Source organism: Triturus cristatus, chromosome 10 (genome assembly GCF_964204655.1).
Source record: "Triturus cristatus chromosome 10, aTriCri1.1, whole genome shotgun sequence".
NCBI lineage: Eukaryota > Metazoa > Chordata > Amphibia > Caudata > Salamandridae > Triturus > Triturus cristatus.
The window spans coordinates 990724933-990797021 of NC_140593.1; positions in this window are offsets into that span (position 1 = coordinate 990724933).

A 72089-nucleotide genomic window follows, 5' to 3' on the forward strand; every position below is an offset into this window, starting at 1 on the left:
TTGACATCCACCCTGCCCCCGCCCCACCTCACTTACTTGCGGGGGGCGCTGCTGCCTTTTTGCCAGCTTCATTGTCAGTTCCTTTGGCAGCGTCTTTTTCAGTTGCTTTGTCAATTCCTTAGTCAGCTCTCTGTAAGTTCCTTTGGCATTTCCTTTGGAATCTCCTTCTGCAGCTTCTCTGCCTGCTTCTTTGCCAGCCTGCATTTGCCTCTGGCCCTGTTTCAGGATGTAGTTGGTTGTCAGGAGTGGGATGAGGCTCATTGTGTACAAGGTCCTGGTACCTTGGTGTGCAGTCGGGGTTGCCACTTGGCAGTCAAGATTAGGAGGGAGGGTGAGGGCCTATGCAGCTGCAAATGTTGGATTTGAATTATTTAGCTGTATTGTATTGTTTTTTCAATAGCAGTAGGGTGTATTGTACTGTTGGATTAAATCATTTACAATATAGCTACATTGTATAGTACATTATACAAACATATTTAAAATGTATACATTTTTGTATAAATTAAAAGTTAAAGATTGCATTTAATCAGCACTAAACAAATTGTTTTTATATAGCATCTGTGCTGTCTAGCAGCTGTTTGATCAAAACAATCTTGAGCTTTAAAGACCAGGAAGGGAGTTCTCCACTATGGAGTTTTACATTTCTAAGCAGATTAACTCAGAGCCTTTGTTCAGGAACTAATTTTCATAAAACATATTTTTAAGCTTATTAGGCCAGAAACACCAGTTATACAAATGATTGTTTGCTATTACATCTACAGGCAAGATACTATTATTAGTCTTAATTAGAATCTTGTTTGTCTTCTGTGTATTTATATGATACCCCAAAAAAGATAATTCCTCCATGAGTTCATAAATAGCGTTGATGTTACACTGACTAGGTTCTAGCTACAGTGCAGTATCATTGCTTATTCCTCATTTTAGAGGCCAATGGAGGCTTATGTCTGGGATGAATGTTGTTAAATTCAATGACTGAAGCAGCAAGTGGTTCTATAAAGACGTCAGCTACTAAGAGGGGTCGCGGATTTACCGGCCGTGTACCTTGGGCTCTCTGTACAACAGTAGATGATGCTCCATTGAGCACTTTATCTATGGACGCACCGAAATATAAAGACTTTATATAGCTGGGTAACTGGTCCAGGAAATTCATTTCTGCTAACAGAGATTCTTGAAAGGTCCAGTTCACCAGATCAAATAATTTTTCAACATCTTGGAATAGTATCACAATCGGTGATTTGAGTAGGGCAGTAATAATCAATGGCTTCGATGTGATAGTGAGACCCACTGTTGGTGAAACTGCTCTGATATGGCTGTATAATGTTGTTGATAAAACTGCCCAATTGTAATGAAAGGATTTTCCCAAGGGTTTTGTGATCTATTCAATAGAGTGACTCGTCTGTAAGACCTACATAGTTGTGGTCTTTTGTATTAGAAAAATTACCAATATATCCTGTCGAATTAAGGATGGCAATTTTTCCTCTTTATACATTTTATTACAGAAATTGTTTCATTTGGAAGTTATCTCTTTCTGAACAAGTTTATAGATCTCAATGGAGAAACCATCAAGCCTGGACGACTGAGAAGAAGGAAGTGCCTTGATAACTAGTTTAACCTTTTCCTCAAGTATTACATAACCAGCTTGACTGTTGGTAAGAACTCATTTAGAGATGTGTGGACCTTGATAATGTCAATGGCAGAGACAACTCCGTCTCCACGGCTGACATTAACCTCCGACAGCCAGACAGAGTAAGGACCATCAGAGGTTATGTTATATTTACTTGATAAAGTGCAGCAAATCACACCGAAGGTGTATCTTGGCACATGGCCTCCTCAAAGTTACATCTGCCCATTAAAACAGACAGGTTTATAGTAGTTTTTAAATTGAGCAAAGTCCACAGATGGCCAGGAAGCTGGTTCCATGCCCACAGGGCAGTATAAGAGAAAGCTCTACCCCCAAATCTTGAGGCCCGAATGCGGAGAATGGACACAAATGCTTCGTCACTTGATCTCAGAGTGCGAGAGGGGCAGTAGTAACGTAGTTTATCCTTCAGGTACAAAGGAGATTTGCCTAATGGAGCATTGTGTGAAAGGCAGGATATCTTGGAAAAGATACGTTTCTTGACCGGCAGCCAGTGGAAGGTCCTGAAAAAAGGGGCCAAAGGGGAGCCTGCTGGGAGATTACAGACTAGCTGGGTCGCCGTATTTTGTACCAATTGGAGATGGTCAGGAGGGTATCATTGGCAGCCATGAGCAATGCACTGCAATAGTCCAGGTGACTTATTATTAGTGACTGGACCAGCGTTTTCCTCGCCAAAGCAGGGAGCCAGAGAAAGACTATCCATAGCTGCTGCATGGCGGCAAAACATGACCCTCTTGTGGCCGCCACATGAATTTTCATAGAAAGTTCATGATCATTTATTATGCTCAGATTTTTTGCTAACTGGCTGGGGCAAGGGTGAGCTCCTAATTCCGTGTGCCACCGGTCTGAAGACCAATGCTGCGGGGCTTTGTCAAACAGCAAGATCTCTAACTTCTTGTTGATCAGCTGAAGACAGTTCCTGGACATCCAACCTGCAACGTTCCTAATACAGTCGTCAAAATGGTGCTTGGTGCCTTCATGTGTCCGCACACTCGCTTTAGCGTAGGCAAATGCATTATGAGTTTTTACTTTCTGTCCCTGCCCGGATGAAATGCTGCCCTTGCCATGGGAGAACACTCCCATGGAGATGGGAGGGCACTGATGTTTTTATTTTCCTAAACAATTGACCCACTTTGGGTTTTTGTTTAGGAAAATAAAAAAACTTTGTAACTTTGGCATGAGGCTCTGCCATGTTCACGTAGCCGTCCGTCAAACTTACAATGCATTAACAGAAACTGCTGTGTAAAAGTTAAGAAATGTGATACCAATTTTGGTGGGGTCTTCTATTATTTTTTTTAGTCTGTTCATCTATAATCTGTGCTTGGTCTAGTATCTATTTTAGCACTCTCAACTTACTCCGCTCTCTTCTTTCTTATTTATTGCCAGTGATTTTGAGAAAGGCTGTAAAGGAGTCCAAACCATCCCATCATGAGTTGACCTCTCATTAATTTAAAAGCAATCAATTTTGATTTAAGAAGACCATGTAATGATTTAGTTTTGACCAGTAACAATGAACCTGGTCTTCAGCTGAAAGATGAGACAGAGGCATCTGGTAGGAGGGTTCTTCTGGATAATCAGATAGACTGGGGAAGGATCTGATAGAATTGTTAGTAGGATACTGGAGCCTAAGGTAACCAAGCTGCTGGAGACTAAAAAAGAATCAGTTCTCACACAACTATTGCACTTTTTACTAGTAGACGTATGTCCTGTTTCAGTAATGTGATTTAGGGTCCAAACATGTTATAATCTATAGCTTTGATCTGGTACATCTCTAGTAGCTTTTGTCTCCTGTGATGAAGAACTTGCATTTGGTGCTTCTTAGAATACTGATCTATGGAGGAAAGGGATACATTAACATGGCCTTCCACAAGGATCAAATCTGGGAAAGTTGTCTGTTTCCATATCCGTTTTTGGCAAGGGATTTAGGATCATTGATGGCTGCAGGATGGTAAACTGCCGTACTAAATTCCTATTCTTCTGTTTAAACCCAATCATGAGAAATCGATCAGCCTTGACATATTAGATCTTTCTTTACCTTGATTCCCTGGCTTTTACCAATGCAGGCTACCCCTCTGACATGCATAAATACATTCGAACGATGAGCTACTTATATCAATCCATACGCTTTAAAGCATTCAATTCTGGACCCCGCAAGTTGGGATCCTGAGTATTATTATGGCTGCCGTGTTTTCACCAAAAACGGTAATTAATGCCATATTTCTACATCTATTGTTCAGGCCATTGACATTAAGAGACAAAATCATAAAATAATTAATTGTGGATTTATTTTGGCTAACATCATTTTTTCCAGGACCTGACTGCAATTTGCCTTTGTTTTTCTGGTTTTGCCTCCAGATCCTATATTCAGTTCCGGAAACCTTTTTTTGTCAGCTCCATTCTTCTAACACAAGTGTATTGAACTAGGACAAAAGGCTAGATCGATACACTAAGCTCTGGTGCATCTTAATTTGATCTCTGGAATCAGTTGTATCTTGGCTTTTCATCTTTGTGCAGTCTTAAAGGCTAGGTCAGTGAAGATATGATACATGAAACCTTTAGCAGACTGGAACATTTTCACACATCTTGCTTTCTCTAAAATCAGAAAATCAGTTGATGTGCCATAAATATGGTCAAATTTCCTTCTTTTAGGGGGCATCTGGGAGAACAGTTTCTTTAATGGGAATTGGCAGATATGTTATCATTGGTTTGTTTCCTTCAGTCCCATCAGGGATCCCAACAAATCTAAGAATCAATCTGCAGGATCTGTTTTCAAGACTTTAAGACCTTTGCATCATGAAATGGAACCTGGATGAATGTTGGAGATCTGTTTTCTTGCTAGACAGAAAGATGTATGAAAGTTAGTATTTTATCGTGAAAACCCACATGCAGGAAATGCTATAAACTATGGGTATCAATAGCGTTATTTGTGATTATTATGGGAAGTTCACAAGAGTAAAACTTTCCAGCTTCAGTCACCTCTAAACGTGAGGTGCTGAAAGAGAATTTTTTAATCAAATAAGATGGATAAAATCTTCACTATTTGAGTGAGCATGCAATGGAAAATTGCCAACTCTGCACATACCTCCAATGCACAGTTATGTTTCAATTTGACCAGAGCTAGTGGCGTAACATTAGGCCCACAGCCCCCACGGAGCGGGGGGTCTCGAGCTCCATAGGCCCCCTCAGGCACTGTGCACAGGCGGCAAGTCCCTGAACTGAGAGATCCTGACTAGTTCGAGGGGCCCCCTCCGTGTACTTTGGAGGGGGGCCCTCTCAAGTTTTGTTAAGCCACTGATGAGAGCTTTACAACAATGTAATTTAACAAACAATTTATGCTTTGTGACGTCTACTAATACACTACCTTTAGTAACGCATCAGAGCTATGCTTATAGACTAACTTTATGGCTGCTTCCATAATGCTGACATTTATGGGTGCAAAAATGAAAAAAACATAATTTACAATATCTAACTTACATACACTTGAGAAAGCACATTGTAAGGAGTGAGTAAACTGGCACTTGTAATGGAGAAGAAAGAGGACAAAGGCAATACCGGGAAGAAGTGAGTTCGAACCTGATATTCTCATTCATTTTTTTAATTTTTATTTGCACAAATCTGGCCCAGGGGCATTAGTGCACTTGATAACAGAACCAGACCACGTTATCATTTTTTTCCCTTTTTAGGTTTAGAGAGATTAAGCGATTCACCCAGAATCACAGGTCAGAGTTTGAGTCTGGTTACCCATGTTCTAAGGTTGGTAGCTATAGCCCTAGGCCATATCACTGCCCTACCTTCATTTATTACATAATATTACATAATAGCAAAGACAAGTTTGCACAGCACATTATTATGGTTTTACCATGGATTTAGCAAAAAATTGCATACATGCCCCCGGACCCAGATTACATGGGAGCCTCCCGGTTTTTACAGCCAAAAATGGCTCAATTTAGTTTTCTCCCATCTCACCTTAAATTGTCGCTACTTCAATTTGAGTCAATAGAAAAAATATATTCCTCTAATTATTTTTATGAAAATGTACCTCTTTCTGCTTTCCAAATGTTGGCATGTATAAAATGGTATCCTATAAACATATTGTTAATAACATATTGGGAAGTGTAGATTAAGATGGCAACCAGTTGACATGTAAACCTGCTGCGTGTTTGCATGACAGAGGAGGAAAGCGTAATCAATCTACAGATCCGGAAAGCCAGTCCTATGTCAATGGAGACAGCTAAAATGGAAGCTGCACGAGCCTGAACTGCGGCGTCCGCGCGCCCTATCTCCAATCATTATTATAAAGGAACAGTGGTCCCATTCAATTAGAGTAAATTAAGGTGCCACAATTAGTACAATGAAAAATTGGGTTTTATGTTTGAAGACAATGCAGAGATAACTAGTAAATTACAGTAAATAGTGAGAAAAAAGTAAAACAGTGAGTGAGTTGGTGGCAGGGTAATAGGAAATCAGCCGATTTCCGGTACCCAGGCACACAGCCCGCACCTTCACGCTTAGTCGGATCCTCGCAAGCTCCCCAGGTTATTCGCGTTACCATACGGGTTGCCACGGAACTATCGGCTACCTTCCACGCTGTCTTATTCCGGGCTCCGGCCTCACGGCTGCATTGATTTCCGAACGCTTTAATCCGCACGTTCCGGCTCCCTCGGAACTCCCTTCGTATTCAAGAACTGGCCTCGCATCCGACGGACCAATTTACTTCTCCCATTGGCTCACCGTCACCTTGGCTACCTCCCAGGCAAATAATTGTCATTCTCCTGTCCTGAAGAGATCCCACCACTCGCTAAGGGATCGAAACGTCGTCGACAACCATTTCTAAACTCCATTGTATTGCAATTTGAAATGTCGGAGTATGAAATGTCTTACTGACTTTTTGTTAACAACTACCTTCGAGCACCAAAAAGTCACCTTTTAAATCACTTGCCTGGGTACCGTAAATCGGCTGATTTCCTATTACCCTGCCACCAACTCACTCACTGTTTTACTTTTTTCCCATTATTTACTGTAATTTCTAGTTATCTCTGCATTGTCTTCAAACATAAAACCCAATTTTTCATTGTACTAATTGTGGCACCTTAATTTACTCTAATTGAATGGGACCACTGTTCCTTTATAATAATGTTTACACCCTTGGTCCCTTCTGACTCCTAGGGTCTCCTTGTTCCTTATAATCCTATCTCCAATCATTAGCCTGCCCCACCTCACGTTGTGCATATAGGACGTTTATTATCTGCTTTGGCTTGGTCACGTGCCGACACTTCAATTGCTTTTTGATAAAGCATGTGTCAAAGGGCCAGATGTACGACGGTTTTTGCATGCACAAACGGGTGTGCAAACCTGTTTGTGCATGCAAAACCAATAGGGGTATGACCATACCAAAATAGCGAGTCGCAATTTATTTGCGACTTCTAATTTTTGAATTGCGAGTTGCTATTAGGAAGGGGCGTTCCCTTCCTAATAGCGAGCGCAACCCCATGTACAAAAACACTCGCAAATTACCATTCTCTTCAAGAGGGTGGTAATGGGGTCGAAAAGGGAAGGGGTTGCAAACGCAGGGGAAAATATGTTTTATGGGCACGCAGTGGTCCCAAGGTCTCCCCTTAAAAACATCAAACGACAACGTTTCATTTTTTTTTTTTTTAAATGCATCCCGTTTTCCTTTAAGGAAAATGAGCTGCATTTTTTTTTAAAAACTGCTTTATTTAAAAGCAGTCCCAGGTATGGTGGTCTGCTGAGCCCAGCAGGCCACCATACCTGGGAGGGCCTGCCAGTCCCAATGAGGTCGCAAATCGCGAGAGGCTCATTAATATTCATAAGCCTCTCAATTTGCGACCCCATTGGGAATCGCTAAGACTCGCAATTTGCGAGGCGTATTTTGGGCGTCGTACATCTGGCCCTAAAAGTTTTTCCACTCGAGCAGCGCGTTTGTGAGAGGCTGATTCACGCTGCTCCCGCCTTTTTGCTGCGCCGTTCGGCCTGTTCTTTAAGAGCAACACAATATGGCACCGATCGGTTTTCAATGAAAGGACAGGTAGGCTGAAGGAAATCACCTTTCCAGTCAGTGGCTTCCTAGGGCCAGGTGTTGTGATATGGCAGTTGCATTCGAACACCATGAACTTCTGTTTAACTAACAACTGTAGCAGATCAGTCTATTTTCTTTATTCCGTTTATGGATCTTGAAGTTGGTTCTGTTTATATTCGCTCCTAATTTGCTGCCTGTGGTTACCCTCAATTGTATTCATTTTTCATCATTTACAAGTTGTTGGCTTGCATAATAATCAAACATGAAGCATTAAAGATAAAGTTTGCCAGAAAAAATATATTTACTTGGTATTCTATTTTACATCCACCGTATAACACTTTTGATGAAGATAACAACAAGCTTAAATAAAGAAGAATTACAAATTGAAAGCAGAAAATAGAGGACCACAAAGGTTAAAAACAAACAAGATGATCAAAGGGAGATTGATTGACATGCCCATAACATAAAGGGCCTTCCATTTTTTTTTATTATCAGTATTTATTTTGTTGTTAGGCTAACAAAAGCACAAAACACAGCATTGTATATTGCATATTAACCTTTTTCAAAACATCCACGAGATTGCATCATCATGAGCGATAAATTGTAAAGAGAGAGGGGCATATCAGCAAGGGCTTTATCTACGCTTTTTTGGCTTTAAAAGCCAGAAAAGCGGAGATAAAACTATCGCCCTATCAGCAAGAGGGTGCTAACATGCATATTCGCATGTTAGCACCCTTTTTCACTACGCCTACCTTTGCATCTCTAATGAGATGCAAAGTGGGCGTTCCTGACATTCACTACATGTCAGAACATCCATAACGCGGCTTCGCGCTATCAGCAAGGATGCCCTAGCATTTTAGCAGACGTTAGTTTTTGGAGAGAACCGCTGTTTTCTCCAAAATCTAACGTCTGCTAAAATCCTGACTTAGCCACCCCTAACATAGGGGGTGGATTCTGCTGATACGACCACAGGGTCGTATCAGCAAGGTCATCGCTGTTTTGCAGGGAACATCGCTGGAAAACCAGCGATGTTCCCTGCAAAACTGCGATAGGAATTATTATCACCTTGGAGATACGCGTTGCTAATAACGCGATATCTCTGCAATAAAAACCTGCGATAGCGGGCGTTAGGAGAAGGAGCACTAAGCACGCTTTGCGATAGTTATCGCAAAGCGTTGCTAATATGCCCCAGAGTTCCATGTTTATTAGCTTAGATGTCAACAGTGCAGACGGTGCAGTGGCACCGGGACCAGGCAGCTGCGGCCCGTGCAGGTAAGAGCAGTGGGGCCGGGTAGGGGAGTTTTCGAGAGATGGCGAGGGATATTGAATTATTCATTTAATTTTCCCTCGTGGTTGTCTGCCGAATCCCCCCCCCCCAACCCACTCTTACCTGCATGGGCCGCTGCTGGGTCCAGGGGATGGGACTCCGATTATGGATGTCTTTGTCTATTAAAGTGCACCTGGGGGATAATTTTCATTGCTTGTATAACTACCCATGGCAGCCATGCCACCCCGGTGTGCATGTTCTGTTCTGCTGACACCTTTGCCTTTGATCACTCCTCTGATACACATGTGGGACTAATGGGCTGCATGCGTAGAGTGTGCGTGCATGTGAATCAGAAATATGCTGCCAATCCTTTACGACTACAAATCCTCGATCACTGAGCCTAAAGGGGCATGATAATGTGTAACTTTTGAAAAGTTGTGGAAGTTCAGAAATCACAGTGGTGGAATCTTGGGGGCTCTGATGCGGTGGTGACTGATTTGATATTATTGATGGAGGTGGTATTTGGGCTCTTCAGGAGACATTGGGATTGATGTCAATTTTAAGGCAATGCCACACTCTGTACAATACAAGACAATAATGCAACCATGAGTTACAGGCGGCTCCTACGCTATGGCGGAGGAGCGTCGCCCCCTGCCAGCAGCTTAAAAAGTTGAAAGATAAGTAGATAATAAAACAGGTTTATTGTCGTTTTATTCTTCAACTTCTATGTGCTGCATCCTGGGGGCGGGGCCATCGTGGGTACAGTCAGCAGAGGGAGTGGTGGGCAGCACTGCTAACAGTGCGCATATGGGTTTGGTCGACCGTCTCAGCCCGGCCAAACCAGGGCCGGACTGGCCGTAGCGGGCACCGGGCAATCCCCCAGTGCGCCGCACGGGTGGGGGCCGGTTTTGGGCCCCTGGGGGCCGTTTTTGTTACAGGGCCGTTTTTGCAGCATAGCTGCAAAATCGGTCCTGTAACAAAATCGGCTGAAAACCTGCCCTGGCAAAGAGCTCGGCGGTACCCCCAACCCCCGCGGGGGAGAGGGGGGGTGGGGAGGGGTCGGCCGAGCACTTTGCCACGGCCGGTTTTGGTTCCCAGTCCGGCCCTGGGCCAAACCCACATGTGCACTGAGCTGTCTCCAGCCCAGCTGCATTGCCGGACTGGAGGCACAGGCTCCCAGTCTCTCTGGGAGCGCAAATCATCAGCCCACTGGCCAATCCCGAAGCTGCTCTCATGCAGGAGAGAAGCTTCAGGATTGTCCGTAGGGGAGGCTTGGAGCCTTTGCCTGCAGTGGAGCCACGAGAGGAGCGGGGTGCAGGCGGCAGGTAAATTCTTTTTTTTCCTTCTTTCTTTCTTGGCCGCCCTCTGACCCCACCACTGCTCCTGCCCCACCACTCTGCCCTAAAGCCAGCCTCTACTGATAGAGTGCCCCACAGCTAGAATGTATGCCACCTATAAATTGGAACAGATACATTTATGTTTTAGAGCAGGGGTACTCAGAGTACGGCCCGCGGGCCGCCAGCGGCCCGGCAAGCCTTCCTTGGTGGCCTGCGGACCTTGCCAACATCATATGCCTTTGGGGGCCGGGCGGTTCTTTTAAATAACATTCACTTGTTAATGAGGCTTTGTTGTACTGCACCTCTTCTTAGCGCCCCTGCATCTCCACTCTGATTGAGTGGAGATGCAGGGGCACTAAGAAGAGGTGAAATACAACAAAGCCTCATTAACAAGTGAATGGTCTTTAAAAGACCCGTGAAGTACTTGGGTGCGGCGGCTGTGTGCGCAGAGATGTTTTAATGCATGGGCAAAGTGGGCTCTGGCCCAGGGCCCCAGCCTTTCAGGGGGCGCCCTGACAGTCAGCTCCGTTCTCCAGAGTTTTGCCCTAATGACCTTGACTATTTCTTAAACATATTGATTCAAATACTATTTTCCTTTAATTTATTTTTTATGTACCTGATTTGTGAGAGTCTAGTACAGCCATTTTACAGAGAAATGTTGTTTGTTTCATGCAATATGCATTAAAAAAGTTTCTTTTAGATCAAAACAAGGCCTAACATATGAGAAATGGGAGAGTGTCACAGAGATTATTTGCAGTACTATTGGTGAGCTGCTGCTGTGCTACAATATTGAAAACACACATAACTATCCCTGAATACTAGATGTAAACACATTTAGGGCCTTATTTATGAGACGTGATGCATTGCTGTGTAAAAACAGGGATGCGCCACTTCTTAGTGCGCCCTCATTGCGACATGATGGTTGCGTCATATTTACTGCATGATGCATCATGTCGCAAGATTACAGATACGTCAGTATTTCTGACGTATCTGTAGGCGCAAAAGTGATGCATTGCTGGGGTCCGAAAATATGACGCAACTCCAGCAATGTGTCCTTTCACATGGGGCAAGCCCCATGTGAAAGGACCTGCATCAGTCTTACGCCTGCTGTGAGGCAGGTGTTAGATATTGACGCAATGGCGTCCTAGAAGTGGCGCACTGATTTCTCATGGATTTCAATGCACCACTTCAAAGGGTCTTTTTGCGGGGGAACACCCACCCTGCATACATTATACCTGGCACAGGTGTAATGTGGTGCAGGGGTTTACAAAGTGACGAATCTGCCTAGATGCATCACTTTGTAAATAGGGCACAACATGGCACATTTTTTACGCTGCCGGAGTGTCAAAAAAAGTGATGCACCTGCGGCATAAAATTTAAGCAAGGCCTCATAAGTAAGGCCCTTAGAATCTGGACGAGTGTTCCTTTGTACTGCCAGGGACCTAATGAAATGAAATGAAATAGTGTATTTAATAAAGCAGGCAGCCACTCAGACTAGATTATCCTGGCGCGTGACAGCGAGAGGAAAACGTACGTAAAAGACCCATTTATTAAAAAGCCAGGTTTTTAAGTTCTTCCTGAAAGAGATAGGTCTATGGTTAGTCTCAGAGATTCAGGGAGTCTGTTCCACAATGTTGCACCTAGAAAGCCGAGGGATCTGCCTCCAGTGCGGGCACAGCATATTTTAGGCACGATGGCCAGGTTGACATTGGAAGATCTTAGGGGTCTAGATGTTGTGTAGCGATTAACGCACTTATTTAGGTAGCCGGCTCCTAAGCCGTGGAAAGCTTTAAAGAAGATGGTCATCGCTTTGAAGTTGATCCGTTCTTTTATGCAGAACCTGTGTAGAGACTTAAGAATATGGGTCATACTAGATCTGGGTTTAGGTCTCAGGATGGCTCTGGTCGCCGCGTTTTGTACCACTTGTAGGCGCTGGATAAGGGATATGGGAAGACCGAGGTACAAGCTGTTGACATAGTCAAGCTTTGATGTCACCAGAGCCCGCATCACGATCTTTCTACTCTCGAATGGTAACAGTGGCAGGAATTTTTTCAACATCTGGAGTATGCCAAAGCAAACGCCAGTTAGATTTTGGATTTGAAAGCGCATGGAGAGTGTCTTGTCAATGACAATTCCTAAGTTTTCTCCTTTTCCGTGGGTGGGGGCGGCAGATCTGTTGACCACCAAGAGCTCCAGTCAGGTGTTTTGGGATTACCAAAGAAAACAACTTCAGTTTGGTCAGGATTACACTTCAGCTGATTGGTCTTAAGCCAGTTAAAAATCTTTGTGGGGCAAGACCTAATCATTGCCCCGTCAAAGTTGGTTCCTTTTTCACATGTAAAAATCAGCTGAGTGTCATCAGCATAGGAAACAAGTTTGACGTCCTCTTCCTCTACCAGAAATGCAAGGGGGAATAGATATATATTAAAAAGGGTAGGACTGAGAATGAAGCCCTGAGGGACACCTACATTCATGGCCCGAACAGGGTATGAGAAAGGGGGGAGCCAGATGTCCTGAGATCTATTTGCCAAGAAGGATGACATCCATGTTAAGGTGCCCCCCCCCCAGGCCGATGTTAGCAAGTCTCTCCAGGAGCCACTCATGTGGGACCGTATCGAAGGCCGCCGACAGATCGAGCAGTATCAGAACAGCCTAGCCTCCCTGGTCCAGCTTACCCTTGAGAAATCCAGTCACTTCCAGCAGAGCAGACTCCGTACTGTAGTTAACCCTAAAACTGGAATGGAACTCATGAAGGAGCTTCCCATCTTCAATGCGTTTTTGGAGGGCCTTGTTTACATGCTTCTCTAATACTTTGGACAGGGCATGAAAAAGGGGGATTGACCTGTAGTTGGCAGGGTCCGTCGGTTTGGCGTTAGCCTTTTTTATCAGAGGATGAATCTTAGCATTCTTCCATAATTTCGGCATGTTGCCCGAGGAGAGGGAAGCATTAAAGAGCTGGTTTACCGTGGAGTTTATTGTGGGAGCTAATAGGTTCAGGATATTCGCTAGACATGGGTCGGTAGGAGAGCCAGACTTAATGCTTTGGAGAAGGGTCAGTGACTCTTCAAGCTGAAGCTCAGGGAAAGTTAGTAAATATGGAGGATCCAAGAGGAGAGATTTGCTATTAGAACTAAGGTAGAAGGTCAGTTCTTCCTCTGAGATGTTAGTGAAGGCTTGTTGGATCACGGAGATCTTTTTGTGGAAGAATTGAGCTATTTGCTTAGACCATTCTTGCGATCATGGCCCTTCCTTTGTGCCGGCTTTCAGGGGGTAAAGGATTTAACTATGCTAAAGATTTCCTTACTCTTATTTTGAGCATTGTCTATCTTGGTTTGAAAGAAGTTTTTCTTGGCTGCCTTCACGAGAATGTAATGAGCTTTTAAGGTGTCTTTATACACCTTCCTGTTCTCAGGTAGATAGGATTTACGCCATTTCCTTTATATTTTTTTACAATTTCTTTTGCTAGATCTGAGGGAACCGTTAAACCATGGAGCTGGTGGGGCCGATCTTTTTGAGAAGCGGGAAACAACTGGTACCGTTGCACCAATGTTGGTTCAGAGCCATGAATCTATTGAGGGCGTCCGAGTCGGGGCAGCCAGACAGCTCCGTTAAGGAACGACCAAGGGCGTCTGCTAACATTGGGATGGATATTTTATGGAACGTCCTGTAATTAGGGACCCTCTCCCCTGAGTTAATCCGAGTTGGGAATGACGAATTTTAATAGGAGGTGGTCAGACCAGGTAATGGGAAGAGGTAGGCTTACTGATATATCAAAGTTGTGAAAGATTTGGTCTAGGGTATGGCCCTTCTCAGGGGTGGCCGAAGAAATAGATGGAAGCATGTTGCTGGCCTGCAGCGTCTCCAACAAGGAAATTGTTTGAGGGTCTTTTCCATTGTCCATTTGTATATTGAAATCTCCCAGAATAAGGCAGGTGTTGTATTTTAAGGCCAGGGAGGTGGTGGCTGTATTAAACGTGGTAATAACATTTCCAAATGCAGCGGGAGGTCTGTAAATCAGAAAACCAGCTATGCTATGATGGGGGGATAAGGTACAGTGGAAGCCTAAGGACTCTGCACCCTCGATGTTTTCCATCGGGATGGGAGTGCAGTCTAGTTTTTGATTGTAAATTATGGCGACACCGCCCCCCTTCCCACTCGGTCGGTCTCTCCTAAGGATTTTATAACCCGAGGTGATAGTAGGATTGGAGGCTTCAGACAGCCAGGTCTCAGTGAGAAATAAAAGATCAGGCTGTTATTCTAAATGTAGGTAATAAATGTGTGGTTCTTGCATTTGCATAGAGCGACAATTTAAAAGGGTGGCCTTTAAGTCCTCTGTTTTCTTATTATTTTTACACTTACTGTTGTATGGGATGATCTTGGGTGCGTGTTTCCTGGGCTAGAGGAGAGAATAGTTGCACTTATTGCATCGAACGTCTACCTCCAAGCTCGGATCAGCCACTGTACACTGACATAAGGGTAGCCGCCTAAGGCTAAACAGTTTTTCCCTATTGTAATATAGTGGAAGAAACTTACCGGAGGGAAACTGGGCAACATGGCCATCCATTTGCATTGGGACTATATAGGCTAATGCCTATGATGCAAACTGGATCGCTAACGCAGCTGAGGAAGTAGGAACTGCGTGGGCGGAAGTGAGGAGCGCGATAGTAGCCCCAGCCCTTCCGCACAATCGGCGTATCAGCCGCGGTGGACTAGGACTGGAGGAAAAGCAAGATGCGAATCGGAGCAGCTAAGGAGGTGTAGGCAAGCAGAATCATGTAAAGTGCAAGTGCACATAGTAAGGAGAAATTGTTAAAAAGCACAGAGTAATTCAGCCACACATATACAATTTAAAAGTATTTAAAACCTAGTAGCAGGGCATGAAACACTAAATCCTACTGCTGTCAGCTGTATGCGTCCGTTTGCATCGGAAATATATAGGCTAATGCCTATGATGCAAACTGGATCGCTAATACAGCTGAGGAAGCGGAAACAGGGGCTCAAATTAGTTCATAAATTCAAAGCTGTTCTGAACAGGGGCCCCCAAAATATGTTTGGCCCAGGGCCCCCAAAATCCTTAAGATGTCCCTGTGTGTGCGAGAAAGTTTGTGAGTACCCCTGGTCTAAAGCCTCGCGTCTCTTGTTTAGAGAGGTTCGTGCACCGGCTGCGTAGGTGCCTGCTGACAGAAGAGTCTGCAGCCTCTGCCTACGACACAAGACTGTGTGAGGTCCACTAATAGTGCTACAAAAAGGGCAGGGACCCACTCAGCCAACAACGGGTGATGCCGGGGGAATGAGTGACTTTGAGTGCTTTATGCAACATCCGTCAGAGGCTTCTAAGCACTGCGTCACGCCGGGATTCTGACGTTGAAATGGAAGGGTGGTTTGAAAAGGAAACGGAGTGCGGAGGGGCCTGGGGGGGTTGAAAACACAACGGAGAGCGGGAGGGGGTGGGTCAAAACACACCAGAAGGGCGGGGCTGAAGAAGCCGTACTGTGGACCCTACATCTGTGAAAACACTGCAGACGTTTTGTTTCTGATAGAAAATCAGAGAGCAGGAGAGATTGCTCAGTGACTGCAGTTAGGTAACTCAGGAATATTTCGTAACGTGTTTACAACAGAGGCAGGTCTCATCTTTCTTGATGGAATGTTATAATTTTTTACTTTGGCAACTTGGAAAGACTAATCATATGCAGGAGAACGCATTCCTGTTTCCACTTGATATGCACGTTACATAAACAGAGGGAGGGAGACGGAGTGAGAGGGAGACAGAGAGGGAGGGAGAGGGAGGTAGGGAGACAGAGAGAGAGGGAGACACAGAGTGAGTGAGACAGAGTGAGTGAGACAGAGTGGGAGGGAGACAGAGAGAAAGGGAGACAAACAGAGTGATGGAGACAGAGGGAGAGAGAGAGATAGAGAGAGGGAGGGAGACGGAGAGAGGGAGGGAGACAGAGCGATAGATAGATAGATAGATAGATAGATAGATAGATAGATAGATAGATAGATAGATAGATAGATAGATAGATAGATAGATAGATAGATAGATAGATAGATAGATAGATAGATAGATAGATAGATAGATAGATAGATAGATAGATAGATAGATAGATAGATAGATAGATAATGTGTGAATGCCTGGTCTGGTGGCTCAGTGGACGAAGGCGTCTGCTGCAGGGGCCTGTGCTCAACCTCATGGTCATAGTTTTTTTTTGGTCTAGCCCCGCCCCCTCTCCCACTGGCCCCGCCCCCACCGGTGCGGGCCTCAGCCAGAAACCACACTGTAAATTTGGCCCCCGAGAGAAAGTTTGTGAGTACCCCTGTTTTAGAGAATAATATATAACATTTTAAGATTGAGATTAAGGGTGCAGAATTCTAACCCAATGTCGCATAAAGATCATTCACCCTCAAACATAACGCAGAGGTGACTGTGCCTGGCTCTAAGCAGTGACAATATTAATAAGCATTGGCAAAGCCAATATGTCTGCCTTGCCAAACTGATACGATGGTTATATATGTTTTTCATTGCAAGCATATGCAAGAAGAAGGAAAAAGAAGGAAAATAAGCTGTCACCTAAATGCAGCAGCCACATGTCTGCAATAAAATGTTTAAATACAAAATGTAACCACCAGGTATCATTTCAGTAGAACAGTTCGGGTGCTTCCTAGCAGGCAGGTGTACTTGGAACAGGCACAGAAACAGTTTTTAGAGCTAGGGCACATCCTAGGAAGATAGGATTCGAATTGAAATGAAAACAGTATTATTTCAGTTCAGTAACAGTGACCGTAAAACATTGTTAAAACACAAAGAGGAGGAGTAAAATTAATAAAATAAGAGACATATGTAACATAGAAAGAAAAAAAAGCATTGGTGAAGTATGCTATTGCCCCAGCAGCCCTGTACTAATGTCCACTTGTTTTTAGGCTGATGTGCCCATGTGATCAGGTAATTTGCCATTGTTCACGGTGCAAGAGAGGCAATTACTGAGGCGAGCTGACATAGTACTCCATGCTCTGAACTTTGGTGAATGGAGGCAAAATGTGATCAGTATTGTATGAGAAAAACCCTAAGCAAGAGTTTTTCTCCTACATTAGTGTTTTCCCTGCCATGGGAGCTTCTATTAATAGCAAGGGGTCCTGGTTTTCACATTGGCAAAATGTGAACAGAAGAGTGGTCGAAAAGGGCTGACCTAATGCCTTTGGAGGTATGTGCCTTTGTGTGGATTCATTATCTATATTTCTTTTAGACATGCGGCTTCAAAACAGCTAAAACTGTCTCAAGGCCAGACCTAATAAGAACACAATGAATAACATCAGACAGACTTTCCACCTATACCACTCTGTCTGTTCTGACATCACTCAAAGATGTTTACTGATATACAAGTGCAAGTACATCCCACACTCTACTGGGAGTGACAAGCACTCACCTGCAAACCTGATGAGGAGGCCTATGCGAGAAGGGTAGGAGCAACCAAAAGATTTAGAGCTCTCTGGCATGAATACTCTGTACAGGTTGAGAGGGAAGGAGAAAGATTTTAGAAAATAAGGTACTTTAGAGTCTCTAACCTTCGCACAACCAAATATGCCAGGTCAGATTAACTATATTAGTATCATGCTGGTGATAGTAGAGGGGCAAGATGACTAAAATCCAGTTTTAATATTATGCACTTTATAACTGCTGCTATGTTCCACCCTGCACTTTAAAAAGCTTCTATTTATTAGCTTTTTTATGATATTGTGTTTAAGAGCTGCTCTTATTAGCATTTTTGCACTTTGGATTATTGTATGCCCCTTTATCTTTCAAATATAAGAGCCATGATACTTCTTGGCTGTTTTACTTAAGCTTTTAGTACTTGTATATTATTTAAGAACTTCCATTAATTATATGAAGGTCTTTTATGGTATCAATGCTAGCTCGATATGATATTTTTATTATGAATTGTTGCTTTAAAGTAGCCTTTGTTTGTATCTAATTAACTCACGCCATGCTAGTCTATATCCTTTTGGTTCAGAAATTGCACTCTCAATATCTATTTTCTCTGCTTTTATTTTTGGTTATAGTACAGTATAATAATTAGATAAAAGCTATTTCTGATTGATTATGTATAATCTTGATGATGTCATGTGTTTTGAATCCATAATTGATGTTTTACTACTTTCTTGTTCAAATAAAAAATATATTTAAAAAAAACTGATGTTGTGGCTCTGAAAGGTTGCTGTTGCATCCTGGCTGGTGCATTCGTAGACAATGCTGAGGCAGAAGGTAGGATGGAACATGGAATGGGTACAAGGTTGGCAGCCAAGGAGTCCACAGTTTGGCATTTTTCTACCAGCTGTGAATATGGATGTTGCCATATATATGTGGATGTGCTCAAAATTAAGATTTTTACCTTCTAAAGGAAGCATCTTATCAAGGGTGATGAGCGACAAGGACTTGAAGCACCACTTTATACTTATTTTTCTTAGTGAGCTGTTTTTGGGAGATATCAAAAGCAAGCGGTAAGATAAGCCACTAAACTTGTGGACAACTAAGCAGCACACTTCGCAAAGTGGTGTGCACACTGGTATCCGATTCAACCAAATTGACTCACTGGGAGTCATTGAAGTGACGTTAGCAGTTGCGCAAATTGCTGAGTGCAACGGGCTTGAGCTCGTGGGTGCCAAGATCCCATGTAGCTCACGCAAGATCATAACAACGCATTGCTAGCGTGTGACATCAAAGTCAATGTGGACATGTCCAGTATGAGACATTGATCATAGGGAGCCAGAGAGTGTGAAATATAAGTAATGTAGAACTGGTGGGTGAAGTTCCACGGCTCGTGCGTCAGAGCAAAACGTTTGCCAGTAGGCTTCCTGAAAAGTGTGAAGAGACACGCTGGGCATTTAACACACACGCTGGTGTTACCCATCAGAGAACAATTGCCAACTTTGAGGAAAGTACATTTGTTTTCTATATACTGCCGATGATGAGGTAGAGAAATATATTTACTAGGTTCTGTTATTGAGCAAAGAGGAAGAATTGAGATCTTCGTATAAAGTGTGTTTTACGCAAAGAGAAAGAGGTACTGGCATAAAATTTGATATATTTCTGAAAGTGCAGAAGACAACTGTGGCCACTTTGTTTTTTTTTTATTTTGTTGTTTTGCATTATGAACAAGTGGCTTGTGTTTACTTTACACAAACAAGGAAGATAGATTCTGTGGTACCTCTGCCGACTTTCCTCTTGTCTGCGGGTGAACCTGCTATTTTTTGGGAAGACTGAAGGGATGCATTTGAGACTTGTATAGAGGTAACTGGTGCAGAAGCGTTTGTGCCAAAAAGGAAGTTGGCAATATAACAGCACAGTTTGGGGGTAGAAGGAAGGAAGATACATGAGGGCATATCAGCAAGCTGGCGATGAAAAAGTATCGCCGCTTTAGCGTCCGTTTTCGGATGAAAAGCGGTGATAATTTTATCGCTTAATCAGCAAGGTCACGCTGACGCGTGATTCCTCGCTTTAGCTCCCTTTCCCATAACGCCCACCTTTGCATCTCTGATGAGATGCAAAGTGGGCGTTCCGTCCCAAAATAACTGGAGAAATGTCGCTAACCGACATTTCTACAATTATCAAGGGAATCGCTAACAGGCATAGCGATAAGAAAAGTAGCGCTAACCACAGTTAACACTACTTTCCTTACGCCTGCTTTCACCCTGATTTAGCCATTATATCCCATGTAAGGTGGATATAATGGCTAAGTATGCCCTGCCTTATCAGCAAGCTAATGCCAAAATGTGTGAGATTATTGCTGGAATTCCAGCGATAATCTCACTTTTGGCTGTTAGCACGTGGAATTTTATCGCTTTTGAGATAAGCGTTGCTGATAGCACGCTATCTCAGCGTTAAATTCCACGATAGCCGGCGATAATTATCCTAGCGCTAAGTGCGCTTAGCGATAATTATCGCCGGCCCTTGCTGATATGCCCCTTAATTACCTGTACCAGTAAGAGATGAAATTATATGAATGGGGAGGATGATAATTATAGACCCACACCTTCACAAGGTCTGACCTGCCAACTCACATAGTGCCACCAAGTGTCACACGATTTTGGCTCGCTTCACACGGTTACCGGGTAAGGAGCAGATATCACACAGTGGCAAAGAAGACAAGCTGGAAAGCGCGCATCGACTGGCTTTCCAGCTTATCTTTAGGGTCTGTAAATAGTCAATGTCCAAAGGGTATGAACACACCCCAGGACATCGGCAACAGCCTCAGCGTCCATTTGTGTTTTTTTTGCGTTTTGGGAGGAGGTGATGGGATTGGCAGAAGGCAAAGTGCCTCTTAGCCACGAAGCCCCGCCCCATCGAAGACCCTGACCCCTGCTCACACAGTGAAAAGTATCTTTTGGTTGGCAGGTCTGCAAGGTGCGAATGGGATACCACCCCTTTCAGGAAGTTGATATCCAATCCATTGTTTGTGGCCTTAACCCAGCCAGTAGGGGAGGTGAGGGTCTGGAACTACAAGATGGCTCAGTACATCGGTCCCTAATTTTGCTGCCCATATGAAGCTTTCGCAAAGTTATATTTTGTAAAAAATGGCAGTAGAAGGTTATGTAGGCCAATGTTCATGGCAAGGAACAGAGATGGTATGAGAGTTCTATATTGTAAACCACCATTCCTTAAAGAAAAAGTACAATATTATGATGAGACATAGTAGATTAGGAGAACTCCCCAATATCCTAAAGTTAAGCATAAGAGTGTTATTCCTAGAGAAGAATGTGAAGATTTATAAAGTAAACCTATTCATCCATGGTCGGTAAGATGTTATACCAATAACCTTGGTTGATGACATATATTTTCTTTTTGTTATAAATCTTTTTCTTCAGTTTTGAATTGCAGAACATATACATTTCCAACCAGCATCTTGTCACGAAGGGATCTCCACAGGACAAACTATACTGTCTGTATATTAATGCCTTTGAAATATAAATATCGGACACCTCAATCCGCTGTTCTATCCAATCACATATTCAACACCATGCTGCTTGCCCCAGAGCCATTGCCATCTGAGTCCACGAGACTATATTCTAAAATATTTCTTATGCTCCCCTGGGGCTTTGATTGGCAGTTCTTCAAGTGCAGCATATTGATTCATTCCTTTGGTCCATTCCGACACAGGGGGAGCATGGGCTGCTGGCCAGTGTCAGGCTACATCTCTTGTGGCCACCAAGGTATGCATGCTCCTCAGTGGTGTAACACAGGCCCCCAAGTCCCCGCGATGCCGGGGGGGGGGGCAAGCTCCAGGGGGCACCCTTAGCACAGTACTTTGACCAGAGGGCTCCTGATTGAGTTTGGAGGGGGCCCCTCTACAAACCTTGCAGGGGGGCTCCTTCAAGTTTCGTTACACCGGTGATGCTCTTTGGGGCCCCCTGAGAATCTATCAGACCTAACAGAGCCGTCTTAGGATCCAAATCTAGGTTTCTGCCAATCACGTCGCTTAAAACATGGGGTAGGCCATATTTTAAACACTGCCATTCCAAAATAATCTGCGGTTCAAGAGATGGGGTTAGGGCCTTATTCCGAGTTTGGCAGTAACCCGTGGTGACCACACCGGGACCGCTGCTGCTGCCAGGGATCCACGATCCCTGGTGGTGGCGCAGCGGTCTGAGGCACCTAATATGCTGGCGTTGCTGTTGCGGCACCGCCAAGCATATTAGGAGTTTTCTCACTGCCGCACTTTTTATGGCGGTGCGACAGCCATGAAAAGTGTGGCAGTGAGGAAACAAAGGGGACGCTACAGGGCCCCCTTGTGCTTCTGCACCATGGGGTGCATGCAGGCGGGCACATGGTGTGCCCCCCATTTCTGCATGCACCCCCATGTAGCTGCATGGAACGAAATGCCCAAAATTGTGCCTTTTGGTCCGTGTAGGAACATGATTTGATGTTCCCATTGCGGTGCCTCTTTTATAGGCACTGCCGTGGGAACGCCAAAGAACTGCCCGCCAGTGACTTAAAAAGTCATAATCTGGCAGGCGGTCTGTTTTAGCTTTGGAGGTGTGGGAGCGGGGCAGCAGCGTGGTGACCCCGCTCCCACACCGCCAAAGTCATAATAAGGCCCATAGTGCATGAGTGGTCCATGATATGCATTGAGTAGATTGGTGGGCAAAAATTGAGGCTTGTTGGTAATTGTGTGCAATGCTCATATTATCCTCCAGTCTAAGGTGTAAAGGAAGCAAATTCCACTGCTTGGCAGCCCAGCGACAATCCTTAGAATTAAATGGACTGTCAATAATAGCTATGATTAATGTGAGAGGACTATTCTTTCCTTACTCTTTGGAAGTGCCGCGTTAGAGGCAGGGCTGCAGCTATCAGTAGCGCTGCAGGTGAAGTTGAAGCTTTCACATGGGCGTTAGTGGCCCAATGCACCCACATTATAGCTGTATTCTACTCTCCGGCCAGTAGACTAGGCTAGGGTTGGGGGCAATTTACCTTCCTTGCACCAGAGCCCATGGCATCATTTCCCCAGGCCTCAGCCACGATCCCACGCTGCAAAGCCCAAGGGGGGGAGGGCGGGGGCTCCCCTTTCCCTGGTCATTGCAGCCTGGGCTATGGCTGCGAGGCCCATGGGAAGTGGCCCTTCTCAGGCGCTTAGCTATCAATAGTGCGGGAACTGTAGTGGTGTTGGGTCCCAATAGTGGTAAGGGCTCTATTATAATTTTTAGTGGAGGTTGTGGCAATTTACCTTGCTTGTACCAAGGCCTTTGGCACCATTGCTATGCCATAAGCCTCTCTTCCTATTGACCTTGCAGCAATGATCCAGGTGAAGAGGCCTGTGCCATGTCCAAATGCAGTCTTGAACAATGCAGGCTCAGGCCCCTCTCTGTGGTGTGTTATCAGTAGTGCAGCAGGTGTCATGGCGCCACTGCCCAGAGGAGATAGGGGTCCAATGCGCTCAAATTATGGATGTATTGCATTCTTTTCTTGTTCTGTAGAAAGAAAAGTGCTGTAATGCCCTTGGGCTAGGATCGCACCATACAAAAACTACAAAACAATTAATAATCTGCGAATCTAATTGTCCTGAACTTACTCCTGGTCAGAAAGATGTCCTTCCTGGTCCAGTTTGGTTCCATCTTCGGCGTACCCTGTTCTTACCAACATGGGGGCAGATTTACAAGCCTGATGCGCCACATTTATGCCGCCGCTGCGTCACTTCTGTAACGCAGCGGCAGCGTAAACCATGCGCTACGTTGCGCCTTATTTACAATGTGACGCATCTAGGGAGATGTGTCACGTTGCAAAGCCTTGAGCCACATGAAACCTGCGTTAGGTTTCATGTGGGCGTTACGGCGCAGGGTGGGCTTTCCGTCGCAGTAACGCCTCTTAAAAGTGACGCAGTGAAATCTATAAGATTTCATGGAGTCACTTTTACGTCCATGCTTCGTCAAAACCCTGTGCCTGCTTGAAGCAGGCGTAAGGAGTGACGCAGCATGCTAGGCATAGGGCGCCCCTGAGCATTGCTGGAGCCGCGTCGTGCTTGTGGCACGACTCCATGAATGCGCCGCCCTTACGCCACAGGATGCGACACGCATCGCCCTATCCTTGCGCCACGGTGCGCCGCATTGTAAATGCGGCGCATTTGTGGTGGCGCAGGGAGGGAATTGCGTGTCGCATCTTTTCTGGCGCATCTCTGCTGATTTGCAGAGATGCGTCAGAAATCGTAAATCTGCCCCAAGGTGTGCTGTGTTTATCATGGTAGGTAAATACTGTGGTTTGCCACTTTGACCTATAAAATGGTGTCTAGTCAAAGTTTTGAGGTGATACCAATTGTGACTAATGCTCTTAAGCTGGAGATTCAGGAAAGTGGGGCAATAGTGTAATATTTTTTATCCACATATAAGCCGTAAGAGGCATATGGCTTGACCATGGGATGGTCGTTCCAAAGCATCATCACCATTTGTGCTGAGTGTCCGATGTAATCTTTGGGAACGCTACTTTTTGTCCTTTTGAGCCAGGCCCAAAAATAATTTACCTCAACACTGAAATGTTATTCAGGTAAAACAGTTGTGGGTTTAAATTATATATGGCCACCTTATGGGTTGTTAAGTTTTGTCAAACGTGTTTTTGGGCAGCATCAAATCTCCTAGATGTCCCTGAAAGCTTACATTTGACATGAAACTGGCATTGCATACATCATAAATGTTTTACCAATTTAGTTTCATGAATGGTTTATTTGTTTCCTCAATCCAGTCACACTACCTTCGGAGACTGGATTGTGTTGCGCTCACCACCGAACACGGACCAGGACCCCGTCACACTCTCTCCGGAATTTGGATCCATCACACTCATTCCAAAACATAGCCTCCTTCATAAAAACATATTTTGTAAACTTTGTTTGTGTATACAGTGACAAGAGTTGTGTGAATTATGTGAGCAGTTGAAAACACATGGCTAGAAGAACTATATTTTTCCTGAATCTGTAGCAAAGAACTTCATTTGTCTATGCATTTGTTATTAGCGATTTGTCACTTAGAATCTACCATAGTTCAACTAAAAACACCAAACATCATACAGGTTGACTGGTGTGTCTGGGTTTTCCATCAGACTTATTGTAGATCCCATGGTATAGTCATTGGGAGCGTGATCTCTAGATTACAGGCGAAGGATCACCCATGTATCCAGTCCCCTGAAAATGTCTCTTGATCTGCACAGTTGGCTAGCTACAATATAGTGAACACCTTTGAATCTGTGCCATTCATTTTATGGTTATAGATCTTTTGTGCCAACACCTAGGATTGGTTCAGTGATTCTATGATTGTCTCTAGTACTTCCTCCTACGGATGTGCTATTGGGCGTCTGCTTAGCAGGTCAACCTATTGGCAACACCGAGGTGGAAGCTGCTCTGTTTAACATGAGCTCAGTCTTACTCCATCTTGAGAAGGCTTGCCTAGGCTCTAGTTTCATACACTTCTTCTGTTTAACCAGTACATTATAGTGTCCTTGGGAAGTTGATAAGCTATCTCATGCTTCCCATAAAACTCAGGCAGAGGTCACCTGAGAAGTTTAAAAAGTGTAGAGGAAGGTGCAGAACCAAGCGGCATACTATAGGAGATGTCCTTATGTACGACAAGCAAGTCCCAGATCTACAGATTGCTATCGACAGGAACTAGTAAAAACACATATTTGCTTCTCCATTAACCTTCACTTTGGATTCCCGGCAGTCCTGTAGCAAGGAATGATCAACCGTCCCAAAGGCCACGGACGGACCAACATAATAAGAGCCACTGACTCCCATTCATCTCTGACCCATGAAAGGATCTCCTTAGCAGCCTCCATCCCATGTCGGAATAAGAAGCCGGACTGATGCCTGCACAATTATGACTTCATATGTTGGTGTCTTCGTAACTTCAATCCAGAAGCCTCCATTACCGTAGCGATAACTGAGATGGTTGAAATTGACAGATCACTGCCCAGTCTATCACTAGACAGAGATGTCCTTTTGAACAGTGGTGCATTTCATGGCAGTGCACATAGTTCCCTTCATCAAATGCCGGATTAAAAATGACCCCCACAGCTGAGGCCACAAACTATGAAAGGTTCTTTATGGTGGATGTTGGACAGCAATCAAGACGGGTGGAAGAACATATGAACTCCTCCAGCAAATGTGGCTCCCCTCATAATGTACTTTAACCTATCACGTTAATAGAACGAGTTAGGAAGTCAGAGGGAGGGCTAAAGGTCCAGCAACCACTCCTTTAACAATTATGGTCATTCTTTGGCCTAAGACCTAGCACCTTTTCTAAAAAGAAGGAATTTGTGGCTTCTGCCATGTAACTTCAAACTGTATGAGATGACTGTGCGTTTGGGACAATGAGTTATTTCAACTTTTTAAAAAGAGCGTTCTTTTTGTTTGCTGCCTCATGTTCTTTGCTATAAAATACTTCTATTTTACTCTCAACATAATCATCTAATTATAATGATCCCTTTGAGCACTATTTACATGTAATGGAATATAATATCTTACCTGTTTTGTACCATTCCCCCTTGAGTTGAAGTCTCTGTATTCTTTTCCCTTGCCCTCATCTATTCTGAAACCAAGAGTGATTTTTTAAATCAATTCTTTCATTCATGCTGAGACACTCCTACCAAATGCAAAGCAGTCAAAGACTTTGGTAGTGATCCACTGAATCAAGCTTTCAGGCCTTCAGGCCCCCAATCCTACTCCCCAGACCTTAGAACAAGTCCATTGTTTGACAGTTTTTGAGGGTCATACTGAAAGGATCAGGCAGAGCCCAAGTTGTGTTGGTGTCTCCATGAATGTGATGCGTTATATTTAAGTCCACAATTGTGAATAATATCTTTTATTTATAGAGTCAGAATAATACGAATCTTTCTAGATCAGTGACTCTCAAACCTTTGTAGAACCACAACCACATTTTTAGTACAACACACTTTCGCAACTCATCTAGCTTTAATGGACATGGGCGGAGCGATTTTTTCATGTAATTATTTTTTAAATATTGTTTTAAAAAAATTTTTTTGAATACCAATACATTTTACAAAAAACAGATCGATTTTTCATATTGAGGCATATTGAAGGGTGTGCTTTCTTCCGGTTTCTGTTGATGGCGGCATTGGCGTCGACGTAGAGGCAAGTCAATTTCAGGAACAAGGAGGTCAACGCTTACTTAGTTTGTCTCTAAATTTGGTTCTGATTCCTATCATCACCGTAAATCCAAGTTCACAGACGTGCGAAGAGGTGAAACGGAGCAGCCCTTCAAAGCATTAATAGAAAGACTTTGATAGTGATAGCTGCATCAGTTTTTGACAGTTGAAATTCAATGTTATCGAGGTGTCTTCGGACAGGTCGATGTGTTCTTTGTCGGCCTTGGTCGATATGCCAGTTACGTTGTTGTCCTGAAACAGATTTGCAATCTACGCCTTTTGATGACAGTTTTTCATCTCTTCAAGGAAGTACCTATCAACATTTTCTTCCAGCGTGTTTATATATGCAGAGATCTTTGAGATTATGCCGTAAGCTGTCTTCAGCTCATTTTAGATGATGAAGGTTTCAAAAGTTTCAAAGCAGTCATACTTGTGTTCTTCAATTTTTCTTTCACAACACAAGTTTTTTGATGAAACCTCAAATTTTGTTCTGAGCTGCAAGTGTATCTACTCCATCATTCCTTGTAAATACAAATTCAGATAGTTTAATTTTGAAAACATGTATGCCAAATACGTGAACTTAAGAACAAAGTCCTTGTTACGCAACGATTCTGCCTAATCAATTTTCTCCTCCAGAAACATGGCAAGTGCATCGCGGAGTTCCGCAAGCCTTGTTAGCATTTTCTCTCACAAGAGCCAAGGTACCTTGGTGTGCAGAAGAAGTGATTTATGGACACTCCCCATCTCCTCGCGCAGTTTTTTAAGTTAATGCAATTGCAATGGCCTTATCTTGGTGAAGTTCTAAACACTTTTCAAATCATCCAACAGAGTTTCCGATACTAACATTTCTCTGTGAAGGTTGCAGCGAGATCCTGACGGATTCGAACTACATCACTGTTATATTTGCCGCGCATGGCCCGGGCACCATCAGTCCATATCCTAACCTATTTTATCCCGTCCAGACCTTTCAATTTTACATAAGTATCAATGGTCTTGAGAATTTCCTAGCTAGTACCCTGAATGATTGGTTCGCAGCAAAGCATATCTTCCTGCAGTTCTTAGTTGAATATGTAACAAATGAAAACAAGTAACTCGGACACACCTTGTACATCTGTGGACTTGTCCAGTTGTAATGCGAAAAAATTACTAACGCCAGCTCTTTGGATCAGCTCATTTTCTTTTCTCTTGGATATTTCATTGAGTCTAAGTGCGACCGTGTTATTGGAAAGCTGAATTGTTTCACCTTCTTTCGAGCTTTTATCACCAAACATAACTCCAACCATGGGGCATATTATCAACGGCCAGCGATAATTATCGCTGGCCGTGCTTAGCGATCATAATATTATCGCAGGCTATCTCTGGAATTTATCGCCCTGGTAGCGCGTTATTAACAACGCATTTCTCCAGGGCGATAAAAATTCCAGAGATAGCGAGGTTATCACCCTTTTGCAGGGCACATCGCTGGTTTTCCAGCGATGTTCCCTGCAAAATGGCGATAACCTTGCAGATACGACCCACAGGGTCGTATCAGCATAATCCACCCCCTATGTTAGGGATGGCTAAGTCAGGATTTTAGCAAACGTTAGATTTTGGTGAAAACGGGCGTTTTTGCCAAAATCTAACGTCTGCTAAAATCATGTGGGCTGCCTTGTAAATATCGCGATGTAAACATCAGCGATATTTGCAAGGTAGTCCATCCGGGGTACGCCCATTAACGCCCACTTTGCATCTCATTGGAGATGCAAAGGGTAGGCGTTGGGAAAAAGGGTTCTAAGATGCGATTATGCATGTTAGCACCCTCTTGTAAATAGGCCGCTGGTTTTATCTCCGCTTTTTTGGCTTTGTAAGCCAAAAAAGCGGAGATAAAGCCCTTGTAAATATGCCCCCATGTCTTTTATTGCTGGGAGCACTAAGGGGCATATTATCAACGGCCAGCGATAATTATTGCTGGCCGTGCTTAGCGATAATAATATTATCGCAGGCTATCTCTGGAATGTATCGCCCTGGTAGCGCGTTATTAACAACGCGTTTCTCCTGGGCGATAAAAATTCCAGAGATAGAGAGGTTATCGCCCTTTTGCAGGGAACATCGCTGGTTTTCCAGCGATGTTCCCTGCAAAACAGCGATAACCTTGCTGATACGACCCACGGGGTCATATCAGCATAATCCACCCCCTCTGTTAGGGATGGCTGAGTCAGGATTTTAGCAGACGTTAGATTTTGGCAAAAACTGCAGTTTTCGCCAAAATCTAACATCTGCTAAAATTATGTGGGCTGCCTTGTAAATATCGCGATGTAAACATCAGCGACATTTGCAAGGTAGTCCATCCGGGGTACGCCCAGTAACGCCCACTTTGCATCTCATTGGAGATGCAAAGGGAGGCGTTGGGAAAAAGGGTGCTAACATGCGATTATGCATGTTAGCACCCTCTTGTAAATAGTTTTAAGATAAAGCTCTTGTAAATATGCCCCTAAAGACTTTTTAATTGTGTGGGTCCAACCAGCTTTGCGAATCGCATACTATTCAGCTACGAGGCGTGCATAGCTTTTTCTGTTATATCCTCAGTATTACATTTACTTGTAAACCAGCCTAGGTCCTCCTAGCTGCTCACCAGAGTGTGAGTTGGTTACGGAATGTTGGTGTGACTGTGATGCGTGGAATGCCTGGGTGCCTGAGTGGATGAGTGTTGACAGTTAGAGATGGGCTGAGCAGCTAGGCAGGCTAATCCTAGTGGGGCTGAACTTGACCAGAGCTGGCTGGTGTTAAGATTGTTGTCACTTGGACATGGTCTAATAAAGAAGACTTTGAAACTCAACATGGCTACCTGTGTCTACTGGTGCAGGGCACAACATTATTTTGGTGAAGAGGAAGGGATGGGGTTGGTTTGAGTCACAGTTAGTTACCTCCACAGGAGGTTTCGGCCATGGGTTAGTTCCCATACATAATCGTTATTGAGTATAACCCTTACACAGGGTTAGGATATGGGTTTAGACCCCATTTACATGTTGCGCGCAGTACTAAGGTACAACCCTACATAGGGTATGTGTTATGGGTGCTAGCCCCTTACACAGTTTGAATGGGTCACTGTTCCATATACTTGTTAGTTCACTTGCAGTTGGGATTGGTGTCGCGGGGTGTTTTACCCTTTGCGTCACTCCACATATCTTCATTGGGATTGGTTGCGGGGTGTGTTACCCTTTGCTCCATTCTCTTTATGTTTATTGAGATTGGTGTTGTGGGGTGTTTTACTCTTTGCCATACAGGACATACTTTTACAGTGTATGTTACAAAGTATTACATAAACATCCGCAATGGAGCGCACACCGCTAGCTCCTCCTCCGGGTTGCCCCATGGGAAGCTGGTACATGAAGTTCTTGAGTGGTTCACCCCAGTGGGTGCAAGTAAGTACTTGTAAAACAGATGATCTCTAGACCCGATAATGTCCCGGGTTTTAAAATATCGCCCGAGACATGGCTCGGGTTTCGGGATAACTTCCCTCCTCAGTAGAGAAAATAGTTAGGGGTGGAAGAGAGGGCCGCCAAGCAACCGTCAAGGGCCTCAGTGCCCGCACAGGCACGCAGGTGCATCATCCAGGAGCTCGTCAGCTCAAAGCTCAAGGGAGCCATTTATATAAACATCCGCAATGGAGCGCACACCGCTAGCTCCTCCTCCGGGTTGCCCCATGGGAAGCTGGTACATGAAGTTCTTGAGTGGTTCACCCCAGTGGGTGCAAGTAAGTACTTGTTAAACAGATGATCTCTAGACCCGATACATGTCCTGGGTTTTAAAATATCGCCCGAGACATGGCTCGGGTTTCGGGATAACTTCCCTCCTCAGTAGAGAAAATAGTTAGGGGTGGAAGAGAGGGCCGCCAAGCAACCGTCAAGGGCCTCAGTGCCCGCACAGGCACGCAGGTGCGTTGTCCAGGAGCTCGTCAGCTCAAAGCTCAAGGGAGCCATTTATATAAACATCCGCAATGGAGCGCACACCGCTAGCTCCTCCTCCGGGTTGCCCCATGGGAAGCTGGTACATGAAGTTCTCGAGTGGTTCACCCCAGTGGGTGCAAGTAAGTACTTGTTAAACAGATGATCTCTAGACCCGATACATGTCCCGGGTTTTAAAATATCGCCCGAGACATGGCTCGGGTTTCGGGATAACTTCCCTCGTCAGTAGAGAAAATAGTTAGGGGTGGAAGAGAGGGCCGCCAAGCAACCGTCAAGGGCCTCAGTGCCCGCACAGGCACGCAGGTGCGTCGTCCAGGAGCTCGTCAGCTCAAAGCTCAAGGGAGCCATTTATGTAAACATCCGCAATGGAGCGCACACCGCTAGCTCCTCCTCCGGGTTGCCCCATGGGAAGCTGGTACATGAAGTTCTTGAGTGGTTCACCCCAGTGGGTGCAAGTAAGTACTTGTTAAACAGATGATCTCTAGACCCGATACATGTCCCGGGTTTTAAAATATCGCCCGAAACATGGCTCGGGTTTCGGGATAACTTCCCTCCTCAGTAGAGAAGCTAAGCTGTTGACGGCTGATAGCCAGAAACCGGTCCTAGGATGCTTGATTCCGGTCCAGGGAAGACATGGCTTGGCAGTTCGGGCTGGACTGTTCCCATGAGGCACAGGGTCAAGACTGATTTGCATATGGCCATGTCTGAACTGGGGTGGCGTAGTGGGCAAAAGAACGATGGATTTAACCCAGATCTCTTGACTGGGGGAGAATGTCTGCATTGTCAGCATTCCGTCCATCATTTGTTTGTTGTAACGCTTTTCGCCCTAAGTGGGATGGGTATGCCCAGACGTGGGTCCCGTGCTCACTACGCCACTGGAGTCAAGCTATCCTGGCTGATGACGGCTGATAGCCAGAAACCGGTCCTAGGATGCTTGATTCCGGTCCAGAGAAGACATGGCTTGGCAGTTCGGGCTGGACTGTTCCCATGAGGCACAGGGTCAAGACTGATTTGCATATGGCCATGTCTGAACTGGGGTGGCGTAGTGGGCAAAAGAACGATGGATTTTACCCAGATCTCTTGACTGGGGGAGCATGTCTGCATTGTCAGCATTCCGTCCATCATTTGTTTGTTGTAACGCTTTTCGCCCTAAGTGGGATGGGTATGCCCAGACGTGGGTCCCGTGATCACTACGCCACTGGAGTCAAGCTATCCTGGCTGATGACGGCTGATAGCCAGAAACCGGTCCTAGGATGCTTGATTCCGGTCCAGGGAAGACATGGATTGGCAGTTCGGGCTGGACTGTTCCCATGAGGCACAGGGTCAAGACTGATTTGCATATGGCCATGTCTGAACTGGGGTGGCGTAGTGGGCAAAAGAACGATGGATTTAACCCAGATCTCTTGACTGGGGGAGAATGTCTGCATTGTCAGCATTCCGTCCATCATTTGTTTGTTGTAACGCTTTTCGCCCTAAGTGGGATGGGTATGCCCAGACGTGGGTCCCGTGCTCACTATGCCACTGGAGTCAAGCTATCCTGGCTGATGACGGCTGATAGCCAGAAACCGGTCCTAGGATGCTTGATTCCGGTCCAGGGAAGACATGGCTTGGCAGTGCGGGCTGGACTGTTCCCATGAGGCACAGGGTCAAGACTGATTTGCATATGGCCATGTCTGAACTGGGGTGGCGTAGTGGGCAAAAGAACGATGGATTTAACCCAGATCTCTTGACTGGGGGAGAATGTCTGCATTGTCAGCATTCCGTCCATCATTTGTTTGTTGTAACGCTTTTCGCCCTAAGTGGGATGGGTATGCCCAGACGTGGGTCCCGTGCTCACTACGCCACTGGAGTCAAGCTATCCTGGCTGATGACGGCTGATAGCCAGAAACCGGTCCTAGGATGCTTGATTTCGGTCCAGGGAAGACATGGCTTGGCAGTTCGGGCTGGACTGTTCCCATGAGGCACAGGGTCAAGACTGATTTGCATATGGCCATGTCTGAACTGGGGTGGCGTAGTGGGCAAAAGAACGATGGATTTAACCCAGATCTCTTGACTGGGGGAGAATGTCTGCATTGTCAGCATTCCGTCCATCATTTGTTTGTTGTTATGCCATAAAGCAGGTCATAGCAAAGGAACGATTTTCCTACACTCTACGCTTTGCTGCTGTGAGCCCACTGAGAACATTAAATCCTCGCCACCATTCCTACTGGGTACTCCACGTTTCAGTTGAGCTTGCACTACTGGCAGACCCTGTTCTTACCTCACTGCAGAGGTTATGTAGCAAACTTTCTTGCCATCATTGCATATCATCAGGTATCCCACCTTTTGCGATGGCCTAAAGAGCTTGTTATTTAATCTTGTGTTTATTACATTTGCTTTCTTGACTTCTGGTTGGTTCCTGTTTTTCGTTGACAGGATACCTTCTGAGGTATTTATATATATTGTTGATGCTAATTTAATCACATGTTATTATGTGCTGGGGAGTCACAATGTCAAAGTTTTGTTGTGGTCAATCTTTTAAAAGATCCTTTTATAAAAAAATTATTTGATGTCTATACTAGCTGGTTTTGGTGGTCATCGACGGATATGGGAATTGGAGGGCACCGGAGTCTTAGGGCCAGATGTACGACCATGACAATTTGCGAGTCGCAAATTGCGCTTTATTGCGAGTCGCAAATTGCCATGTACAACAGTGTCTGAGACACTGTTTGCGATTCCCAAAGGGGTCGCAAATTGCATGCCTCATCAATATTTATGAGGCACTCGCGTATACGACCCCATTGGGAATGGCTGGCCCTCCCAGGGATGGTGGCCTGCTGGGCTCAAAAGACCTCCATGTCTAGGACTGCTTTTAAAAAAAGCAGGTTTAAAAAAAAAATGCAGCCTGTTTATCGTTCCTTCATTTTTTAAGGGCAGGGAGTGGTCCCGAGGACCACTGCCTGACCCTGAAAAATATTTTCCCATTTGCGAGTGCTTTACCACCCACAGCCCTCAAACTCGCTAATAGGAAGGGACACCCTTGAAACGCCCCTTCCTAATAGCAACTCGCAATTCCTATTTAGCGAGTCACAAAACATTGCAACTCGCTAAATAGGGATTTACATGGCCCTGTCAGATTTTGCGTGCGCAAGCGGGTCGCAAACCCATTTGCGCATGCAAAATAGGGTCGTACATCTGGCCCCAAGTGTATTTATGTATTGAATGTGGTGCAATCGCAAGCATTCACAGAGTAATACAGTGGGTTGTTTCACTCACTTGAATTATACCATCACTAACAGTTTGTTCAATAATCTAGAGTTTCCATGCATTATTATGTTGAATACAAGAAGTCCTGGATCTGTTCACTAAAATGGCTTAATTTATTTTAGAATTGGCAAACATCTGTCATTTTAATATAATATATATTTCTGTTTTGTTAATGGAATACCTGCGTGCCATAAAACATATATATGTTATGTATTTTACTATCTGCATGCATATGTTTACAGTTCTCTTGGGGTTTATTAATACAAGATTGGTGAGTGTGGAGGCTCCGGATTCGACATATTCCTTTTGAAAGAAAGGTGCTCTCAGTAGGCATCATTTTGATCCTCTTTGAAGAGGGGCATCTGGTTGAGCAATTCCACCTGTAGCTACTTTGGGATGGAAAGTTCATAGTTGCTCTTGATCTGGGGGGATGGACCCCATGAGGCAACCCGAAAGCAGAAAAATTTAACCAAACTATGGGGCATATTATCAAGGTCTTGCTATAGACTTATCGCCGCTTTTAGCGTTCGTTTTCGGGCAAAAAGCGGCGATAATTCTATCTCACTATTATCAGGCAAGCGCTAAACTGCTTTAGCGCTTGCTTGATAATGTGAGCGACCGTTTTCAATCACGCCTTGCATATCATCGCTAATGACATGCAAGGTAGGCGTTCCTGACTTAAAGTCCATGAAAACGGTCGCTAACACAACATCGCCCTATTACCAATGTAGCCCGAATCCAGCGACGCGATAAAAAAAGTGCGCTAAGCGCGTTTATCGCATTTCCCTAACGCCTAAATGAAATATGACTTAGCCATACATTACATGGGAGGTGGCTAGTCAGGTTACGACCACGCTTGCCTATTAGCAAGCTTTGTTTTATCTTCCTAGGTTTATCGCAGGATTTCTCCCGCTAAAACCCGCTATCGCTGGCTTTCACATCGCATCTTAGCAGCGCCTTGATAATAGGCCGCTAATGATGCGATGTGAACCAGCGATAGACGGCGATTAAAAAAAATGCGCTAAATACGCTTAGCGATATTTATCGCATTTTTTTGATAATATCCCCCTATGTTGGATATGATTTCCTTCTATTGTTGCCAAAAATTTAGGCAGCACCAAAAGTTTTCTGCACCTCCCTTTCCTGCTTTGCATATTCCCTCATTCAAAACCTCAGTCCCTTCCCCCCCTTTTTTGTCTCAACAATGGAACGCACCAAGGCATGGCAGCCACCGTGGCCTTGCAAAGGGCTTTATGATGCAGTCTTTGTATAGCCGGACTAATGAATAGAGATAAGAGTGGCTTGGTTTGTGAAGGATAAAGCCCTTTGTCCTGAAAGGTCGTCTGGATGACGATTATGCCACTGCCATACACTGTCGTCCTTAAATTGAGCTGCATTAAAAAAGAATCAATAGGCTAATTCTGATGCCTCCATTAGCAGGAGTGCTATTGCGTAAGAAACCGCTGACTCAAAATAAGCACGTGAACGCGCTCTTGCCAGCTGCAGCAGCTAAATCGCTGCAAATTATATTAAATGTCCTTTTGCTTCTGAGGTTTTTTTGCCTTATTTAATTTATTTCTTTATTTGACTGAAGAGTTTGGAATTGATTGATATTTTTATAAGGCTATGCTACAGCTTTTATGACTAATCATGCATTAGATGAAATTTAAAGCAAACAGATTTTTTAAAAATCACTAGAAGCCACATTAGCTAATCTCAGTGCAAATCACCGCTGCACAACATGGCTTTGTGAAATTTTGCAGTGACAGCAAGCGGCTGATTTCACGAGGCACATGTAAAATGGGATCTTAACAGTCAAAATTAGGAAGGCTTAGAAACATGTTCATTAGCAGTGTAAGTGCAAACACCTCTGAGTCCTGCTACTTGGTTCAGGCAACCAGAGCTCACTTCCATTTGACCAGTCATTCTCCTTGAGCTCTCCGGCGTCTCGTTGAAAGGGCTACCAGTGGCGGGCGCCACAAACAAATGGTGGTGGGGGGTGGATGGAATGCGCGAGGGGGAGCGCGGGGGGTCACGCGGGGGGTCACGCGGGGGGGGTGTTAGGAACAATATATTTAATATAAAGATAACTTACCTGAAGCCGCTGGCCGCCTCCCGTGTCACATCGTGCCTCCTCTCCTCTTCCTGGTCCCAGCAGCCCCTGGGACATACTCCCATCCAATCCCCGTGCTGCAGAGCACCACGGGATTGGCCTGAGCGGGCTGAAAAGATGCTCCGCTGAGACAGCCGGCCAAACACATATGCGCACTGAGGGAGTGCACATAGCACTCCTCCTCCACCCTCCCATGACTCGGCTCCGCCCCCTCCCAACAGTGCTGGCTCAGAGTTGGCAAATGAAAAATAAAATGATACCAGAACATCGTTTTATTTTCCCTTTGCTGGCTGTGAACCAGGCAGTGGGGCGACACTCCTTCCGCCATTGCGGAGGAGCCACCGCTGAGGGCTACAACTTCGAAGTCACCTTGAGACAGTATCATGGTTGGGTTGGTGAATGGTGTCTTTTGAGGCCTACTACAAAATGAATGTGCAGCCTCTTTAGGGTGCAAAACCACACCACTCACATTCTTAGTATTATGAAGTGCACATGCCTTATCTCACCGTCACCCCACTGGCGTTTGACAAAACATACAATTAAATTCAAGTTCTTATGCCTCACACTTAAGATCCTCCATGGTTGAGGACCCCTCTACCTTGCTCCTGATGCCACCGTACATCGTAAGCCACATTTTTTCTCCTTAAATCCTAATGGAGGAGGGGCGTGGCCAAGATGGCGGGGTGAGCGGACGCTTCCTCCCGTAGCTCCTCCGGCCCGGCCAAGCTTGAGTCCTTTTCTTACGCCTTTCTCCCCCCGCTGAGGCTCAGCGCGGGAGAGGAGAGTGGCGGAGCATCAGGGGTGCACATTGGTGCTGTTTTGGTTCGGATCGCCTCGGGGGAACCCCCCCAAAAGTTCGATCGAGATCAAGGGACGACGGCGAGCCCGAGGGGCGGAGCGCATTGGAGAGCTGTCCGGGCGCCTCGGCTGGGCCTGGTGCTGAAAGTTGCGATCTGGAGGGGATCTGGCCCGCCGCTCGACGGAGACTGAAGGAGCCTTGTGGGAAGGGACCCGACGGTGCGGAAGGCTTGGGACGGGCGCCCCGGCACTCAGACTTGTGACGGCGACACTTCGCACTGCGGAGGCCCTAGCCCCTAGCCGAGGTACAGCGGACTCCCTGATGGGATTGGACCATCGGGGCCCCGGTGCGTGACAGACGGGGGCCGGTGGTGGACCTTATTTTACTGTGGGGTGCCTCGGGGGCCCCGGTAGTGTCGTCAGGCCTGGTCGTTTTGGCCTGCTCCGCCCGGCCGCCATTTTGTCCCCGAAGGAGCAGTGGTGGCAGCCTTCGCCGGAGTCCTGGCTGCTGGATGCAAGCGACCCCCGCTGCTGCTGGGCTGACTACCGGAGGGATGTACTGATGAGACCCCCCCGCTGCGGCCCCCTTGGTTGTTTCACACGGGCTCCTGCGGCTGACGGTGACCGGTTTGGGCCGCCATTTTGTCACCTGTGACGCAGCGACTTCACACACAGTGCTTGCCGGCGGCTGAGCATCCCTGGGGCGCCTGGATTGGTGCCCGACTGCGGAGCTAGCGATGTCTGGAAGAGGCGGCCCGAAGAAAGGGGACCGTACCCTGCCGGACATGCTTGGCAGGGCCCAGCACTTGCGGGACAGGACGCAGCCCTCGCCGGGGTCCTCCCGGGCTCCGGCGGATGTGACTGGAGGGGAGCCACCCGTCACGAGGGCCTTTATGGAGGAACTGTTTAGCTCCCTCAGGGAGGACTTCCAGACGCTGAAGCGGGAGGTGGCCAGCGAGGTCCGAGAAGTGCGCAGGGAGGTGGAGGGCCTTGGCGAGCGTGTTGAAGCGGTGGAGACGGAGGGCCAACAGCGAGCGGAGGAGATAGTCCACCTTCAGCAGGACGTTCTTCGCCTCCGGGAACAGTGTGTGGAGCTCCAGGCCCATTCTGAGGACCTTGAGAACAGATCTCGGAGGAACAACATCCGAGTGCGTGGCGTGCCGACTGCGGATGAGGGGTCCGACCTGGGGAGCTACCTGCGGGCCCTGTTTCGAGAGATCCTGGGGGAAGCTGCGGACTTTCCCATCAGCATTGACAGGGCGCATAGGGTTGGCCGGCAGCGCCAGTCATCGGCACCTCCACCGGACATTCTGGCCTTCCTGCCCGACTTTCCACTAAAGGAACGCATCATGGCTGAGGCCCGCAGGAAACAGCCTCTGACTTTCCGGGATCGGCCGGTGGCGCTTTACCAGGACCTCTCCGCCATCACGCTGCAGAAACGCAGGTCCTTTAGGATTGCCACTGACTTTTTGCGCGAGCATGAGACGCCGTACTCTTGGGGTCACCCCTTCCGCCTGATTTTTCGGTGGAATGGAGTGTTACACCAGCTACGCTCCTTGCAGGACGTTTGTGGTGTCCTGGGGCTCACGGCGGCGGAGGAGGAGGGAGCTACGCCGTCGTGGAGGTCCTCGGAGAGACGGAACCGGCGGAGGTCAACGAGGCGGCGCTCGGCGGCCAGTGTGGGGCATCCGGACTCCCCTACCATCAGAGCGGACATGGCCGACGCCCTGAGGGCGGCAGCCGGGGACTCGACCGGCTCCTCTAGCGTGGCCTTGACGGCCTAACACACACTCCGGGGGGAGATGTCTCTAGCTTCTTTACATGCTTGGTACGGGGCGGGGGGGTTGGGGGGGAGCGGATGGAGGTGAGTGGCTGGACGTCCACTTCGTTCCTTTCTACGGACTTGCCCGTTTTGGGGCTTGACTGAGACAATGGGGTGTTTGAGTTTGTGGGTGGCTAGTTGCCAGGGTTGTGTTTTGGGTGGGGGAGGGGGTTGTTTTGGGGTTGGGAAGGTCCCGTCCGATGTTGTCTATGCCCGCTTTGTTTTGGCTTGTCCTGCGCTGCGGCCCCGCGCGCCCCACCCGCTGATTCCCTGCCCATTGCATGGCGCTCCCGACCCCCGCGAGGAATGCCGGGCCTAAAGGTAGTGACCCTTAATGTTCAGGGTCTGAATAACCCGGTGAAGCGCAGAGCGATCCTATCGTTGCTGGAGGGGACACAGGCGGACATTTGCCTTTTGCAGGAGACACACTTATTGCCCCGAGATTGCCATAGGATGCGTTCTGCTAAGTTCCCTACCCAGTTCTTTTCCTCGGCAGCGAACAAGACGGCGGGGGTAGCCATTCTCCTAGCGAGCTCCTTTCGGGGGGAGGTTTTGCATAAGTGTGCTGAACAGAAGGGGAGGCTCCTTACGTATCGCATGCGCCTGGGAGGCATAGCATTTACGGTCGGCTCTGTTTATAGCCCAAACGATCACCAAGAGCGCTTCCTAGACTCCGCGCTGGTGGATGTCACTGCTTCCCCCGACCGTCACATTATCCTGGGGGGAGACCTCAACATTGTCTTCGATTCTGTGATGGACAGATCGGCGCAGCGCTTCCCGCAGACGGGGGAACTGTCCCAGGCTGGGAGGGCCCGGATTGCGGAAATGGACTTGCACGACCTCTGGCGCTCCATGCACCCCACGGATAGGGACTACTCTTATTTTTCGCACGCACACCGAACCTACTCACGGCTAGATTACCTCCTGGTGAGTGGACCGATGCGTGCCGCGGCCACGGCGGCGGACATCGGGGTCCTGACCCTGTCTGACCACTCCCCAGTCACCGGTGTTTTCCAGTGGCCGGCGGCCTCCCCCTCTCGGGGGGTGTGGCGCCTTCGGGATACCCTTCTACACAAAAAGTCGGTGGTGCACCGCATCGGGGAGGTCATACAGGACTATCTCACCCACAATAGCAACACTGACACCTCGCAGGCGACACAGTGGGCGGCATTGAAGGCCGTCCTCCGGGGGGAATTTATCTCTATCTCTGCAGCTGAAAATAAGGAGCGGCAACTGAAGAGGGATGAGCTGACAGCTCAGGTCCGGGAGCTTGAGCAGGTCCACCGCCGTACGGGGGCGCCGAGGGTGTGGAGGCAGTTGAAGGCAGCGAGGAAGCTCCTGTCGGCTCTGGATCTTGACAGGGCGGAGTACGCCGCCCTACGCTTGAAACATGCCTACTACACTGGGGGGGACAGATGTGGCAAGCTCCTAGCACACCGGCTCCGGGTCGCGCAACAGCGTAGCGTTGTGAAAGAATTGGTGGGCACGGACGGGGGGGTTGTCTCCGGGGACGCGGAGGTAGCGGAATCTTTCCGCGGCTTCTACGAGGCGCTGTATGCTGAGGAGCCCTCCTCGCCACGGGATGCCGACGGCTACTTGGAGTTGGTGACCCTCCCGGTACTGGATCCGGCTCAGGCTGACCACCTGGAGCGGGACATCCATGTTGAGGAAGTGATTTCAGCTATCGCGCGGCTGAAACATGGCAAGGCCCAGGGCCCGGATGGGTACACGTCGCTATTTTACAAGACTTTCTGCACGGCCGTGGCCCCTGTCCTTACTCGGCTATTTAACTCTTTCTCCGAACCGGGAGCCATCCCTCCGGATCTCCTGAGGGCGAGGGTCACGGTAATCCCGAAACCTGGGAAGGACCGGGCCCTCTGCGGCTCGTACCGACCCATCTCGCTTTTAAATGTCGACCTCAAGTTGTACACGGGGATTCTCGCGTCCAGGCTGAGTCCACACCTCCCCGATCTGGTGGAGGCGGACCAGGCTGGTTTTGTGCCCGGCAGACAGACGGTGGACAACACCAAGAGGGTGACGCATGTTCTGGAGAAGGCCTCAAGGATCTCGGGGGAGCGGATGTTGCTGTCCGTTGATGCGGAGAAGGCCTTCGACAGAGTTCACTGGCCGTATCTTGAGCTGGTCCTCAAGAAACTGGGAATCGGCGAAAAGTTCCGCACCATGGTATTTAACTGCTATAAGCATCCTTCAGCGTCGGTGCGGGTCAACGGGTGCAGCTCCGGTGGCTTTGCCATCGAGCGCGGCACGCGGCAGGGCTGCCCTCTTTCGCCGCTCTTGTTCGCCCTCTACATGGAGCCGTTTGCTCAGAGGATCCGTAATAATCCGGATGCTGTCGGGGTCCGGATGGGCCAGTACGTCCACACCGTCAGTCTTTACGCGGATGATGTCCTGTTGACCTTGGACGACCCTAGGAGGTCGCTGCCTGCTTGCCTCCGGGAACTGGACGCCTTTGCGGGGGTGGCCGGCTTCAAAATGAATATGAGCAAGTCGATGGCGTTAGACGTGTCCCTGGCTGCGGATACCAGGAGGGATCTTCAGCGGCTCTTCCCCATGCAGTGGTCCTCGTCCACGGTGCCGTACCTGGGGATTCTGCTGGCGCCTACATTGCCGGAGATGGTTACGGCCAATTATGCCTCCCTCAGCAGGAAGATCAAGGACGAGCTTGGCCGCTGGAACAAGGGCCTGCTGTCCTGGCTGGGGCGAATCGCGGCGGTCAAGATGACGGTGTTGCCCCAGATACTATATCTTTTCCGGGCCCTTCCGCTCCAACCCCCGGTGGGCTGGATACGACAAATGCAGGCTGACATCTCCCGCTTTGTCTGGCAGGGCCGCAGACCACGCATGAAGAGGGTCCTCTCCACGCTTGCTCCGGAGGCGGGGGGTCTCGGCATTCCAGACCTCCGTAAGTACTTTCAGGCGGCACAGCTACGCTATCTGGTGGAGTGGAGCAGGTGGGAGTCCGACAAACATTGGCTCTTCCAAGACCAGGCAGTGGCGGGCCGCACCTTACAAGAGGTTCCATTCCTGCGCCGCGCGCATCGCCCCCCTAATCTTTACGCTTCCTTTGTTACGCAGGTCCCCCTGCGGGTGTGGGACGCGGTCTGTGAGGCCCGGGGCCTTACCACCTTCCCTTCGCCGCTCACGCCCATTGCGGACAACCCGGACTTCTCCCCAGGGATGGAGCCGGGGGTTTTCTCCCACTGGGTGCAGGCGGGCTGCAGGGCACTCTTCCAGATCTATGGCCCGGAAGGAGTGGTTCCTTTTCAGCAACTCCGCCAGGAGTTCGGCCTGACGGAGCTGGACAGATTGCGCTACATGCAGGTTCGGCATTGGGCCCTCCAGCCCCAGGTGCGTGCCATCGCCGCCCGTCCAATTACACCGTATGAGAGGTGGTTGGCTACTCGGACCTCCGACGCTAAACTGATCACCGATCTGTACAAATACCTACAACCCCCGCCGTTTCACTATTATAACCCGGGGAGGGAGCGTTGGCACAGGGAATTGGGTAGGACACTCAGCCACAAGGAATGGGACAAAATTGCGTATCGGGCGCGGCACTCTGCATATCACACGGGCCTTACGGAGACCTTTACTAAGGTGTCCACATACTGGTACTACACCCCGGAGAGACTGTATGAAATGCATAAACACACTGACAGGGGGTGCTGGCGGAGCTGCGGGCAGGAAGGTACCCTTTCACACATTCTTTGGGATTGCCCAGTGCTGACCGCCTACTGGAAGGAAGTCTTGGACGAGGTGGATAAGCACTTTGGGATAGAGCTGCCGCGACTCCCGGCGTATGTCCTGTTGGGCCTCCCCAATGACCTAATGTACCCACTGAAGTCCCGTAGGGGTAGGCAGATCGCAATCGCGCTGGGGTCTGCGGTTCAGAACATTCTAATCCACTGGCGCACAACCACCGTCCCCTCCATCACCGGTTGGTTGTATAGGCTCTGGCATGTGCTGGGGATGGAGAAGCTGTCGCTTACGGTTGCGGGGGAGATAGACCAATTTGAAGAGCTGTGGCAACCCTTTCTAGCGCTGCTGTCCACTGAATTCCGGGAGCTCACCTGCCCGAGGTATCTTAGGCTTCTCAGGCTGACGCCGCCGGTGACCCCGGCGGACTAGCTTATATGTGAGACGGGGACCTCCCGGGGAGGGGGGGGGGGTGCGGGGCTTCCTGGTTAGGATTACTCTGATGCGGGACCATAGGACGGGGGGGGGGGGGGGGAGGTGTTGTTGTTTCGTTACTGGGAGGATGGGGGATGGGGAGGGGGGGATTGTGTTCTGTTGAGGGGCTGATGGCTTTTATTGCTTAGATTGGGGTGTTGGATACGCGTGCGGGGATTCCACAGCTTGCATTTCTAGCTTTCATTTACTGTGTTTTTCCCCCTGACTCACCGCGCTACCTATTGCCAACCCTCTGGAGTTGCACCCTTTTTCTTTGATTGTATTCCATGTATCCTGCCCTCCTATCCCCCTCCCCCATGGTTTGTTTTGTCTCAATAAAAACGTTTTAAACATAAATCCTAATGGAGCATACAGACATAGGTGCTTTTGTACATTGTTAGTCCACCTCTTACTTAGCCCATGGTTCTGAACAGATTCAAGTACGCCACTTCAGGTAGGGCTTCACCTAACAACCACTATTACACAACTGCTTTCAACCTGTCCCTCTAAACATTTCAGGCCTCGTTTCTGAAAAGTGACGCATTGCTGCGAGAAAACAGCGATGTGTCACTTTTCATTGCACCCTCCATGCGACACCAATGATGCATCATATTTACAGTGTGACGCATCATGTCACAAGGAGTTACAGATATGTCAGTATTGTTGACGTATCTGTAGGCGCAAAAATCAGGCATTGCTGGAGTGTGTCACAAAAGTGACGCAACTCCAGAAATGGGTCATTTACACATGGGCAAGTACCATGTTAAATGTGCCCACGCCAGTCTTACGCCTGCCATGAGGCAGGTGTAAGATATTGATGCATTTGCGTCCTAGAAGTGGCGCAGTGAAATCTCCTAGATTTCACTGCGTCACTTCTACGACCCTTTCTTGCGTCGGAACGCCCCCCTGCATACATTATAACTGGCGCAGGTATAGTGTAGCGCAGGGTTTTACAAAGTGACGCATCTACGTAGATGCAGCACTTTGTAAATATGACGCAACATGGCGCATTTTTTACACCGCTGGTGCGTCACAAAAAGTGACGCACCGGCAGCGTAAAAGTGATGCAAGGCCTCATAAATAAGGCCCTTTTTGTTTTGTAGGCTTTTCATATCACAATACATCAACGTCACACAGTGGTATTTGAAATTTTCTTCTGCTGATATCACACACTTAACACCAACTTTTGAGAACATCCAGATCTGGGTGACTGACTGCGACTTTATCTAAATCCACTTGAAACAGAGTTCAGTCCCTAAGCCTCCTTGACTGCCCTCCAGCTGTCACTGGGTAGATGAACCTCTAGGCCTCATTCTTGAAAGGAGACTCAACCTCCCTGCACACATATACAGCCACTTAAGGCTCGTACCAGGGATACATTTATACATCCCAGAACAAGACTTCATAGAAGTTGTGCAGTAATTATCTTTGCCAGGACTAGACACATGGGAATACAATTGCCCCTTGAAAAGTGCCTTTTATTTGCCACAGGACAACAAGTGCGCTTGGAGCAAACATTCTGATCACATTACCACAGTTCTCAACATGTGCCCATGAACACTGCATAGCTATAGGTGCAACTATAAAATGCCCTGCTTCATAAGCAGTGCCCTACACACAGGTTCCTTTCACAGTCTGGTGTAGTAATTAAAATCCTAAAGAGTGACTCTGATCTTTTTGAAGATCTGAGACTTTTGATTATGAGTTCTTAGCATTAAAAAACAAACTACCATGGTTCACCACTTTCAGGTAGAGCACGGAAAATGTGGAATTAATTTTTTTATTTTTTTATTGAGTTTTATATAGCGCTGGCTAGACCCGGAGGTATCAGAGCGCTTTACATGAGGATCAGTTACAGGCTAACATGTTACATTTGTTCAAGAGCAATCAAAAGATAGGAAACAAAGAAAAAAAAAGAGCAGAGTTACAGAAATTTGTTATGGGAGGGGGAGGGATGGGAGAAACAGGGAGACAGGGGGAAACTCTTGCCCAATGTCCAGCTGGGTAGGTGACGGCCGAGGGGATGAACCAGCGCCAATCTCCTCAATAGCTGAACCGAGCAGCTCCACCGGGCGTCGGACACAATGCTCGGACTCTGCTGTCAGGATAGTGAGCAGGTGTACTCAGAGAATGTCAGAGTAGCGCGGGGGGTTGGGGGGTGGGAAACCATGGTCCGAATAAAATCAAGACCCCATCTTGAGGTCAGGCACTGTCCTGAGAGGGTTCTGTAAGGAAAAGTTTGGCTTGGAATAAAGTCCCCTGGCCAGATCGATATGACAGGGTGGGATTCCCAGAGAAGTCTCTGCTGCTAACATGTGAGTGATGCAATGTGTCACATCAGAGAGGGGAACTCTCATTCCGCACAGGCTCCCCAATTGGATATAGGCCCGCAGATCGTGAAGTGCCCTGGGGAGACCAAAGGCGGACACCAGGCTTAGGGACTTGGTTTTGTAAGGGGAGGTCATTCTGCCTTTTCTCTCCCATTTTATTCTTTAGGACCATTGGGTGTGCCTTCCTTCCGATGTGCAGTCCTCCCTTGTCACAGTCATTTCATTGACACCATTTTAGAATCAGGCGGGCCGCGTTGGAGCATTGTTACATGCCTGGTCGCTATGGGGGGGGGGGGGGGGCAACCTCCAACAATGATCCCTCCCGGTGCGAGAGCTAGCGTTTGCACCTTGACTCACCACAGCAAAACTGGTGATCAAGGATCCTTTCACCACCACGTAGTTTCGATGTCCAGGGTTCAGTTGCAGTAGCACTACAGATGCCGTTTGCAGGAATATTTTCTACTTTTCTTCTGATTAACTCCTGTCATTCTCCTTTAAATAAAAACACTTTAAATATATTTTGCATCAACACTTCCAAGCATGACACTCCAAATATCTTCATCTCTCACTTACTATGAACCTATCTCTACATTATAACTTTCTATTACTTTGTAAATGTAAGTGTTCCTATATATATATATATATATATATATATATATATATATATATATTACCTACTGGCGGTCGCCAGTAGGTAGTTATAGTTAGGACCCTGTTTCCATAGGAAATCCCCAACATTCTATTTGGAATAACTTTGGCGCCGGTCGACGAATCCTCGCGAAATTTTCAAAATAGGTGGGGCGCTACGCTCCGCTCCTACCCTGAAAGTCTCGGGGGGATTCGTCAAGCAGGGGCCGAGAAAAAAGGGGGGTCCCAAAACGCGTTTTCCCCATGCATTTTTCCATAGGACCTTTAGACACAGCTACAGCCCGAACGGCTGAACAGAATTACTTGAAATTTGGCAGAGAGGTAGCCATAAGGTCAAGGAAGTGCCTTTTGCAGGTCTGGTGTAAATCTGTTCAGTATTTCCTGAGAAAATAGCATTTAAAAGCATATATATATGTGGGCGGAGCCTAACCACACATCTCATCCTGAGATCTGATTGGCTGTCAGCACTTCATCCAAGAAGTGTTGGCAGCCATCTTGGGACCAATATACATGATAGCACCTCATTAAAAAGCATTGCAGTTAATAGAAGGTTTTAAGACTTTAGTTACATTATAAATCATTTGTTGATGGTACCATACTCATTTTAGGAATTGTGGTATGTTCTGAGGTGATTTCACCATGTGAAAAAGCCTTCTGCTGGGATATCATGATTGAGAGAAAAATATTTTCTCATGCTTTTACCACAGAGGTTTGGAAGGTGATCTATAGGCTAAACTGAGAGCTTATTTTCTGTAAATTCACATTATCTTTCTCAGTCATGTGAGAATGAAGTCTGACATTCTCAGTAAAACATGTACATCCAACAAGGGCAGAGACTGTCAGTTGATTCCTTTGTGTTCTACTGCAGCTTCCCAGAGTGTTCCAAAGAACTACTAGAGCGCTAACAGTCCTACTTATGATAAACGTATGGCACACCTGAAGCCATCTTGCTTGGATTAAAGTGGTAACTCTTAAAACATTTAATTTAAAAAGGAACAAAATGAGGGGGTTCATTTTTCCATAAAAAGTATGATTAGTGCTGCAGAAAGAAAAATTAGGGCACATTTTGAGTGACTTCTCAAATCCTCTTCTATTTCATTAAAAAATTCTGACATGCAGACTGAAACATGCACTTTCAATACCAGCAGCAGTTTTCCCTGGTGAGCAGTAGCTTTACTACAGTGATCTAATGAGCAAAAAGAGTGCTAACATTCTGAATTTATGGCAAATGTGTGACACATGTGAATGCCTTCTTGATGGAATCAAAGTAAAAAACTGAAAGTATTTCCTACTGAGGAGACTGCAGTAAATGAGGAAATTAGGAAACTTCATAACAAATAAGTCTCCCAAGATGGCCACCAGAGACAAAAGAGCCCAAATGTAGCCCAAATATCACCCAGATGTAGCCCAAGTATAGCCCAATGACAGAATGTCCCAGAATGTTCTTAAAAACAACTAGAGCGCTTACTGTCTTCATTATGACAAAAGTATGGCACACCTGAAGCCATCTTGATTGGAATAAACTGGTAACACTTAAAACATTTAATTTAAAAAGGAACACAATGAGGAGGTTCATTTTGCCATAGAAATTATGATTAATGCTGAAGAAAGAAAATGAGGGCACATTTTGAGTGACTTCTCAAATCCTCTTCTATTTCATTATAAAATTCTGACATGCAGACTGAAACATGCACTTTTAATACCAGGAGCAGACTTCCATGGTGCAGTAGTTTTACTACAGTGATCTAATGAGCAACTAGAGTGCTAACATTCAGAATTTATGGCAAATGTGTGACATATCTGAATACCTTCATGATGGAATCAAAGTAAAAAACTGAAAGCATTTCCTACTGAGGAGAATGCAGTACATGAGGAAATTAGGAAACTTCATAACAAATAAATCTCCCAAGATGGCCACCGGAGACAAAAGAGCCCAAATGTAGCCCAAAATCACCCAGATGTAGCCCAAATATAGCCCAATGACAGAAGTGTGCAAAACACTTATTATTTTGTGTTTTTGCAGTGTTATATAGTGCAGACTTGTCAGGTATTGGAGTGCTTTACATGAGCATTGGTTACATCACACAAGAACAAATTCATTTTGGTTGTAGACATGGGGAGACTAAGTGATTTGACCAGAATCACAGAATGTCGAGCTGAAGCAGAAACTGCAACCTGGTTCCCCAGTTGCAAAGTCTGCAGTTCTGGAAGTAACACCACATCCTCTCCCCTAAGTGCAACATTTAATCAAGTGGTCAACTGGATAAAAAAACATAAAGATAACAAATAATTTGAAAGTGCTTTGTCGCTATTTGAAAACTCAGAAAATATGTCCTTATTTTAGTCTTTTAGAGCACTAACCATAATTTTGATGCCAATAAGACCCTCTCATATATGTAATTTCTAAAGGAAATGCTCTAGGTATTACAGTTTTGATTACATCAAGATGATGTCAGGCGTTCCACACTTTTGTAATAAATATAGAATGGTAGCAATCTAGTTGTTCATTAGGATACTGTTGAGAGGCAGAGGCCAGGGGCACGGACTCTGAAAATTGAAGGCAGGTAGGAGGGTGCAAAGGCAACAATTTAACCACACTGAGCAGGCAGGAAGGGCCGTGGAAGCACAACAGACTATGGAGGGCAGTGGAAAGGGGGGCAGGGGCAACAAACCAACAATACAGGACTTGCAAGAGAGGCTGTTGGAGGGAAGATCTATTACGGGTCAAGGAAGCTAGGGGCGGTCCCCAGATCCCCGGGAGCCACCACAGAACTGAGCAGGAGAGTGAGTCAGGGACAAAAGGGGCACCTTAATTTGAGCCAGGGTGCCTAGGAACGCTTGCTCCAAAAATGAAGAAAACAGACATATGAGACATGGAATTGGAGGCAGAATACAATGGCAGTTTAATGAGAAGATGCAACTTCAAAGAAACCGCAGAATAGAGACATAAAGTACAAAATACAGAATCCAGATAATCATACAGCTGTCATAATATTCTCTGTATCTCAATTAATGTACTGACAGAGAGAGAGAGAAAACACATCTATAAATGCATCATGAGAAACAAGTTACACCAAGGAAAATGTTACCTAGGAACACTCACGTTTACTCTTAGAGCAAGCATTCCTGCAATTACAATACAAAATCTTTTAAATGCAAAAGTAAAGAGATTAGTAGGGGTACTCGACAGGGTTGTCCCTGTTCCCCCCTCCTGTTTGCTCTATATATAGACCCATTTTTGAGTAAACTTGAACTCTGCCCAAACATAGCTCGTGTTAGAAATCATACAGTTGTTTTCAAAGCTCTAGCATATGCAGACGACATTTTAGTGGTTACGTCAGATGTGTCCACTTCATTCTTAGCAATAAAAACGGCAGCACAATACTACGGTCAGTACTCGGGCTATAAACTTAACGCCCAGAAAACCCAGGTAGTTCAAACGACTGCGATGGGCCCCTCTACCGCACCGGTAGTTCACAGTGCTCGCTATTTAGGGATAGAAATAACAGCCGCAATTGATAGTCTGCCTGATAAGAATATCTTACCCATTATTGATAAAGCTAATTCTACGTTATGCAGACTAGATAAGCTGCATCTGTCCTTGTTTGGCAGGCGCAACGTTTTAAAGATGTTGATACTCCCGAAATTTTTGTATATATTTAGGACTATTCCCCTAGAATTTGCTCAGCTCAGCATTGTTCGGGCAGAAAGATGCTGTAATAGGTTTTTATGGGGTTATCGTCAGTCTCGCAGGGCCACAAAATGGATGCAGCTCCCATTGGATAGAGGGGGGTGGTCTGTTCCTAACTTGCTTTTATACAGTTGGTCAGCGTTTATTCAATATCTTGCTGTTCCGCTGTTTGGGGACAGAGCAAACCTTCCTCCATGTAGGTCACCATCTATTTTTGAGATCGGGCTAGGATATGCTGCCAAGGGGACATTAACGTCAATACTTGAGCCCAGCTACTATAAAAAGACTAAGTTCAAAGTTATTATCTCCATGTATTCAATATGGAGGAAGGTTCGACGTAGTTGGCCAATTACTAATATAAATTTTTATACCCCTTTGTCGGCAGCCAGAATGCTTCCGTCAATTTTTCAAGATAACGTTACAATAAGGTGGCAGGCCTCAGGTATTAAGATAATAGGGGATTTGGCATACGAAGGAAATATGGCCACTTTTCTGTCTTTGAAAGAAAAGTTTTCACTAGATACTCGTCACTTTTTTAAATACTTGCAGGTCCGCAGCTGCCTTTTTAAACTTCTATCTAATGTCCCAACATTATTCTGTAGGAATACACTTATGGATTTAATTCTCAAAAACTCAAGAATTGGACCAATTTACAGAAACTTACTCTCAGTCTTTCCTGATGATTTATTGAAATCTAAAGCTAAACTGGAGGCCAAATTTTGTAAGCCGGATATTGATATAGCTCTGGCCTTAGAACTCTCGGCCAAGGTTCTAATCTCTGGGAGTTTACGTTCCCAAAGTTATATGGCTCTTTACGACCTTTATTACACCCCAGCCAAAATATACAAATGGGGTGGTAGGGGTGGCCATAGCTGTCCTAGATGCGGCTTAATAGCGGCTGATGATGTCCATATGTTTTTCACCTGTTCCAAATTGGCCCAATTCATTCAAGAAGTTCAAACATTTATCACTGTTAGCCTTAAAATCCCCTTGGTTTTATCAGCTGAATTAGTTATCATGGGTTGTGAAACTGATACATCAATAAATAAAACGAGTCATGTCATTTCTTTTATATATATTGCAATGTCTCAAATCAGATTATGTATCACATCAGAATGGAAAAATTTTGCCGCCCCAACCTTTATGATTTGGAAAGCAAGGATCTTAGCCCTCCACAGGTTGGAGTCAGCTGTTTTTTCACGGGGGGGCAGAAGAAGACGGGAAAGGGGCACATTAATATGGGCCCCATTCACACATTGGTTGGAAGGCTAAGTGAAATCTAACTGGCCCATGTAATGTCAATTTGATTTTGGTCTATTCTTGGTAATACTGCCAATGTTAAAAAAATGAAATGTATTGTTTGTCTTTTTTGCTATTTAAGTACTGTTAAATAATGCCGGACTGCTTGACCCTAATATCTGTAATAGATTCTAATGTTATCTAATAAGATTATATTCATTCACTGTGTTTTCAAGCGAATAATAAAAAAATAAAAAAATAAAAAATAAAAAGTAAAGAGAACAATGGTTAAACATAACATGACATTTCATATAGGTAAAATAGAATAAGATACTTCAAGCAAAGCAGAGCAAGACATTTTAAGCAAAGGAAGACAAGAGCTCCCAGCTCTTGGGGAAAACCTGCACTGCCTGTTAACCTACATACAGACGGCGAGGTAGTCCGTCGATATCTGTGGGTGCTCCCTTTTTATATCATTTTGTGGGCTCCTTTGCACGCTACATCTACCTACGTATGCTACCCAAAAGCTTCGTCTGCAGATTTTACCAGACATTTCGTCATTTACCCACTTAATGCTGACAATGGACTGGGTGAAAAGGTCAGTCTCTCAGGCCAATCGCTTATCGTAAGTTCCATAGAGCAAGCAGAAAATAATGGGTATTGTACGGGAATTCAATATATTCATGTATAAAATCTCCTCAGTTCTCCTAACTTGACGCTCTGCGGTTGCCACTTCCTTAAAAGCGGGAAACCTGCCCAGGAAGCAAGTACCAGTCCAGGATGCAGCCTACTGTATGTCGACAGCTTCAGGGGGATGTTGAACTTTGATACCGAGCACGGAGCACTCGGGTAGGGTGGGGGCTACTAGTTTGGATCAGAAGGCCTCGCAGACCTGCCTTCAGACTGCTATACACTAAAATTGCAGAGCTATGGTCAATTTAACAAAGAGGCCTACATATTGAACAGAAGGGCCTACACAGGGGTTTTATGCTGGCTGAGTGGTAAGGATGTCTCAGGATAATTATATAGCAACACAGGACCCGCTGGTCAATTTAATACGGCCTACAAATGCAGCTGGCAGGGCAAGGACAAGGGTCTCATACTTCAGGTGTGGACAGAACGGGCCAGGGGCCCCCTGTGATACAAAATCTACCCTCCTTCAAGGCTGTGGCAATGTAATAGACCATTGTGGGCAGAAGGAAGAGGCAATGGTAGTACAACCATACATGCCAACAGACCCGATTCAGCCAGGAAACGTCCAATGTTTTTAAGCTCAAATGGGCTTTATTTGATCTGTCTCCTGTCTACAATATCCTCTTTTTCAATGTAACTCAAAGGGGAAAATCAATACCCCAGTTGTTTTTCAAAATCTCCCTCTTACCAAGTTCAAAATGTTCGCAAGTATGGTACATTGGATCATGGAAGGAAATGGGATAGGGACATGGACTTGGATAACAGAGGACAGGAGGGACATGGAGAGGTGCACCAAACTGACCCTGCAGGGCAGGCATCAGGGTTTGCAGCAGCACAATACACCACACAGGGCATGCAGGACGGGAGTGCAGCACAACAATCCATAGAAAGCAAGAGGGAGGGGAAAGGACCATGCACATGGACAACAGAGAACAGAGGGGCAAGAGGCAATGGTAGCTAGCTGACCATAATGGACAGACAGGAGAGAAAGCTGCAGCATAACAGACCATAAAGGGCAGGAGGGACGGATCAGGGGCATTACAATGGAACAGACAAGCCAGGAGGGAGGGAGTAGGGCTGGGGGCAAGGGGGCAGGGCAGGAGCAGCAAGATAAAAACCAAAGGAAATGATGGACGGAGTGTTGAACATTGCAAGCACTCACCCCCAGTCAACTGATCTGGGTTTAATCCATCACCGTTCTTTAGCCCACTCTGCCACCCCAGTTCAGACATGGCCATATGCAAATCAGTCTGACCCTGTGCCTCATGGGAACAGTCCGGCCCGAACTGCCAAGCCATGTCTTCCCTGGACCGGAAACAAGCTTCCTAGGACCGGTTTCTGGCATTTCAGCCGTCTTCAGCCAGGCTTGCTTGAATCCAGTGGCAAAGTGAGCAAGGGACTCACGTCTGAGCATACCCTGCCAACTTATGGCGAACAAAGCAAAAACCAAAGGAAATGATGGACGGAGTGTTGAACATTGCAAGCACTCACCCCCAGTCAACTGATCTGGGTTTAATCCATCACCGTTCTTTAGCCCACTCTGCCACCCCAGTTCAGACATGGCCATCTGCAAATCAGTCTGACCCTGTGCCTCATGGGAACAGTCCAGCCCGAACTGCCAAGCCATGTCTTCCCTGGACCGGAAACAAGCTTCCTAGGACCGGTTTCTGGCATAACGATGGATTAAACCCAGATCTGTGACTGGGGGTGAATGTTTTGCCATTGTGCAACATTCCGTCCATCATCTTGTGTGTTTTGCTGTTCACCCTATGTGGGAAGGGTATGCCCAGACGTGGGTCCCGTGCTCACTACGCCACTGGAGTCAAGCTATCCTGGCTGATGACGGCTGATAGCCAGAAACCGGTCCTAGGATGCTTGATTTCAGTCCAGGGAAGACATGGCTTGGCAGTTCGGGCTGGACTGTTCCCATGAGGCACAGGGTCAAGACTGATTTGCATATGGCCATGTCTGAACTGGGGTGGCGTGGTGAGCAAAATAACGATGGATTAAACCCAGATCTGTGACTGGGGGTGAATGTTTTGCCATTGTGCAACATTCCGTCCATCATCTTGTGTGTTTTGCTGTTCACCCTATGTGGGAAGGGTATGCCCAGACGTGGGTCCCGTGCTCACTACGCCACTGGAGTCAAGCTATCCTGGCTGATGACGGCTGATAGCCAGAAACCGGTCCTAGGATGCTTGATTTCAGTCCAGGGAAGACATGGCTTGGCAGTTCGGGCTGGACTGTTCCCATGAGGCACAGGGTCAAGACTGATTTGCATATGGCCATGTCTGAACTGGGGTGGCGTGGTGAGCAAAATAACGATGGATTAAACCCAGATCTGTGACTGGGGGTGAATGTTTTGCCATTGTGCAACATTCCGTCCATCATCTTGTGTGTTTTGCTGTTCACCCTATGTGGGAAGGGTATGCCCAGACGTGGGTCCCGTGCTCACTACGCCACTGGAGTCAAGCTATCCTGGCTGATGACGGCTGATAGCCAGAAACCGGTCCTAGGATGCTTGATTTCAGTCCAGGGAAGACATGGCTTGGCAGTTCGGGCTGGACTGTTCCCATGAGGCACAGGGTCAAGACTGATTTGCATATGGCCATGTCTGAACTGGGGTGGCGTGGTGAGCAAAATAACGATGGATTAAACCCAGATCTGTGACTGGGGGTGAATGTTTTGCCATTGTGCAACATTCCGTCCATCATCTTGTGTGTTCAGGAGCAGCAAGATAGCCATGGAGGTCAGGCAGGATGGGCACTAGAAGCAAGACACACCATGAAGAGCAACAGTGAGACTGTGATGGCATACACACAGACCATGGAGGGAAGGTGGGAGGGGGTCAGGGGCAGCTAACTGACCACACAGGGAAGGTGGGAGGGGCCATGGCAGCACAGAAGACCATGCATGGCAAGTGGGAGGGTTAGTGGCAGCACAATGGCTATGATGGGCAAGAAGGAGGGTGGAGGGGCATGCACAAAGGACGATGGAGGATAGAAGGGAGGGTCAGGACCTGTGCACAGACAAGAAAGTTCAGGGGAAGGGACCTCACAACAGACCACACGGGGCAGGCAGGAGGAGCAGTTGCAGCACAACAGACCAGGGAGGGCAGAAGGGTGTGGCAGTACAATGGACCATGTAGGACAGGAGGAAGAGGATAGGGGCATGGCATGTGGACAGGCAGGGTGGAGGTGGCAGGGACAGGTTACAGTCATCTGACAATGCTAGGCAGGTGGGAGGGGAATGGCAGCTCAACAGAACACTCAGAGTAGATAGGAGTGGCAGGTCTATGGGACATGGTGGGCAAATAGGATGGAGCAGGGGCATGCACAAAGACATCGGAGGGCAGGGGGAAGGAGAATAGGGGCAGCAAGCTAAGCACAGAGTTTAAGCAGGAGGTCAATGATGGGGCATAGAATTGGGCAATGGAGGGCAGGAGGAGTGGACTGGTACATCATACTAAATTGAGGGCAGTGGCAGCACATCAGACCATGTATGGCAGGAGGGAGGAGGCTAGTCCATGGATTCACACAACAGAGGATAGGGAGGAAGGGGATGGGGCAGCAAGCTAACTGTTCAGAGAAGGCGGGTATTAGGAACTTTATTGTTTTTAAAACATTGTGTCTGTGCGAACTACTTAAAATATGAACAAGTATGCAGCATACTCTCACTTTTATTCAGAAAGAAGAGGACGTTTGTGACTGTGACTCCGGGCTCACTTGGCAGAAACACCCCCTGACCCTCCACCCCCTATCGCAAAATGTAATGCCCGTGAAAAGGGTAGGTGAACACAGTGTTATATAGAACATAGTCCTGAGAGCACGATTGAAAATGAAAACTAGATATAGTGTATGGTATAAACTATGCACCAAAAAGTGTGATATAAGATGAACCGGGCGTGAAATATAATATGCAATACATTGTGCGCAATGACAGATTCATTGGAGAGCGTGAGATAGCACAGGCACTAGCGCGTGCTATGCGATATGCGCCTTGGAGTGTAATATGCACAGGGCAGTGTTGTGTAACCTAACTAGTCTCTAAAGTTGTAATATAAAATATGTGCTGGGGAGTGTAACATTGCATATGCACTGTGACAAAGATATGGATCCCAGATTGTAATATGTATGGCATAGCACTGTGCGTTATAACATAGGCATCGAGAAAGGCACGTTAGATGGGGCAATATAACCCGTGCGAAGACAAGTGTGGCATGACATATTCACGGGGTAGTGTTACAGTGCACATGGGCTAGAGAGTGTCATAGCATATGCACTAGCTAGTGGAATACAACACAGAGGTGTGTGGCACTCGGCAGGCAATGGTGGGTGTAACACAGCATTGGGCTCTGTCAGGAGCACGCTGTGACTCTCAAGTGATGTTCGTCCCCTTTCCAGAGAGTAAAATAAAAAGTATTACACATCCGGCAGTGGATGTGTGTTTTATTAACCGTGAGGGGGGTTTCTTGCATAGTTTTGGTCGAATTTTTGTCGAATCCCCTTTGAATGGCTTGGTGTGCATGTGTATTAAATGTGCCCGTCAATAGCTACCCATGTTTGTATAAATAAACGACAAGGGTGTCTTCCTGGATTAGGCACGGTAGGGCATCAGACATGTCAGAGCTTCACTAGTGGTGTAAATACATTCCACGTGGATTCATTGCATGCATAGTCGCCTTTTAATGAATATCACGCAAATCGTCATGGTGATAGGTACGTACGGTTTGTCCAGCATGTCCTAGGTGTGTCTATGAATATATATTTTTTTTAAATAATAAAAAACAGTGGCCGGCCCTGGGGATTGGGGTCAAAAAAATATAATTAGGAGACTGGCCCTGGGGGATGGGGTCATCAGGGCCAATAAATTAGAATAAGAAGGGGAACCAAACAGCCCCCCTTCTTAAAAAACTAAAATAAATAAAAGACTGGCATCGTGCCGGAGGCCATGCCCCCTCCGTGCAGCACTCTGCAAACGCGCCCCCAACAGGCATCTCCAGTATGCGCCAGGGAGCTGCGCTGCAGCCAGGTGTTCTGAGGCCAAGCCCCTTTTTACACCTCTCTGCAACGCAGCTCTGTGGCGCTTACTGGAGGTACCTAGTGGTCTAGTTTGACCCTAGGGACCCTTAGGATTCAAGGGGACTTAATCTCTCAACTTAGAACAGCCACAGGGCGCGTTTACACAGTGGTGAAGGGAGGGGACGGGGCCTGAGGTGACGTGTGCAAACACGCACTATGGCACGTTTTAAATTGGGGATATAATTTCCCTTCAATACTGAGGGCCCCTGGGGGCTAACTAGCCCACCAAGTGCTTCCAGTAAGCGCCACTGAGCTGCATTGCAGAGAGGTGGTCCAGGCCGTGCCACTTTTTACACCTCTCTGCAACGCAGCTCTGTGGCACTTACTGGAGGTACCTAGTGGGCTAGTTGGACCCTAGGGACCCTCAGGATTCAAATGAACTTAATCTCCCAACTAAAAATGGACACAGGGCGTGTTTACACAGTGGTGAATGGAGGGGACGGGGCCTGAGTTAACGTGTGCAAAAACGCCCTGTGGCCTGTTTTAAGAGGTAGTTTTAATCCCCTGCCCTATTATATACTAGGGGCTTACAGAGGAGGTCATGCTAATCACAGGGGGACCCCAACGCATAATGTTCCCTAGTGTATGTAGGTGTTTTCACTGTATTCTAAGTGTCTTTTAATATAGCACTGGCTCTAGGACTGGTTAGTCAGACTCAGTTACCACCAGTATCCGTCTGAAAAAGTTGAGGGTACAGGATGATTTTGCAACAAGGCTTCTTTCTGCTCTTCTTTTTGTTCTTTCTGCACGTTATCCTTCTTCCTGCACTTATCTTCGTATTTGAGGACTTCTGTTGCTTCTTTCTGCACTTCTTTTGTTTCTTTCTGTGCATTTTTTCTTCTTTCTTCACATGTCCTATCTCTGTAGGCATAGTTAGAAATTAGCATTTAAAAAACCTTTGAAATTCACAGAAAAAACCATAGGTTTCAGGCACGTTATAGTTAGGAATTAGCATTTAAAAAACCTCAGAAATTCACTGAAAAAACCATAGGTTTCAGGGGTGTTATAGTTAGCTGGACTTTTCACTTGTACAAAACCATTGAAATTCCCCCGTTATAGTTAGTTCAGCTAACTATAACTCGCGCGCCCGCAATGCACTGCTGATGACGTCACATATTACATCACTCATGACATGGTCAGTGACATCACTCATGACATCACTGATGACATCTCAAATGACATCACTGATGACATCACTGATGACATCATCCTTGTGATAGAGTGGCAGACCTCCTCTCACCCTAATATAACCTTTGATACACACATTCAAAAATAGAGACTAAAATTTTCAAAACAATGGACATACCAATACTAGTTACAACAACCTCTTCAGTAATTCTAAGATCCACATACACATCCACTCATTCACCAACAGTCCTATACAGTCACTCATACATGTACTCACTCATCATATGTACTCATACACCTATACATCCTGTTACACAATGCCACTCATCCATAGAGTTACTCACACACATAGTCACTCATGCTAATAAAGAATCAAACATACATTTACTTGCATATACAGTTATACACACACCACCATACTTACTTCTACGGAAACTTACACATACTTAGTCTTTTAAACAATCACTTATAAACACATACTTATTCATACAGGAACTCTTTCAATCTCTCACTCTCACATATACTCACATATATACACCAATAGTCACATATACTAGTTTAAAACATATGTAGTTACTCATAAAGACACAATTGAGACAGTCATTCACTCACTAACACAGCCATACACACACTCATCCACCCATACAGTCCTGCACACATGCTGTGTTCAACCCATACAAACAGTTAGTCACTCATTCATGCACCTATGCACTACGTAATACCCCCCACCGAACCATGCAGACACTCAGACTGATACTCAAAAAACCAACTAATAACCTATATAGACACCCATGTAGCTACTCACCAACCCATGCAGCCACTTATACACAAAGTGAGAGACTGATACAGATATTTACATATTTAAACATTACTCACTAAGCCATGTATTCACTATGATACACTTAATCAGTCAGTTACACAATCAATTTTTCAAAAACAAATCATCCATTTAGACACTTATATACCCATTTATTCTTCCATCGACCTTGAGATATACATATATAAAACATATTTAATTTTCAGAAAAACACACATTCACTGGATGATGTCATCAGTGATGTCATCAGTGATGTCATTTGAGATGTCATCAGTGATGTCATGAGTGATGTCACTGACCATGTCATGAGTGATGTAATATGTGACGTCATCAGCAGTGCATTGCGGGCGCGCGAGTTATAGTTAGCTGAACTAACTATAACGGGGGAATTTCAATGGTTTTGTACAAGTGAAAAGTCCAGCTAACTATAACACCCCTGAAACCTATGGTTTTTTCAGTGAATATATATATATATATATATATCTATATCTCCAGACGCGCAATCACGGAAGTCCGGCGCTTCAGGCGTGGCGGTCCTGGATGGGCTCCGTCATCCCCTTGTATCAAACACCGACTTTTGCTATTACAAAAGCAATCCAGGACACACAGGAATCTTTGTTGAAAAGGATTTAATGGGCGAGGTAGCGCCTCACCAACGCGTTTCGCTTGACAGCTTTTTCACGGTATGGCGGACATCTTACTTTCCCGTATTTACATCATGCCTCAACCAATAACATTGAGGAAGGACTGTGAAGGTTGTGTGGGAACTCATTTGCAAATATAGACGCCATTTTGGCATGTTGTATTATACTATAATTTGCAATTTACAAATTGAAGGGAAACCATTTGTCAGGAGGCACAAGTTATAAATCCTTGGTTACACTTATATACTGTAATACCATATCTCGACATAGTGCGTTAGAACATTATTACGTTCAAAATTCTGTGTGCACTAATATCGGCACGCGTGCAAAACCTCCAATTGTGTTGATCAATAAAGCATTGTTGATTCTAAATGTCGTAACCAGCTCAACATGTTGTAACTTTACAATCCATGGTCATCACATTACTATCTGAACCCCAGTGGGTTACAATTCAGACAATCTAATTGAACTGTAAGATCAAATTCCAATCCGACAATATATGCTATTGCAATAAAGCATTGGTAACATCAACTGCATCAAATGCAAAAGACCTTTGATTAGTCATTGACTTCCTGACTTAATTCTACAGATCGTTGAAAATATAAACCCAAGTGGGTTTTAATTCTGACCTCCACCTTTTTCTAGTCAAAGACTTCCAGTCTCGCCCAAGTGGGCCAAGATTACATTATAATTGATATCCTTAAATAAAGTTTGACTAACCAACACTTAGTCCTTGCGTTTTGGGAAATAAAGAAATCCACCTCAACATCAATTAATTAAACTGCGTTAATTGATGTTGAGGTGGATTTCTTTATTTCCCAAAACGCAAGGACTAAGTGTCGGTTAGTCAAACTTTATTTAAGGATATCAATTATAATGTAATCTTGGCCCACTTGGGCGAGACTGGAAGTCTTTGACTCCAAATGCGGATTAAGCCTACCGTTTTCTATCTGTGACTCACTCAGAGTTTAGAAATGAAAAGGAAAATATAAGAAACACAAATGAACTTACTATAAGGAGATTTTCCAGCGTGACGAACTCCATCCCCCATCATGCACCAGGGGAAAGCTGGATGAAAACACGCCCACTGGAGGAGGGACGGATTGAAATTAAAAGTTGGTTAATGATCCACGCTGGCCTCATTTATGTTTTCTTTGCCCAGGAAGAAGGGGCCATGAGCCCTGAAACGCGTCGGCTGTGATTAACATACACAGGTGAACCGGAAGGCTGCATATGAAGGCTGGAGGGCAGAGAGCAGCAGAGTGCTCTCCCAATGCTTCAGGGCAATTTGTTGGACTATATATATATATATATCTATATAAGAAACCAAAAGTTAAAGATTAGTTTAAGTTATGGAAACTTGATTTATTATTTCTATACAGAAAAACATCCGAAATTTTAAAGTTATAGTTATCACTTAAGCTTATAAGTTACGCCCCCCAAAGCTGGCAATAACTCGCACACCTCCGTACACAGTGTTGTGAACTTGCAAGGCAGACTACGGTAACTATGACTAACCCCCACCATGCACAGTGTTGTCATAAATTATGTTATTTCGGATGTCATGAGTTCTGCTATGGCTGCTATGATTTAACGTGTTATAAGTAATGTAATATGAAGGAGTATAAGCTGTGTATGGTAGCTCTGCGAGTTAAAGTTAATGTAGTCTGCCTATCTCTGCAAATATGAAGAAACAGAGGGCCTCATTTATGAGGCCCTACCAGCACTTATTTCGCCACCAGAACGTCACTTTTTTGATGTTCTGGTGGTCCAATGTGCCTCGGCATATTTATATGGGCATGTAAAGCCACTTTATGTGGCTTTTCATGGCCTTATAAATAGGTGGCCTTTCATGCAGAAAACTGTGTGAAAGGGGCCTTCCATGGGTGTTGCTATGGGTGCACACACCCATGGAATCTGAAGCATTCACAGATTTATGAGAAATCGTAAACCTGGGAATGCATCAGAACCTAACGCCACCCCAGGGGTGGCGTTAGGGAGGCACAACAAGGAGAAATGTTTCAATTTCTCCTTGTGCTTTCCATTTTCTATGTCTGCCTCATTCTGCAGCACGTATAGAAAAAGAAAGACGCCTCAATTGATTGATTTTGTGCAGTAAGGTGTCCCTTCCTGCACAAAATCAATCAGCCCCCCAACGCAGGCATGGTGCAAGTGTGCCTGCGTTGGCGCACGGAAGCCCATTGTGCATCGGCGCTGGGTAAAAGGACAGGAATGCACCGTATCACATTGATGTGGCGCATTTCTGCCCTTTTGTTTTGACGTAGGGCAGTGCAGCAAGATCCGTCATAAATGAGGCCCAGAGTGTTATTGGGTGGATGGTGTGTAGTGCTGTGTGGTTCCTTTTTGGGAGCAGTAGATGAGTAAATAGGATCCCCTTTGAGGTTTATTATGGATTTGGTCTCTTCTCATCACATATTTCTCTCAGTCGGTGACAGTAAATTTGCCCCCCAGGAGTTAGACAACACCAACAATGAGGGATTGAGGAACAGTACTTAGTGATGTAAGCCCCTGTTTGCCAATGAGTATTCAAAAAGAGGGAAAGAGTTTAGGTACTAGTTTATCAGTCTAGCCAGTAACTGTAATTTGTGATATTAATGTGCACTTTTGCAAATGTTGTATGAATATATTGACTTATTTGTTCACTTTTTAGCCAATGAACCCTTTGGATGTGTACATTTGACATGCATGACTGGGTGTGTTTCTCCCCCACATTTTAGAATCAATATGTTCATTGGCCTAACAAAGGTGACACTATGGAGGAAAGCCCCTCTTCACTATCATGGATCTGAGGGTGTAGATCCCGAAGAAGACCACAAGACCCATTTGGGCTGCATGAAGGTAGCTGAAACTTGTAGTCCTTTTGATGCAGAGCATCACTACCTATCACTACCAGCATCGTTTGTGTTTTTAATCTTGTCCCCGAACCCTACATTCTATTAATCACTTAAGAGGGGACTCAAGACAATTTTTAACTTGTAGCATAGACCCACAACATACATAAGAGCTCACTTCAGCTAAGGATTGAGCCCACCCAGAATCAATAGGTGTTTGGATGAGGACTCGATGATGAAGCATGCCACTAGTTTCTTCTAGTGGGTGAAAGTCCTTTAAAAATCTCAGAAGGATTCCCTTTCTGGGGGAGTTGGGATGAGATATCCGTTCTTTCAAATAATTAGTGGATTCTCTCCATTGTGATTGTTTTGAAGCACTGGGAAGAAGAGTGAATCCACTCACAACACTTCTACCTCCCCTCTCTGATGTTATATCCTAACCCGTAGAGGCAAACAAATCCCACGAACCGACAACCAATAAATGCGGACAGGCATTATAGGCTCATAACCAATAGAGTCAGCTGAACTTACAGGCTCATAACCAGCATACGCAGAGAGATCTCATAGGGTCATATCAAGTAGAAGCAGATAGAGCTCACAAGCTCATAACCAGTTGAGGCAGATGGATTTCACAGGGACACAACCAGCAGAGGCAGGCAGACTTTATAGCCTCTTAATCAGTCGAGGCAGACATATCTTACAGGCTTATAACCAGTAGAGGCAGACAGATTTCACAGGCTCATAACTAGTAAAGACAGACAGATCTCACAGGATCATAACCAGTAGAGGCAGACAGATCTCACAGGCTCATAACTACTAAAGACAGACAGATCTCACAGGATCATAACCAGTAGAGGCAGACAGATCTCACAGGCTCATGACTAGTAGAGGCAAATAGATCTCACAGGCTCACAACTAGTAAAGGCAGACACATCTTACAGGCTCATAACTAGCAGAGGCAGACAGATCTTACAGGCTTATAACCAATAGAGGCAGACAGATCTCACAGGCTTATAACCAGTAGAGGCAGACAGATCTCACAGGCTCATAACTAGTAAAGACAGACAGATCTCACAGGATCATAACCAGTAGAGACAGCCAGAGCTCACAGGATTATAATAAGTAGAGGCAGACAGATCCCACAGGCTTATAACCAGTAGAGGTAGACAGACCATATAGGCTCATAACCAGTAGAGTTAGGCAGAGCATACAGGCTCATAACCAGTAGAGTTAGGCAGAGCATACAGGCTCATAACCAGTAGATTCTCACAGTGCTTACAGGTTTATAACAAGTAGATGCAGACAGATCTCATAGGCTTATCTCTAGTAGAGGCAAGCAGATCTCACAGGCATAGCGTACAGCCTCATACAGCAGAGGTCTCACTAACATCACAGGGACATTACTATTCACACCACAGACAGTTTACAGCAGTCCTACAGGTTCCACCCTTTGAAAAATATTCAGCCACATAGATGATGAAATGCCACCCCTGGAGCCATGAAAAAAACAGCCAGAGGTGCAAGAGCCCTCTGGCACCAAGAAGACACGAAGCATGAATTAACATCCAAATATACGTATTTATTCAATGTATTTAACATTTAGTTTAATTAGTTTTTTGTAAATGCAAACCCTTTGTCCCCAAAAATTATTTTATCATTTCTTTTTAAATATAGGGGCATATTACCAAAGGCCGGCGATACAATTATCGCCGCTTTAGCGTCTGTTTTTCGGGCGCAAAGCGGCGATAATTATATCGCATTATGTACAAGGACACGCTTGCGTGTGTTTCCTTGACTTAGCTCCCATTTTTCACATGCCTCGCCTCGAGAATGAGATGCAAAGTAGGCGTGGTTGTGAAAACAACATGGGAAGATATCGCGAAGGCAGCTTCGCGATATAAACAACGAGGCGTAGCGATAATTTAAATCGCTTTAACTCTGCCTTAACTCAGGAATTTAACGTCTGTTAAATTCCTGACTAAGGCATACCTAACATGGGAGGTGAATTGTGGGGCTAAGGCCACAGAGCCTATCATCAAGCTTATCGCCGTTTTCCATGGAACATCGCTGGAAAACCAGCGATGTTCCATGGAAAACCCCGCTATCGCTGGAATATTTATTGCCATAGCGCTAAGCGTTGATAACACAACGCTAGCTTGGCGCTATATTCCAGTGATAGACAGCGATAATTAAAAGAGCACTAAGCGCGCTCAGCGATAATTATCGCTGGGGCTTGATAATATGCCCCATGGACTTTTTGCTATCTAGTGCAAGCTTTCATGTTGTTAAATAAATTGAAATCCCCCCACCCACGAAAAAAAAAGAAAAGGTTACTAGCTTTTAATTTTAAGTAATTGCATGTTTGGGCCGCACGCACCTGAGGGCCATTTTAGTCAATTCACAAGTCTTTCTACAGAAACAAAGTTTCCGCACACAATAGGGAACTGAGATAGCACCTCTCATGTGAAGGAAATTATTCAGTTTTACTATTCTCTTGCACAGCCTTATTAAAAATGCTTCATTAGATTGCCTAGGTAATTTGGAGCACTACTTTTATTTCACTTTTAAGGTTTGCAGGGTTTGGATACATTTTGATTGAGCTCGTTTAGCTGAGAAGTGTAGCCGAGCAAATGGAGTACTGAAGTATCTTAACATATGGAATGCTTTCTTTTCATTTGAATAAGCAAACACAATTATGTTTTTTTTAAAAGAGAACTTAAGTGGTATTGCCACTCATAAAAAGATTCAGCTATACATTCCCATGTATGACCATCACATTTTTTAGAAGACCATCGGGGCATATTATCAAGCGGCAGTGATAATTATCGCTGGCCGCTCTTAGCGAGAACTTTTTTATCGCCGGCTATTGCTGGCAATTATCGCCATACTATCGCTGTATTAACAACGCATAGTGCAATGGCGATAATTTTCCAGCAATAGCGGTGTTTTCCATGGAACATCGCTGGTTTTCCAGCGATGCCCCATGGAAAACGGCAATAGCCTTGTTGATATGACCCTGTGGTCGTATCAGCATAATCCACCCCCATTGCTAGGTATAGGTAAGTCAGCATTTTAGCAGACGTTAGTTTTTGGCGAAAACCATGGTTTTCGCCAAAAACTAACGTCTGCTAAAATGCGTGGGCCACCTTGTAAATATCGCGATGTACATTTAGCGATATTTTACAAGGTAGTCCGTCAGGGGTACGCCCAGTGACGCCCACTTTGCATCTCATTAGAGATGCAAAGCGAGGCATCGGGAAAATGGGTGCTAACATACGCTAATGCACGTTAGCACCACCTTGTAGATAGGGCGATAAAAATATCGCCGCTTTAGTGGCAAAAATTGCTGTTAAAGCGGCGATACTGCCCTTGTTAATATGCTCCATCATTCGCTAAAAAAATCCATTCGATTTATTTCACGTGTAGAGCATTATTCCATGTATGACCACACCATACATCACAAATTGTCATAATTATGCCAGGGGCAGCATTGTTATGTGAGTAATAGACCCTACCAGGCAAAGAATGACCATAATGTTTCAGAAATTTCCACCACTATATACAAGGACCGGGATTATGCTAGAGCCTTGCACCACCAAGCCATGGAAGCAAACATTATGCCATGGCATACCACCATTATGCCTGGGCTGGGATTATCCTAGCAACCTGCACTGTCCTGCCAAAGATTAGTACTAAATCCCAGGAATTATCACCATCATGCCAGGACTCTGCTAGGGCTGGGATCCACCATGTCACAGATTAGCACAAAATACAAATTGTTATCACTGTTGTGACAGCGGCAGCATTCTTATGCTACAGTAGCACTATCATGTAGTGGATGATCACCGTAGGCCGGGATTTAACACCAGGGCTATGATTTGACAAGAGGCGGCTACTATTATGTTATGGATGCCCACCACATGCCTTCAACTATCAATACAATACCCGTATAAGCATCAATATGCCATGGATCAGCACCATCAGGCTATGAACGGCAAAATATGGCAATATTGCAGGTTCAGAATTCGTATGAATGGAGTGGGCACTATCTTACCTTGGATACTCACAATACACCATGAAAAAATAGATGGCTCGCCAATATGGAGTCGCCAGATGCATGTTCACTACAGTAGCGGCTGCTACCGATTGGGCACGAGGAGCGGGAGGGGGAGCAAAGGTGGAGGGGAGGGAATTAAAAATAAATTGTAAAGAAGTCACTTACCTGGATGCGGCCGGCCACCGCCTTTCCTCCATGCTCTCGTCCTGTTCCTGGCTTCCCCTGAGCCAATCACAATGCTGCAATGCAGTGCTGTGATTGGTCTGAACTCCGTGGTTCGGCGCTCAGACAGGGAATGGGACCCTGGGCATGTTTTCCACCCAGGCTGTAATGCAGCCTAGGTGTAGAACATGCAAAGTGTGCATGAATGTTTAGCCTTCCCCAGCGGGCAGGCAAAACATTCATGTGCACTTAGAAGCGCACCACCACTCCTCCCCCAGCCTCTAAACAGCTCAGCCCCGCCCAGCCCCCAAACAACAGAGCCAGTACATTTAAATACATTTTCAATAATGTTAAGTTATTATAATTTTATTTTCCCGTTTTTAATTGCTAACTGAGTGAGCAGTGAAGCGACGTTCCTCCGCATTAGCAGAGGCACCGCCACTGGTCCACTATAATGAGACTTCTACAATGAGGCATAGAGAGCGGGCACACTTAGACATGGTCCCTAGTACGTGTACACACACAAACATGCACGCACGTACGCACACACACACACACTCTCTCTCTCTTTCCCTCTCTGTCATACCTAAATATATAAGGACTGTCCATTGACCATAATGGAGAGTGTATTTATTATTCTAACTCTTTGCTCGCTTTGATACTGGAGTATGCTGTACAGCGAATTGAAGGAAATATAATTGCTCGTTTGGGATTTTCATGCACATGCTCAAAAGTACCAGAACACACTTCAAGGGCTGGTCCCCGCAGCAAGATGGTCTTTGCAGAGACTGTGTTTGTCTGGTCCTTTCAGGGTTACCTACCTTGTGAGGAACAGTGAAGTCCTCACAGTGTACATTGAACAAGTCCACACACGCAACCTCAAACACAGACACGTGCATGCGTTGAGCTCAGTAGCTACATTCATGGCTTGGCACCACTATGTTATGTTATGTTAAAATAATTTTATAATGCGCACCTTAAAAGGGTTTCCCAGGGCAGACCTGAAGGAACAGAAAGAAGTGAGAGATTATTGATTAAACAACCAGGGGACATATTACCAATGGCCAGCGATAATTATTGCTGGCCGCGCTTAGCGATAATTTTGTTATCGCAGGCTGTCTCTGGTAGCGCGTTATTAACAACACGTTTCTCCAGGGCAATAGCAATTCCAGAGATAGCGCGATTATCGCCGTTTTGCAGGGAACATCGCTGGTTTTCCAGCGATGTTCCCTGCAAAACGACGATAACCTTGCTGATACGACCCACAGGGTCGTATCAGCATAATCCACCCCAATGTTGGGGATAGGTAAGTCTGCATTTTAGCAGACGTTAGTTTTTGGAAAAAACAGAGGTTTTCTCCAAAAACTAACGTGTGCTAAAATGCTGGGGCAGCCTTGTAAATATCGCGATGTGAACATCAGCGATATTTGCAAGGTAGTCCATCTGGGGTACGCCCAGTGACGCTCACTTTGCATCTCATTAGAGATGCAAAGTGAGGCGTTGGGAAAAAGGGTGCTAACATGCAATTATGCATGTTAGCACCCTCTGGTAAATAGGGCGATAGTTTTATCTCTGCTTTTTTGGCTTTTTAAGCCAAAAAAGCAGAGATAAAGCCCTTGTAAATATGGACCCAGGTTTTTAGTAGTTTACGGAAATTCGCGTGTAGAATAAACACAATAATGTTGGCAAGTGGTGGGAGAAATCATGAATGTGTACAGGAATTGAGAAAAGAATCCACTGCCATCATCTCTCTAAACACCTAGCAAAGCATTAACCTTTGGAATATGTGAGGCAGATATAGGTGGGTTCAAGCTTGTGGAATGATGCAGTGAGCTCAGCAGAGAGCCAGAAACAGTCTTCCCACTTCCTTCATATACAACACTGCCTGAAAGTCTGGGACCCCTCATCTGATCTGCACATATGCCTTCATGGTGCCAGCAACCTTAAGATGGCAGACTCATTTGGTATTATTCCAGTAGGTTGTAGGAAGGGCATCAGGACTGGTACGCAGTATTGCTACAGCTTTCAACTGATGGCCACTGCATGGAATGGCTGCATCTCGGTGGTCCTGAGCAGTGTGGTTTTTCACACTCACAGGAGGGATTTCTTTACTCACCATGTCATTCATTACATTATAGATGTTTGGCATATGGTAACTCACTTTATAGGGTACAACGTCTTAGTAAGTACCCATACCAAGTACCTCTTGGGGTATACACCAACAGGGCTTAACAGCAGCTGCGGCCTGTGGAGGGAGTTCCGTGGGGCGGTAAGGCGGGGTGGGGGGTTCTAAAAACCGGAATATGGATAATTGCAGGTAAGTAAACAATTAAATAAATAAAACGAATTTCGTAGCGCGCGCTGCATCGCAAAATGCAATGCAGCCCGCGCTACGAAATTCGTTTTATTTATTTAATTGTTTACTTACCTGCAATTATCCATATTCCGGTTTTTAGAACCCCCCCACCCTGCCCCTCCCCCGCCCCGCCTTACCGCCCCACGGAACTCCCTCCACGGGCCGCGGCTGCTTAACAGTATTTCGTTTTCTATTTATTGTCCAAACGATGTGAAAGGGCTACACAATTGATCTGGACCACTGCATAAGTTGCTCTAAGGATCCCTATTGTGTAGTACTATGCACAGCAATAGGAGTCTAATTTACAAGAGGCCTGCGCCACCTGGAGTGTCGCCTTTTATGACACCCCCGTGGCGTAGGTCTCTCAATCACATCTATGAGGCGACGCAAAGCCACCCTGTATGGCCTCATAGATATGGAGTAAAGCAAGGCATCTCAAAGCCTCTCTACGTCAAGGAGGCGTTCCACGGGCGTTACTGTGGGTTTGCCAACGCTACACCCATGGGGTTTGACACATTACCAGATTTACAAGTATCTGTGAACCTGGGAATGCATCAAAACTATGCGCCTCCCTAGGGGAGTCATTACGAGGAGAAATAACTCCATTTCTTCTTGTTGTTTCCTCTTTCTCTGAGTGCAGCATTCTGCAGCACACAAAGAAAGAGGAAAACACCTCCATTGACACAATGATGCCAACAATGCAGATACACTTGCACCATAGTGCAAGAGTGCCTGCCTTGGCAATAGGCACCAATTTGTGCACCGGCACAGGCTGAGAGGACTGGAATCCGCTGTATTTTTATTAATACAGTGCATCTCTGCCCTTTCCTTTTGATGCAGGTTAGCGCAGCAAGGAGAGTTGAGGCTTTGCAATACGCCAAAAAGTAGTAAATAAGGCTGTAGCCTCAGGTCAGCTTTGCATCGCCTAGCCTAACATGGTGATTTGCGTCGCCTCATAGATATGATTGAGAGACTTGCGCAAACGGAGTGTCATAAAAGGTAACGCTCCGGTGGCGCAGGCCTCTTGTAAATGATGCACTAAGGGCCATATTCTCAAGGAGCTATCACCGAGTTATCGGCACCTTAACGCAGCCAAATTTGCGATAAACTTGCCACCCCATTCACAAGCTGGTGCAAACAGCCCATATCACCAGTTTTCCGGTGATAGCAGCTGCAAAAAACATCGCCAAGGATGACCATGGCAACTATCGCTAATGAGATGCAGAGTAGGCGTTCCCGAGCAAAAAGCTGCGACAACAACACAACACAACATTCTCAACAACCAGCCAAATCTGCGATAAGATCACAAAACATGCGATAAGGCGCGTTAGCACCAGGAAACTAACACCTGCTCCGACCTGGTGCAAAGTCCGACTACAACCTGCACCACAAAAGAGAGCCCAGCCCAGAGCCCCACCTGAAGAACAACAGATGCCATGGAGCCACAGAACATGCATTCCGGAGCCCCAAGAGGGCAACAACCTCCACCGCCATCACCCCCAGGACCCCACCTCCCCCCCACCCGGGGCCCCACTCCGGGCACCCCCCACCCACCCCCGGACAAAGATATGTCACATCAACCACACGGAATCATATACCAAATAACTTGCATGATGTCGCACAATCGCATCTGGTGACATGCATGTGTCATCACAAAAATTAGCATTACACATTCACCTTCGAAGCAACAAATGAAAATGTATTAAAATAAACATAGAACAGAAATGAAGACACATGTCGGCTCCCCTCGGGACACTCCGTAGGTCACAGCCTGCAAGACAAAAATCATGATGAGAAGGTGTGTCCTGCGCACATCAAAGGACAGAGAGAGAGCGAAGGAGAGGGAGCGAGAGAAAGACGGACAGAGAGGGGGAGCAAGAAAAAGACGGACAGAGGGGGCAGAGAGAGATAGACGGACAGAGAGGGATATACGAACAGATAGGGAGAGAGAGAGAAAGACAAAAGAAGAGAGGGACAGGGAGAGAGAGTGCCGACACTGCGCACCCAGGCCACATTGCCCACCTGCTGCCACGGGTGTATCTCCAACCAGGTGCTGGTATGTAGTGCAGTTCACCAGGTACCACATCTGAGACAGACCCGCCATCTGAAACAGAGTCCAGATACCTGAATGGCAAAGTACATACAATTGCACAAGACATCATCGCCTGACCGCCCCTGCGCACCCAGGCAGCTGCACCCCAGGCCCTCCTGCCGCCCAGCGGTGCATGTCCACCCCAGCGCTTCCAGGCCTCACTGCTCACCTTCCGCCACCAGCGTGTAGAAAAGAGGGCCCACCACGTGCCGCTGCAAGCCGCAAGCCCGGGGCCCGCAGACATGGCACCCTCCACATCATGCAGCCATGCTCCGCAGGCCACCAAGTCTCACATTTGGTGCTGGGTCTTGATTATTCCATGGCAGAGGACATACCAGTGCACCCGGCCTCATCGCAGATTGCACACTCACTCAGCCTCAAAGGTGCCACTAACTCTGTGATCCAGGAGGTGACGCCACGTGGCGGTAGGCCCGAGCTGCCCGCTGGCTCAGGCCTACACTGCGGTCCAACAGGGCACACAAAACCTGAGCCGTCTGGACCGCCGGGACGGGGCATTATCGCAGGCTGCACACCCGCTCAGCACTTAAGGTGCCCCTACCTCAGTGCACCCAAAGTCACCGTCACTTGGCGATGTACCTGTGTCGGCTGCAGTGTATCCGGTGCCACCAAGTCTGTGCCCCCACAGTCATGGACCCTTTATGATTGGGTATCGTGGTGCAGACGCCATCATGTCCCCTCCGGGCCTGCGGAATATGATGTTGCTGGCCCCTGGGCCCCCATGCCTACATGCACACCACACTGATACACCCCGAGAGAGGTTTAAAATGGCGTCGTGCACGTGCGCCCGGCCCTTTTTATTGCCAGGGTCACATGTGCTGTGACGCGTGTGCTAGATGGGTGTGGTGTGGGTGTAAACCAGCCGTGAGGGAGTGGCTGTGGCATGCAGACATTTAGACCTGTGAGCAGCAGATCACTACAGGGGAGTCCTTGCACATGTGGCGTTGTTGTCGCCCCCTGGAGCGTAAGCGTAGTGGGCTGGCCTGGCATATGCCACGCCAGCATAAGGGTTTGAACAATGACCCCGGGGGTCTGTGCGTGTTTCCGTACGGGGCAGGACAAGGAAGTAACAAATGTGTGTATCACTGTTGTTGCGTCGGCGTCACCTGGACGACAATCGACAATCTGTCACCCTGTGACCCAAGTCCAACGACATGAGCCACATGGACGTAAGAGGAATTCACTGACCCCATATTCATCCATGCTACGACACTTGAAAGCCCATAGAGATGACACATCTGTCTGATTCGGAAT